A 72,089-nucleotide genomic window follows, 5' to 3' on the forward strand; every position below is an offset into this window, starting at 1 on the left:
CCTCTCTCCCCTGTCCTTCTCTTCAGAGAAGGAGGAGGTCCCGCACAGGTAGCAACCCACCTTGGCACATTGAGCTGATACAGGACTAGGTGCATCCTCTCTTATTGAGACCAGACATGGCAGCCCAGTTAGGGGAATGGGATCCAAAGGCAGGCCTCAGAGTCAGAGGGCTCCCACTGTAGTTTTTGGGGGATATACATGAAGACCAAGCTGTGCTTCTGTTACTTATGTGCAGGGGGCCTAAGACTAGTCCATACTTGCTCTGTGGTTGGTGGCTCAGTCTTTGTGAGCCCCCTTGGGCTCAAGTTAGTTGGCTTTGTAGGTCTTCTTGTGGAGTCCTTGACCCCTCAGGCTCCCTCTGTTGTTCCCCCAACTCTTCCACAGAACTCCCTGAGCTTTGTCTAATGTTTGCTTGTGGATCACTGCATCTGTTCCCATCAGCTGCTGAGTGAAACCTTTCAGAGGAGTTGTGCTAGGCTCCTGTCTACAAGCAAAGTAGCATTAATAGTGTCAGGGATTGGTTCTCTCCTGTCAGATAGGTCTCAGGTAGGGCGCATCTTTGCTTGGCCATTCCCTCAATCTTTGCTCCATCTTTGTCCCTGCACATCTTGTAGGCTGACAAATTTTGGCTCAAAAATTTTGTGGGTGAGTTGCTGTCCTTATCCCTGCACTGTAAGTCCAGAAAGTTTCATTAAATATGTAAGTGCGTTACTTGCAGCAAAACATTAGGAGATGAAAATTAAATTATATAATTTATAATAACATCAAAAATAGGAAGTATCTGGAAAAATACTTCAAAAGCTATGTAAAATTTTATGGAAAATATTAGGCTTAGGTATGAGTTATTACAGAAGACATGTAATTGGAAAAAAGGAGTGTTTATGATGTTTGGAATATTTAATATTTTAAAGATGTTGACTTTTTCCAAGTTGGTTTCAAGACTCAATGCAATGTCAATCAAAATCCTGAATGATGGATGTCTGTGGTAGCTCATGGATTCATTATAAGAAATGCAGCCTTATAATAAGCAATGTGTAATTAATTAACTCACTATATGGAAAAATAAAACCAACACTCTATTCATTGTATACATAAATATTATTGCACATTGTCTAAAGATTTAAATAGAAAACTATATATTTTAGATAATAAATAATAAAATATAAAGTCCTGATCTTCAAATGAAGGCAAAAAGTATAATAAACATGAAAGAAGAAAATGTAACTAAGCTGTATTAAAATAAAAACTTCTATCACAGATATAATATCTAAAAAACAACATAAAAAGGAGTGAAAGTTCAAGCCACAGAACAGAATAGTATATGCAATTATTCAGTTGACACAAATCCACTACTCAAGATATGAAAGACACTGTATGTGTTTTAAAACAAATGAAAATAAAAAGGGCTGAGGTGACCGTGCAATCATGAAGACCTGAGTTCAAATCCCAGGCACTAGTATGAAAAGCCAGGTATGGTGTTGCATGCTTGTAACCCCATCATTCTGAGACAGAGAAAAGAGGATTCTGGGAGCTCACTGGCCAGCCCACCTACCCACAACATTGAGCTTCTGATTCAGTGAGAGACCTCTTCTTTAAAAAAAAAAAAAAAAGTGGAGAAAGTTAGAAGAAGACACCTGATGACCTCCACTGATCTCTGCATGTGTGTGTCATATATGCATGTACATGCCCATGTGCAGAAACACACACAGAAAGAGAGAGAGACACACACACAGAGAGAGAGAGAGACAGACAGAGAGAGAGAGAGAGAGAGAGAGAGAGGGAGAGAGAGAGAATTTACAGTATTAACTTGTGTAGCAAAAACCTTAAAAGTTGGATAGTACCAATCTTGGTAAGCTTTTCCATTCACTGAAACTTGGGGTGTAAATTGGAACAATAACATGAGAAAACAGTTTGGAATTACCTCAAAGTTGAAAACTTATGTGGCCTTTGAACTAGTCTTTTTGTATTAGTTGGATATTACAGGGAAAATTCTTGTACGTGTATACCAGAAGATCTGTACAGGCATACCACAATAACCCAAACTGGGAATAAGCCAGTTGTGCAGAATGGTTAAGTGAGCTTTAGTATATAAACACTGAATCACTCTATGTGGAAAATAAATACATGGTCAACAGCTTCAACAGCTACATTAAATAACACAGAAAAATATTCAACATTATCTTGAACAATGAACAATTGATGGAAAACACACACACACACATACACACACAAACACATGCACACATGCGCGTGCACACACACACAAAATGACCCAAACAAAATTATCTGTTTGTGTGTTATATGTGCATATACTTGTGTGTGTGTGTGTGTGTGGAGTATTAATGTGTGTGTGTGTGTGTGTGTGTGTGTGTGTGTGTGTGTGTGTGTGCATCTAGAGGCCAGGGGTCAGTATCAGATGTCTTGCTTTATGACTTTTCATCTTATTATTTAAGACAGGGTCTCCCACTAAACTTAGATCCCACTGATTCGGCTAGACTAACTTGTCAGAGATTTCTAAGGTTCCTCCTATTGCTGCTAACACAGATCTACAGTAGAATCACATATTAACATGCCTTAGTTTAATGTGGGTACTGGGATCTGAACTCACGTCCTGGCTTATACATAAAGCACTTTACCAATTAAGCTATGACTTTAGCCCTATTTAAATTATAATTTTTAAGGAACATGTATAAATTTAAACTCCCGAGAAAAATCCATAACTCAGGAAAGCATAATTATTGTCCTCCAAAATTAGAAGAGAGTAGTAACTGCAGACAGGTCAGCACAAGACCTTCTGGGATGTGAAAATCCTGTTTTTGGGCTGGGTGCTGTTTTCACTAGGATGGTCCCTTGGTACTCATTCATTAAGCTCTGCATACATATTTTTGTATATAAGCACATATAAACATTTATTTATATTATATATAAGTGGTATTATGTATCACTACAATCTGGAATGTTCTGGAAAAGGAAAAATGGAGGGAAAGAGGCAGTGTGGCATAACTGATGCCCATGCCAAATCCATGTTTCCCTAATACCAGTCTCCAAGCTGTTGGGAGGAGTTGGTTGATTTTTAGATAATAGGGTGTGTCCTAATCATTCTGAATGCCTTTCTCTGGCACCTGGAAGAATGACCATTCTCAGTTGTCAGTATAATGAAAATATCAAATGCTGGACTCCACACTAACTTCAGCCTTGCATCTCTGACCCAGATAAACTCCAAGCCCACCAGACCTTGGATTGCAAAACCCTGAGACTACACTTCACCTCCTTGAGATACTGCCCATGTTTTTCCCTCTACCAAAGAGGCACCTGATTCCTTTTCCCAACTACATCTCAGGGTGTCCAGTTGCAGCCATTCTGGGCTTTCTGTTGCTGTCTGCTACTTTAGAACATATCCCACTCCAATCCTGGCTCTCTTTCCTTCTCTTTCTTATCTCTCCCTCTGCTTCACCTCTCACCTCTCCTTCTCTCTATCTTGCATTGTTTACTTTTTCCCTTCCACTCTTCTTTCCCTCCTCAACTCTGAGTCATTGTTCTAAACTTCTATGATGTCATTAAACATGACTTGACACAGATACAGACTGCCATATCTTTTCTCTTGATTCAATTCTTTACACTCATGATGAGAAAAATACCACTATCTTCCAAAATTACAATTTTAAGAAAGAATTTAATTTTTAATGGTCTCCAAAGAACTGAAAAGTATGTTTTTGTACCCTTGAAATCATACTCAGAGTAGCTACTTTCTCACTAGTATCAGTCAGTCACATAGGAGCATGGCAAAGATGACAGAGTTCTTCGTGCTTCTGGAGCCTTAGGGACAGTAGGAGAACCAATAGCTCATGCCCAACTCTGGATTGACCACATTAAAGGAATGAGGGGGTGAGTGTCCCTGTTCCTAACACATAGATAATATAAACTGTACACCAGGACCTTCTAGTTTATGTGTTGATACATTTCAGCTTCTGCATTTATTTTTGATAAACTTAAAATGAAATTAACCCCTCTACTTATGATGCATTGATAAACCAACCTCCCTGTTTCTTAGGCTTAAAAGCCGTCTTGTCATAAAGACAAAGTACATTTGTTCCTTGTCATGATTAAATCTTTTTCTTGAGGATTGAGGTACCTGTAACCTTAACTACAAATAGGTCTGCACTGCTGCCTGTTCCAGAAAATAGTAACCACGCCTTTGTTTCAAAAGGTTATTATGACCATCTGTTGTCACTATAAGATAATAACCGCCTTATAATGAATACCTTATTACTACCTTGTTGTGACTATTTTGCAACCATGCCTTTGTTTCAGGAGGTTGTTATGATCACCTTGTTATGTTCTGCTTCCACAACCCCACCTACTTGCCTTCCAAACCACCCATTTGGAAAGCTCCTATCCCTGAGCTATAAAAAACTTTATCTTTCCTTTGTCCAATGCTAATCTCTTGAACCCTACTTTTAGGGAGAGGCAGCCTATGTAACAACATTTTAAATGCTTGCTTTAATTAATTTAACCATGACTTGGGTTAGTTGTTTTTTCCCTTGCATCTGTGGAAATAACAGCCATCGTGTACCAGGCCCTGTGGCCTCTATATTTTATGTATTACTCAACTCAATCTTCAGTAGGTCTATGTATATAGTCTGTTTCTTTGCAGATGAGAAAACAGACTCCAAGAACTGAACAAAGAATTGAACCAAGTTGAACTTATAAAACAGAGTGGCTCTGTCAAGAGGAATCTAGGCTCCCTCCTTTCCCTGTGGCCCATTCACCAATTTCAGGACCTTCTCACATTACATAGACTATTATAATTTTGTTTTTTCTACAAAGGAAACTCATTGCACATACCAGCATCTTCTAGACTTTTCAGGAATCTGTTTTTACAAAGCCTGTAAAATTGCTTTTTCCACATTCACATTCTTTTGTTGCTGTTGTTGTTGCTGTTGTTGTTGTTGCTGTTGTTGTTGTTGTTTGTTATTTACCTGTTGGACCACACCCTCATATATAACTCCGTTGAACAAGACACTCGTCAGGCACATCCCCAGCCTTTTCCTCCCGTCTTTGAACTTGAGGATGGGCAGAGAACAGAGAAACAGAAGATCTTTGATGAAAAGAGGGATGTGCACGTAAACCAAAGAAAGTGTGAAAGGATAATGACTAAAAGTCCCAAATCATTTCCTCCGCATCCACAAGCAGATGTAAAAGAAATGGGTGGCGTGGGGACAATTTCTAAACAGTCCAATCTGCAACGAATTTATGTGCAGACGCTTAGCAACGGCTTAAGGCTATTGTAAACTGTCCTCCAAGAGATGAACATGGAAAGGACCTTTTGTCTCAAATAGGAAATTTTATAATTATGTCTTGGATGCTTAACCAAATCTGGACTATTAGCTTGACCAAAAATCCAAATATAAAAATAAATGAAATGGACTATCCAAGTCCCAGGATTAGGGAAGAGCATGGTTTGGTAGGAGAAGAAAGTGTATTGATGAGCTATGGGAGATGATTAAGTGGGAAAAAGCCTTGGCGCACTAGTATGAGAATGTGAGATCAAATCTCCAGAATCCTACACAAAAGCCAGATGTGGAGCACAAGTGTCTGTAATCATGGTGGAGTTATAGGGAGATGGGAGGAAGATGGGTGTGCATAGCAGAAAAACAGCCAAAATGATGGTGAGGACCAAGACACAAGGTTGTCCTCCAGTCCTCCAGTACACACACACACACACACACACACACACACACACACACACACACGCACATGTGCGCACACACGCACGCATGCACATACATACACATCCCGCACACATATGCAAACATACATACATACATACACACACATACCCACATATACACACACACACAGACACACATACACATACACACACATACATATACACAAACAAACACACACACACATGAACATACATACACATACACGCACACATACGTATACATACACATATATACACACATAAATATGCACAAATACCCACATATGCACACATACATACAGTCACACATACATATACACACACACACACACACACACACACACACACACACAAACACATGTATACACACAGTGTGTGTGAATAAAATTCCTTAAGTCCCTATGGTGATCCAAGAAAATAACCAGTTAGTTATACCTTCCAGCCTTAGTATCTCCTTTTGTGTTGATCAGCTTGAATCATGAAAGTAGATATTTTGTGCAGTTAAGATTAGTAAGGACTCCTATCAAAGGTGTTTCTCATTTACTTTAAAATTCCATCAGTTTTTCCAATGTCTCTCCAGAGAATCTCCCACACCAAACCCCGAAGCACAGGGAACGCTTCACTTTTATTGCAATGGAGCAGTTCGGAGTTTTTCGTGCATGGGCACTGCTCCACCCCATCCCACTCTACCCTAAATTGAGTTTGAGGACTTTTTTTTTTTTTTCACTCTTGCATAACATGAAAACAAGTGAACACATTTTACTCAAAATTTCCATCTCTGAATCCCCTAAGTGGTGTGAAAAATCCTGGAAAATCTCAGAGCCGCAGACGAAGCTAGGAAAGATCAGCAGAAGTGGAAACAGCAGTGAAGAATGCACCTCAGAGTCCAGGTCAACACAGGCAAAGCCTCCTTGAAGATGCAAAGCAAGGCACGCATCTCTGCAGCTCCGTCACGGCCAGGAAGCCCCTGGCGTTCACCATCCCTGCCACTGCCACACCTTTGCCTACAGCAGTATAAAGACCTTACAAAAATAATACCCCCAAAGAAGTATTGGCTGTAAAGTCAGCAAGAAAACTGGAAAATTGAAATTAATATGGTCAATTTAATATGCACAAAACAGAGCAGCATGTTAACTAGTGCATTAGAATTCACTTCACGTGCATTCATATACGTGCACAGAAACATGCGTGTTACCAATATGCAAATATGAATGCATATGTAGAGGTGTTCACCAGCAAATCTCTATGTGCATGGCATTTACCTAGGCTGTGGATGTGTTTAATATGTTTGGTAGAGTATGGCTTGAGTCTTTTAAAGTATTGATACAGATAGGAGCAAGGAAAGAAAATGCTTTCAAACTGGCTCTGCCAGTTTCTCTGTGAGGTTATCTTAGCAGGAGACATCTGCAAATTGGCAGAACAGAGTCCTGGCCATCTCCTTGCAGGCAGTGAATACAGACGCCAGAGACCCAAAAGCTATGACTTAGCCAAATTTATCCCGATTTCTATAAGTTCATCTTAGAAGCCAAGCTGTGTATTTTATAAGGCCTGGGCTCACCATGATAAAAGGTGACCCCTGCTTTTGCTCTGATAGTGGCAGGCTACCACCCCTTGCTCTCCTTACTTGCTGGCTTTTATCCCACCCCTCTTTCCACAACCTCCCCTCCCTAACCCCCACTTGAAATTCCTTGGGTGGGGTTCTTCACAGTCTGCCCTCCCCTATCTTATCTCTCCCTAGTCAAATTTCTCCATACCCTTTCAACTGAGCCAAACGGAAGACTCTAACTAGATCTACAGTTTGCATCTAAGACCCTGCCAATCAGGCCCAGGTACTGTGTCCTGGTAAAGGACTCAGTCAGTCAAGGAACCAGGCTGGAACTTCACTTTCAAGTCTCTTCTCTTGCTGCTTCTCTAACTCAATAAAGCTTTGCCCCACCCCACACCCAACTGTGTATCATTCTTCTCAGTCAGGAGCCTGTAGCCACTGGCTCAGAGTGACTTTCATGGACCCTGAGTTTGCTGACCCTGGTTTTCTAGTATAAGCCTTCCTGAGCAAAGAAATAGGTCGCACCACTCTCAAAGAATCTTGGAACAGGCAATTCCATTATCTTGTTTTTGGGGGACCTAGCAGCTGTTTATGTGATTACCTGCTGTCATTATCTGCTGGGGCGGCCAGGTGTGCCAGGTGTGCCAGCTGTGTGCTGCATATAGAAGGACCCTCCCCAGTTGTGCCTGCTCTCTGCCCTCATGGCTCTCTCACTGACTCTACCCCTTCCTCAGGTCCTCACTCCTCTTTCCTCACCCAATAAACCCTTTTTACACCAGATCTCTTGCCTGGCATGATTTCTCAGGGGTGCATCTTGGCTCAGCCTGCCAAGGATAACCCCTTGTCACATTATATTTCATAACACTTAGTACAGCTCTGCTCACAGCTGAATGTTGCTCTTCATCGTTGTCTAGTTCTCATAAGAAAGTCCTTTCCCCAAGGCTAGGCACTCAGACAAAAAGTTCCATTCCCCCAGGGACTTGGACAAATGGTTGAGCATATTGTTTAACATACCAAACCTGGCCTCCCGGCCCTCCCAGCATCCCTCAGGCTGCAGGGTATGGTTGGCATACCCCACCCTCTACTCTGAACTTTCCAGCCTTTTGGGCTACCCTCCCCCCACCCCCCATCCTAGGCTCTTCCCTATATAATCCAGACATTCCTGTCTCTTCCCCTCCCCTTCTCCTGACATGGCCCAGCTCAGTCTGATCATGTCCACTCTGAACTCTCCCAGATGTCCCTGCCCATGCTCCTACCCACACTCTCTCTTTTATCTACAATCGGTTTTCTCCCCTACCATACCTAGAAGCAGTCATGATCTTTCCTTTCCTTTTTATTTTTTTTCTCATTCAATCACTCTTGCAAACAAACAGGCAAATGTGCCAATTCAAGAAAACAAACAAACAAAACATCCTTTTCATCAAAGAAGACAAAAATACAATTGAAGTAGTCACTTTAGAAGAAGGTTGTGATATTTTACGAAGATAACTGGCAAATGAGTGACACAAAAAGAAGAAAGAAGAGGGTTTCAGAGAGTGGTCCTGGTAAAAGCTGAGACCCTGGAATGTGGGTTAGATCTTGGGGTGGAGCTGAGAATGTGTATAAAAGAGTCAGGCTGGAAGTCTGAGAAGGAAGTGACAGCCAGTGATGGCATCTTTAGAGCACTGCCACAGCCTCCCTCATAGCCATTCACAGGGTGCTGTTAGAAAGGTGACAGTTAAGTGGAGAGTGGGGACTGACTTTCACACGAACTCTGGTGCCCCATATTTGACCATGTCCCCTGGATGGGGAGGCCTGGTGGCACTCACAGGAAGGATAGCAAGCTACCAAGAAGAAACTTGATACCCTATGAACATATAAATGGGAAGGAGGTCCCCCTCAGTCACAGTCATAGGGGAGGAGAGTAGGGACAATGTGGGAGGGAGGGAGGAATGGGATAACAATTGAGATGTAATATGAATAAATTAATAAAAAATATATATTATATAATTTTTTTAAAAAAGAAAGGTGCTTGCTGTGGATGTTAGCTGGTTTACATTTGCTCACCAATGTTTCCCTTACCCACCTGCTGGATCAAGAGAACCGAAGGTTTCAGAAAAAGCAATCAGTATTGGGTAGCTATCAAAGAGATATGGGACTTGATTTACCTCAAAGACATGGTGACAAGATATTCACTCTCCGTGCTAATCTTGACTTCTATTCTGGGAAGTCTTCAGAAATTCTTAAGTGACATTACTGTAGGAAGCACTTCTCAGGGACCTTTTATTGGTAAGACTTCCCTTCTTGTCAGTGGGTCTTTTATCTCCACACAGAAGCTTAAAGAGAGTAATTATTCTCTTAAGTAAGGAATTGTTCTCCTAAAACATTGTCTTTATATCATTACCCTATTAATATTGCCTTCCTTGAGTTGGAGTGATGTCAGCACACATTTGCAGCCCCTGTGACTGGTGAGATCTGTGACTGGTCATGGTGATGCTTCTTGCATGTATTTTAGCATCCCCTGTACCTGGTCCAGTGTGAGCAGGAAAATAAGGGGAGGGGAAGCAAAGAAAGGAGCAGAAAGAATGGGTGAGTGGAGAAGGAATGGGAGGGGATGAAGAAGAGGGCAAAATGAAAAGAGAAGGAGACGAGGTAAAAGGAGGAGAGGGAAAGGAAGGGATGGGGACAGGAGGGGAGAGGGAGGAGAACTTCAGGTTAATATAATTTCCAGAAATAAGAGATACATTTGTTTGTGCATTTTTGGGGTTTTGCTGTTGTTGTTTTAAAATAAATCATACCAATTGGTGGTACCTCTCAGTGCAAAGAAGAACATTGTAGATTAGCACGTGTCTGTAAACACGACAGAAAATACAAATAAATATAAACAATAAATATTACTGTAGTAATTATTTCTACAGACTGAGAGAAAATCAGATTTTGAGTATATGAAGTAATAGTCTACCTGTGCCCCATATAAAGAATTTGGTCAGTATACATGCACAATGAATGACTGAGTGCACTGGAAGGGGTCTTTAAGCATCTGCACATCTCTTCACAGAAAACACATGGAACCCAAATCTCTGAGACAGGCCACAATGTTGGGATACAAACATAGCACAGTGAATATTTTGTATTCCAAGGCACATGTCAGGGCAGCTCACAGCACAGAGGGGAGACTTTTTAGTAGGAGAGGGCTTGGCACTGCCACTTCGAACAGTTGTTCTTAAAAGAACAGTAAAAGGAAGGAACATGCAGAACATAGAGCCTCCACAGTCAGGTGGAAGCTCTGGTTTGTATCCCCTGCTTTGAAGAGGTAGAAGATCCTGGTGGAAATATACATACAATAATATCTTCTGGGATGGACAGACGGCTCAGAGGTTCAGAGCACCTGTTGCTCTTGTAAATGACCAATGTTCAGTTCTAAGTACCCATGGAGATTGGCTTAGACCTGAGGCCTCTGTCCTCCACAGGCACCTGCACTCACATATACATAATCACACACATATACATAATTAAAAAACAAGATAATTTCCTTTTCTCAGACGATTAATTAAGATTGTTTACCTGCCAACAGGACAATGCAATGCTAGAAGTTTAACTTTTGTTTTGAAGCACATATGTTTACTGATTTACAATTCATGGAGAATCCTTCCAGGAATTCACTTTCCAGAACCTCCCAAGACATTGCTGTCACCTGGGGCCCTAGACGTGCATCCATGAGCTTATGGGAGACATTTCATATTCAAACCCTAACACTTAGACTGTAGATACAGACATGCATATACTGGGGAGAGTGTGAAATGATTTGTTTCTTCTTGGTGGTGTGTTTCAGTAACAGTAGGCAATAAAGTAGACTATGTCCCAAGAGTATCAGAATTTCTGAATAATGATCGAAAAATAAATCAAAGAATAGGAGGCTGTAAAAATTTTTTGATGAGCTCTTTAGAAAAATGTCAGATGGCTCTTCATCCTCAGGGGAAGGGGTCTAAACATCTATTGGCTGATTAAGAAGATGGGCACAGCTGAGGGCTTTCTCAACTGACTTTTTCTGGTTTTAGTTTCAAAGCAGTAATGGCTGCCATGAAACAGTCATACTGCAGCCAGGCACGCCTGTAATCCCAGCACTCAGGGATAGCGGCAGGAGAATCACTGTGAGTTCGAGGCCAGGCTGGTCTACAAAGCTACTCCAGAAAGGCCAAGGCTAAACAGAGACAACTTGTCTTGAAAATCCAAAAATCTAAACTAACCCCTCACCCAAACAAACCACTTATACTCCTTGAATAGGTTCGTTAAATACTGCATGGGACACAGTGACACATTTTATAAAACATGCATGTAATATTGGTGTGTCTGTGTGTGTTCCTGTGTGTGTACACATATATAAAATTTAATTCTTGCAGCAACTCTTCAAACAGTTAAGGTGAATGGCATCCAGAGAGACCAGCTTGTTGGTCACACAGTCATGTGGTGAGCTTCACATCTATCTTCTGTGGTTCCAACACATTTTCTCAAGGACAACAATCCTGACATATTCTAAAATTTAAAGAATTTAACCATTGATTGATAATTCCTTAAAAGGGGAGAGAGCTCGGGAAAGCTTTAAGGAAGCCCAAGTCTGTCTCCCAAACAATGGTTCAAGCATGTGATGTTTTTAATGTCTTCCAGATCATTAAGCAAAAAAGCAAAGATGCATCCTCTCTTTAAAAAAAAAAAAAAATCATTAGTGCAGCAGTTTTCAACAGGGGGTGATTTTCATGCCCAGGGGACATTAGGTAATGTCTGGAGACATTTTTGTTTGTCACAAGAAGGACCACTACTGAAATCTAATGGGAGAGAAGCCAGGAAGCTAAATACACTACAATGGACAGGGACAGCCCCCACAACAAAGCATCCTGCAGTCCCCAAATGTCAGTAGTGCTGACTTTAATTTGGGGTTGAGAAACCCCAAATTAAAATAATCTGTTTGAGTTTTAATGTTTTCCTTTTCGTTTTAAGTCATGGAACTTCGTGCAGAGGACTAGCACAGGGTGGAAAGATGGTGGTGGTGGGGTGGAGTGTGCCATGCAGGACCAGTTCTGGGTTCCAAATAGTTACAAAACCAATGTCCCCTCACAGAGTTCAAGTAAGCACACAGGAAGGAATAGACAGGACCCTTTGGACACTAGCACCTCCAGCTGCCACAGGCCACAGGGCTGCTTCCTGCAGATCTCTTCTGCATGTTCCCCATGGTCAGGGTTTCTGGGAAGTGACACTCCCACTGCATTTCTGTCCAGGCTCTCCTTGCAATTGAGATTCTAAGATAAGTATGTCTTATTCTTGTACCTCTCAATCACCTTGGACACATGTGATGAGCATAGAGCAAGTCTAGGATTCCGAGTCTTGAACATTTGCATTCAACCTTCCTAGCTTTAGTTGTCATTGTCTTTCTGGATGGTGTTTGTCTGCAGCTCAAGGCTACCAGATGACTGCAAAACCCTACAGCAGGAATCAGACAAAGCTAGAGTCAGTCTCATCCCATGTGTCTTGTCTACTACTTGCCAGGTTGTTTGGAAACTCTGGTGAATACCATAGGCAACACCAATTAGATGAAAAGCAAATAACCAACCAAACAAACAAGTATGTGGCAAGCTAGCTGCATGTGTTGGGGTTGGAGGTGTACATGTGTGTTGCTATGGCAACATGAATAGACAAAATCGTAGAAGCTAGATGTTACCCTCAGGTGCTGCTCCTCAGGAGACATCCACCTTATTTATTTATTTATTTATTTATTTATTGAGACAGTGTCTCTTGATGGAGCTTTTCAGTTAGACTAGGGTGGCTGGATGGCTTGCCTATAATCCCTTGGTGCTGGAATTACAAGTGTGTGTCACAACTGACATTTTAAAATCAGTTTGGGGGACCCCATTCATGTTCTCATGCTTGTATAGTAAGCACTATTAATAAGCTATCACCCTAACCCATGACAAAGTTTAATTAAGATAATATCTTTTAGAATCCCTTCATGATTTCCAAAGCATTGTCCAAATAGATTAAAGTTCTCAGCAGACTGTTGGCAAAGGGGTGTGTTGTGTGTGTGTGTGTGTGTGTGTGTGTGTGTGTGTGTGTGTGTGTATAGGTTAAAGCAGCTATCTATATTTGTGTTTATTCATGCTATTGACAAAATCCATTTTAGGTGCCATGGAGCAGAGAGCCTGTCCTTTTTCAATTAAAGAACAGGACTGCGTTGTGAAATTTGTTTGTTTAAACAGTTTCTCTCTCTCTCTTTTTTCTTTTTCTTTTTTTTTTTTTTTTGCCTGCTGGGTGGTTAAAGAGAGCAAAGTAACTTGTTCTTCAAACAAACAAATGTAAGAAATACTTGATGTTGCTTGACAGGACTTGTTAAACAATGGCCAGTTCTAGTTGCTGACGGCCTTTGCATCCAATGGAGTGTGAGTGGTGCCTTCAACCTCTCTTGACAGATGAGAATTTGTAAAGTGAAAAACACCAGACTGACCTCTGTACTGTGTTGCAAACTCAGAGAAGACACCAAGCATTAGAGCCCCCTGCTTCCAGGAGGCTGAACCTGAGTTCAGGGCGAAGCCCTTTGTGGTCTTTAAAGTCACAAGACAGGCCTGATTCCCTTCTTGAGTTGTTAGGTTTTTCCTGCTTTGTTGCTATCATAGAACACATGGAGACAGGGATAGAGCAGAATAAAGAAAGAATTGCTGTATTTAACCTTCTTTTGCCTTTGCTTTCTTATGCCCCTGTCTCTTTCCCCTTGCCATACTGTCTTACCCTTTGTTTTCAAACCGGCTTTTGGTGTAAGACCGTAGGCCTGTGGGTCACAGCATATTCTCTGAATCTCAGTGTTTCGCAGGCTGTGTCTATTATGTGCTATGTGTTCAGTAAGTAAGATGGAAGGTGGAGGAGGGGCAGATCTGGAGGCAGGGAAGGGAAGAGAGAAGAAATGGCTGCTTGACTATGTCTGATCTTGGACTGACAGCAACAAATAAGATTATTCAACAAGGTCCCTCTGACACATGGTGATCTACTGGAATTAGTTGCTCTTTGTAAGGAACCACAAAACAGGCGCTAGTTTCAGAGTGCTCACCAGAACCTGAGGATGCGTCACCTGCAGGTCAGCCCTTGAGGAAGGCTTCACCTTCCCACCACCCTTCCAGTCCCTTTGAGGACCAGAGTCCCTCCGTTTCTCATTCATCAACACTTGTTTCAACCATCCCTTCTTGAATGTTCTCTTCTTCTCTGGACTCTGTTTCTGTCATCTAGTGGGAAACACTGAGGAGTAGTGCTCTTGAGAACAGACCCACACATCTCTCTGGGTATGAGAGGTACATAAGTGCTCGATCCAAGTAGGGTTGCAAGCCAGAACTGTGATCCCTGCATCTTCTTGGAGAGGAAACCTGGAGGTATTTCCAAGCAAGGGTGCTCACTGGGCAAGACTTACAAAATGTCAGGACTACATCGCTTCTGGATACTGAGAAAAGCACAGACCTTGGAAGAAAATTTCATGTGTAGAATATGCGTTCCTTTGCTCATTTAATGTAAGTTTGGAGGCTTTTCATCAAGTGACCCATAGCCTTTGCCCATTACTGGTAGCCCTGGGTCTCTTACTGGATCTGTCTGGTCCATCATGACAGTCCTATCCCTGCTTTAGGAAAAAAGAATATTTTTTCTTTAAAACTAAGTTGTATATGTGGCTTCTAACTTGCCAATCTCTCTGGCTATTTTCTCAGTGTACTATGTGGGAATCAGGAACTCGAGGAAAGGGGATAAGAGGTGACGAAGACCACAAAGAATCATGGGAATCAGAGGACTCAGACTCTGGAAACCAGACTCCAGGTGCAGATCTAACGCTAGTGTACAATTGAAGGGCCAATTGGATCGTCCTATGCTAACCTCAAGCACCAATAGCAATCTATCATGTTGGTGTAACTGTAAGAAAATGTGGGGGGGGCCGGGGGGCAGTCACTTCAGGATACTTCTGTAAAGAAAGGCGGAAGCAGTCACTGCCCTAGCCTCGGAACCATTTTGAGACTTCACTAGTGTGCTAGGAGTCCCAGTAGATCAACACTCTGTGCAATGGATTGGGATCTTTCAAAGAGCTGGAGGTGCAGCTGGCGTCTCTCTTGCCATTCTCTTTGGGCCTCCAAAAGGCTAATCTAGACACTCCCCACAATACTCTGTGGGGCTGACCAGCCACTGCAGCCCACCACTCACTTCTTTACTGAAGTAAGTTATCCAAATTCCCTAAGTTTCAGAAGATTTGGTGATGAATAAGCATGAAGGATTGAATACAAGATGTGCTATCTCAGGGTGGGTGGATTTTAATTGCAGTTGTTTTTGATGAGCATAAACTTGCAACCCACAGGTTTCCCCTTCTGCCAAATGTCAGAGTTCCATCACTGGACAGCCAGTATTATTATTGCAAGTTCTCAGATGACCAGTAGTAAGTTATATATTCATTTTAAGGAAGCACTGAGGTCTACATAACTTTAAAAACTTAGACTAGACTTAAGAAACAACAATCCAAAGATCTGCATATCATTTGTTATGGTTTGGGTGTGAAATACGCCCAGAATTTCATATATTTGAACAGTTGGTCCCCAGAAAGTGGCACTGTTTTGGTATGCTGTGGAGCGTTTTAGACACAGGACTTCGCTGGTTGTCACAGCATGATAGCGTAGGTCTTTGGGGTCATAGGTCACCTGCATTTCCGATATAGCTCTCTGTTTTGTGATCCAGTTGCCATTTAAGACATGTCAGTACACACTCTAGCCTGTGCAGCCACCATTCCTTCCATGTCGTAATCAACTGACATGCCATCAAGTATTAGCCAAAGGTACTTTGGTCAGATTATTTCATCGTATAATTAGCACATTATTCAATATAACAGAAATTTGTTTCTTCATTACTATTTGCTTCAATGCTGTTCTTGGGACATATAAGGGAAGTACTTTCCCACTGAGCTCCATTCTCAGCCCCAGAAGTCTATCTCTAAATCAGGAACTAATCCAGTATGGCTGCAGGATGGGGGCTTACAGGAGGGGACCCTGCTCCACAGAGCCTTTCACAGACTCCAGGGTGATAGCAGTTGAGAATTTGTTAACATGGTGCTCACAAAAGTGACCCTGGCAGGGAGGGACACTTAAGTCTAGCCACTTTTAAAGGTTAAAAAAAAAAAAAAAAAAGGGAAAATGGCAGATTCAAATGGAGTACAGTTGGAAAGGGTGCTCACAATTACCTGGGTGTTCAGTCCCATGGCCACACCTAGTGCATGGGATGCTGGGATGTACAGTGTAGTCCTATGCTCAGAGAGAATGGGAGAGTGGGCTTGGCTCTATGGCGAGTGGTCTTTACCACAATGATCAAATTTCTGCCAAAGGCAAATCACAGTGGGGTGATTTGTAGGTAATCAATGGTTTTCTAGGGACCATATGGATGAGGGCTAAGGTGGGTGTGCTAGTGATGGTGACATGAAGCAGACCTCCAGCTCTGCCCCTTCCTCAACTGACTAATCATCACATGGAGAGTAAGTCCAGCTCCCCAACTTCTCATGTAAGGGCAACTCAGTGAACTTGGGTACCACCCTTGCAAAAAGGCGAGGAACCACAGTTGTATCTTCCATCGAGGCAATCTTAGCCATGCCTAGACTGCATGAGAGAGGGCAGCAGTTAGCAGATCCAGGCTATTTCTAAGGGTGCCGGTGGGTGGCAATTTCACAGAAGGAGACAGGCCTTTGCAGATACCTGTCTTAAAATGGAAGTCATGGCACGCCCCAAGTTACTAGTGCTACTTTGCAACCCATCTGTGAATATCAAAGAGGTCAAGTCCAAGTTCAAAAGGAACATTTTAATCTGGCAATTGGAAAACAGTCAAGTGAATGACTGCAATCAGCTAAAGATTGCACAAAAAATCTGTATAACAGGAGTGTACTTCAAAAAAAAATCTGCATGCACTTGCATATTTTTCAGCTTTCACTCCTATTTTCATTCTAAAACCAAGATGTAAGTGGAAAATGTTATTAGCATCTGGGTAAGGCCCCTTGGCAGTCTTGAAAACCATCATCAATCACTGAGTTTCTCACCCCCACGTTTTGATGAAGAGTGACTCATCAACATGAAGCCATCAGAGAGGTAGCTGGGTCCTGAATTCTCAGGCTTTCCTTGCTTCACAAATTCTTTACTTCTGGAACGTAAGACAGCTTTAAGTGAATATGCATGTGTTTATGAAAGAGAAGTGGGGCAAGCAAAATGTGCTGTAACTGAGAAGTGATATTTATGTTTAGGATTTCCTGTCCTTTGCCGTGTGGGGTTTAGTTTTTAAGCATATTTTGCCCAAGGGGAAGGAGGACTCCAGAGCGCTGCTGGGGCCCCTTCCCATCACTTACACTTTACTGTGCACTTGTAAGCACAATAGGTCACATACACTCCTATTCTCATTATCCATAATCTTCTCAGTGGGGTGGGGGCAGTAAGAGAAGACAAGGAAGAAGTAGTTGGGGACCAAACAGGGAGATGGCTTAACTATCTTCCCTTCCTCAGAAGGAACATTCCAACTTAATTCTTTGTCTGTCACAGCACATGTCAACTAAATTTGACTTTAATTCATGTCAGCTGGTACTGAAATGAAGCTTACTCTTTAAAAGAAAAAAAAATTAGTTACCAAAAATACCTAGGAAAGAAGATATTTCTTTTTTTATTTTGCAAAATTCTTAAGTTTTGTCTTAAAAAACTGTGGAAATGGGAAAACAAAATTGTTGGCAATAAAATCAGCTAAGAGCTCATGTTCTCCTTTTGAAGCTTTGTTGTCTCTTTGAGGAGGAATCATGCTTTCCTCTGAATGCCATCAACTCTTCCCCGGAAATGTAGTGGCTGGTGGATTTATTGGTAAATGGCTGACTCCTCTATACTCATATTCAAAAGGATGGAATTGTGCAGCTCAGTTCCCATACAAGTGAGCAGCCGGCTCCTGTTCTTCTGCCAATGGGCCCATTGCATTGCTGGCCTCTGTCTTCTTTGGCTCAGGTGACTGGGGGAGGGATTCCATTAACTTTCAGAGTTCCCAGGCTGCTTCCTATCCTGAGAGGAGGTGAGCAGTCTGTCTTGCTCTCTGGGGTCAGCAGCTGCAGGAAGAATAAATGAAAACCCTCCTCTTTGTCATCAGGTCTCAGTCACTGCCAAAGAACAATTGATCCCTGAAGCCGCTAGCAGCAGAGGGAGTTGGCTTTCCAAGGACGGCAGAGGAAGTAGACTAACCAGAATGATCCGCTTCCCTGGGGACAGGGAGTTGTCTAGCAGCAGCAAACAGTAACAGGAGCAAGGCTGCAAGCACAGCAGGCCTGGAGAAGAGCAGAATGTCCTGGGCCAGCCACAAGGGATGCAGATAGAGGGCAGTTTGGGAATCCCCAGCAGATCAGATGCCTCCACACTTAGTAGGCCTCCTTCTAAACATGTTGCCTAAGCGTTAACAGAGCCAGGCATAAATCTAATTCTGACAATGCCATTCTTCCCTAAGACAGCAATACTCAAATAAGCAATCACAGAGATGGGTAGTTAGCACTGGTCTTCCAAGGACAGTATTTGAACTTGGGAGTTCATGGCAGGATTCTGCAGGAAAAGCACCCAGACTTTGTAACAAACTGCCCTTATCCATATAAGAAAAAACAAACAAACAAACAAACAAACAAAAAAACACGAAGCCATTCAATAGTCAAACAAAAACCCATGAGCTACTGACCAAATTTACTAACAAACGACTCATTTTTAGAGATACTAAAGCATGCACTTAAAACAAAAAGAAGGGCCCAACAAGAAGCAATGTGAGGAAGATGATGGTGAAATCTGGCAGCATGTCAAAATCCAATAAACTAGAAGTCACCAACACTATTGGGAACCACTAACATTGGAACATGGTTTATTTACAGCACAATGAAAACAGGGAACGAGGGAAGGAAATCAAGAGGCAGACAAAGGCTTCCTAAGACCTTTCTCATATTGAGAAGAGATGACATTCCAATTGTGACTTGTTATAAACTTTAAGTGTTCATATGTTCATGAAGTGCAGGAATTCTTTTTAAAAAAAATATTAAAAACAAGACTCCAAAGCAAGTATAATATAAAATTAACATAGGTTTTGAGTCTTAAGTACATGAGTAACTTTGATATTTTCTACAACTAAAATAATATCCTTGCCTGATGGTTGGCTGGTGAAAAGGAAATGCACCCCTCCCTTACCTTGTGGGGAGTAGGACATACTGCAGGGTTAGGTGGGAGGCAGGTAGGTCGTCGAGAGGCTGAGTGGAAAAGCAGGTTGACAAAGCACCCTTGTTGAAACCCATTCATGGAGTTGGTTAGATACAAGTAGTGCAGGGGGATCACAGGACAAGCACTGCTCTCATCTCAAAGCCAACTGTGCTTCCTGCAAAAAGAGTATGTGTCAGGGCAAGCAGAGAGACGTCTTATACCACGATGTAGCCACCTCCGAAAGTGAGGCCTCTCTCAGCCTCTCCGCCACTGACAGAAAACAGCAGTGGTTCTCTGCTGCCCTGCCCAATCTGTTATGTCTGACCCCTGGGGGAGGCCACCTCCTATTTCACCCCAGGAAGAGGAAGGGAGATCGGATGCTGCTTCACAAGCAAGAACCTCTCCTAAAGAGACAGCCTGTTGCCTCTGTCACAGCTTCCCTTCAGGCCCTTTTCAAGATGGGAGAACTGGCCTCAGGCTACCCTGTGTCTGCTCTCCTTGGCCTAAACATGTCTCTTATGAGAGCTGGTGTACAGAGGACAGGGAGCAAACATACCAGAGCTCTTTCTGATCAGATTCCCCAAGTGTCTGTCCCCAACCAAGCCTGGTCCATGTGTCTGTATTGTGAAGCTTGGACCGCTGGAGCCAGGTGTGGGAGGGTCAAGATCCTCCCAAGAATGCTTAGTCTCCTGTTCTTGTTGGATCTTGTTGGGGGCGGGGAGGTTGGGGAGGCTTGACCTTGTGTATTCATCAATAAACTCATTTACACACAGACACACACACATACAATCCTTACCAATGGTATGGAGCTATCTGGTGACTTTTATTAAATACATACTTCTTTGTAAAGAAAAAATATGCTTGTAAAACATAAGTACAAGAGAACAGAATGGTAATGAAGAATGAAAGGAAGAAGAAAAAGAATGGGTAGAAAAATAAGACAAAAATGTCAAGAATAAGACAAATTACTCAGATATTAAAAAAAAAGTTCAAATTTTTTAGACCAAATCCAAAAGGGGAGCAATGGCCTTCTGTGCAGTTTATTGAGGTCAATAAGGAGAGTTCTTCAGGCAAAACTTTTATGAGTAAAAAATGCTTGATTTTCTGCAAATACTAACAAGGAAAGTGTTTAAAGCAATATAAAAGACAAAGAGCTGAAGCTATGAGGAATCTGGAACTTTGTGGTTCCTTCAAGTCTCTGGCTGACTCCCACAGGAATTCTTAAGAGATATACTACTGTACAACATGACTGTAGCTAATGATATATTGGGTTCTTGAGAATTAGAAAAGCAAAGATTTTACAAGGTTTCAACATCAACAAAGGAAGTGTCATGGTTCGGGTGGGGGTTTTGCTTTGGTCTGTTTTGCTGGGATGTCTCCCAATGTGGTAGTATTGAAGTGGCTGGAAGTTTAAAAGGTCAGAGGTAGGGGAAGGAGGTCATGGAGGCTCCATCCTTATGGATGGATTCACATTGTCTTGGTAGGAGACAGCTGATATTATTGAACCAGCCCACTGTAATAAAAGGAGAGCCTGGCCCCTCTCCAGCCTTTTCCTTCCTCTCTCACCTTCTGACCTCATCTGCCCAGGCTCCTACCATTGTGTAGCCATAAGGCAAGAGGTCAAAGTCTACTAGATACCATTGTCATACACCTCAAGAACTGTGAGGTAAATTAACTGTCTGCCCTATAAAATACTCAGGTCCAAATATTTTGTTATAGGAACAAAAAATGGGCTAAGTGGTGAATTATGTAAGATAAAAGCTACACATTTGCTTAACTCTCCCAAAATCTACAACATATACACATTTTAAATACCCTATTGTTTTTAAGGTATATACTTTTTATGTGTTAATTTAAAAGAAAAAAGGGATAGAGGAAGGGTTGAAGAAAAGAGGAACAGTTAATGAAAGGGGGAAGGAAGGAAGGGATTTTAGCACTCAGCATCTCATGGCTCTTTAGAATTCCTAATGTTTGTCAGTGAAATATGATACATGTACAATTTTGTAAACTCAACCTTCCCAGGCATATCTAGTCTCACTTAGTATGCAGGCTTAAGTATTTTTAATATCTTCATTTTCTCTACAGTGTCTCAAGCTGAAATGTTTCTCTGGTGTTCCCTAACGTCTACAGCCTCCCAAGTGAGTGCTAACTATTTACTTAGAATTCCAGTATCCAGCCTAGGCAGCCAACAAGGGAATCATCCTAACCATTCTGACATAGCCTATGATTCCTCAGCTAAGGCAGGTGGTATATACATTAAAGGATACTACCTGCTTTCCTTGGAGAAAGATGCATGGAAAACTCTTGATCTTTGAAACACACTTATGGGGTGCAGAAAGACCTACAGGACAACAGTACATTTTTAACAGTTAGTGATATGAGATGTGCTAAGCAGTAGCATTTTAAGAGATGGCATTTTCATGAAGTGCAGTTGTAAGTGTGATCTCTCTTGAGCATTACACAGGACACAGGGTATTTAACAAGAGTACATCCACCCTGAATCAGAACAACCCAGGCATCTGCTGGCCATTCACAGCTGGTTTACATCTTCCTCTTGAGATTTTCTTCTTCAAGTGGCTAGGATTCATTAGGAAGATAACTATTATTAGGGGATTACTGTTACTGGGCTCTCCATAGGGTCTCTATAGAGTGTAGCATGGAGGAGAGCCTCATCAGGAATGGACACAGTAGAGAATGCACAGCTTCCAGACTTCCCCTGGCTGCTGAGGAATTCAAACGAGAAGAGGCAAAACTCTGGAGGGAAGACTTTCTTTAAATTGTATTGATTTGTTTTCCAAGTATCTGTATAACTGGGGTGGGGCACTTCACACACACGGAAAGAGAACACCTGTTACAGTGTAGGATCTGGCATGGAACATGGGTCATAAAGCCTCTGCACAGCCTTCTCCGCCTGCTGGGCAATCTTGCTGCTTCACCACTTTGTTCCTGATTTTGTAGCAATTCTACCTCAGTGGCAACATAAATATGAAACTTTTTCCCCCTAAATTATATTTAACCTGTTACATTTTATACTTGAGTTTATATTGCCCATCTTTTGGAAGTAAAACACAGATTGGTTTCATATAGTCTTGGGAGATGCTTATTCAGGGAAATTATTTTTAAAATTCAAATTTGATATACCTCAAGACACATCTAACTACTTAATTTACTCACCCTCTATATGCTATGATCAGAAAAATACCTTTATTATGTCTGCAAATATGTAATTTTCAAAGCACTTTCTCAGTTTAGTAACTCTGTCAGCTCCAGGACAGTCTATAGGGTAAGCAAGAAAGACAATTTAATAAGTGGGGAAACTGGGGACCACAAAATTTACTCAGAAGTAAACAGCTGGTGGTCAACTGGATCAGCTCTTTAGGACCCTCAGACAGAATGTATTCTACTGGAATAAAGTTCCTTGGGAAAGAACTTCTAGAGGTCATGACATGGCAATGAGTCTAAAAATGATGGGTCATTTTCACACAGTAGAGAACTCAGGAGATCACCTCTGATTATTACCATTTGCACAAAAGTGGACTCCAGGCTCTAAACATCAATTTAGGTTGACCACACAGCAAACAAGGTGTGACCGACCAAGTCCTTTCTCTGCAGCCTCTTGGAGTCATTACAAAGAGGCATATTCTTGTTTTAAAGATAGCACTTTGGAGTAAAAGTCTAGACAAAGAACTTCCTAAAATGTAGATTTTAACAGATAGTGGCATCTCCAGGCTGACTGGATACACTAAGAGGAGTGGGCCCACAGACATGGTCTTTAGGCCTTAGCTACCTCTTACATTTGACTACCATGTAAGTAAAGGAAATTTGAGTATGTGCGTGTGCAAGAATGTATGTTTGCTCCTGTGCCAGGTACCGTCATGGAGCTCAATCATTCATCCTTCTGATCTGTCTGGGAAATAAGCATTGGCAGTAGACTTTAAAGAGAAGGAAACTGAGAACCTAGATTGGAAAGCCACACCTCTTGGAAAGTACACACTTGAGAATGGCAGAGCTGGCCTGAGAATTCTGTTCTGTCTTCATCTGAAGCTTGGAGTCATTCTACTCATTTGGAGCTGAGAGAGACTCAAGGTCAGGGCTACAGTAAGGGCAGAGGTCCTAGATTCTTCCGTGCTAAGACAATACCTTGGACTTAACATTTTTCACAGGTTGAGTAGGACATGAATGGATCTGAAAGGGGTGGACAAATAATTATTGGCAAAGAATATGTAGGGAAAACGGTTTTACAATAGTTGTTTGTATAGCTATGTCAGATGAAAATGTGTACTTGTGCCTATTTCTCTGCTTGAGCATACTCTAGGCAGATTGTTCAGCACTATCCTGTTAGAGCTAAGAAGTTGCTCTGTAGGGATAAACATTCACTTATTTTCTTGTTTCTGTATATTATCATTGACTTTAAAAATTGCCAAAGGGAAAGGCATAGAGCACTTTCTCACTTTTTGGGGGGAATTATCTTGGGATTAACATGAATGAACACTGAAATGCACTTATTTCAGATTAACTCTGGATATGGAGCTAGAACCTGGATGAGCTCTTTGAACCCATCTGTCACCCTAGAACGACTGGATTCAATGAGTTGAGGCTTCCTTTATTGTACTGTTCTCAGCCAAAAGTGATCTTACTCATCTCCCAGCCCCCCATCCTCAGGGGTTCTGTGGCAATGCCTTCAGAGGTTCCAGTTGTCTCAACAAAAGTATGCTAGTGTTACTTAGAGAAGAGAGACTCGGGACACTGAAGAACAGCCACCAGAGCTGGGCAAACCTCTGCAGCAAAGAATGACCTTTTCTGACATATCTACATTTAAAGTAATCTGCCTCCCTCCCTCACTGAGAAAAACAACAACAACAGGGGTTAGTTCTGGGGGTACCCTGATAGGACACAGATGTTCCAAGTGGCCAACATTTTCATCTCTATTCCCTTCTTGGTATCCTGAAGCTAGTTAGCATACTAGATGTCCAGGATAATACTAGACCCACAGAGGCAATATGAATTTCACCATGTGCACCTCAGCTTAATCCCGATCAAGCTTCATGTGTTTCTACAATAAAATCTAAGTGGACAAAATCACATTACTTCAGTACAAGCCATAGTTAACCATGTGTGGCCATTTGTGATGCATTTGAGTTCCTGGCCAATAAGTCTCTATACAATGAAAATCTTAAAAGATAATGGCATTCTGAGCAGTGAGCTCTCAGTCAAAGCTTACTGCAGGAAATTAATAACTTCTCTGAGCAGATGGTGTAACCACCAACTCTAAGAAACGATATTTTAATATTAAACTGAAGATCATTCTCTTTGGGGGGAAAAACTCTCTTTAAAATGGTCTACTCCCTGATTTTAATGAGAAAAAATGGCTGTTTGAGAGTCAAAGACAAAGGAGCTAATTACTTCTCATGGCCTCCTTCAGGTTAGAAAGATGTCTCAGGATTTACAGCATGTCTGTGTGTGAGCGGAGAGGTGTAGGGTGTGGGGACCATTCTAACTTCTCAGGAGCCACAAACCTGAGGCTTAATGGATAAGGTTGGCTTGTTGAACCCTTTCAGCTATACCCAGTAAGAACCTGCTTGAGTGGTGGTTTAGGAGCTCGAACACTCTGTCCAAGCATCACTTGGAGTACTTTGGATGCATTCTCTGTAACCATCTCTTCTCATACTCCCCTTTCTACCTTCCTGTCACATGCGCACGCGCGCGCGCACAGGCGCGCACACACACACACACACACACACACACACACACACACACACACACACAGACATATACACCCACATATGCACTCACAGAAAGAGAGAGACATAAAGAGACATGAGTCAAAAAGGGAGAGATTTAACTATACACTCTACATATGGGACAAAACAAAACATCATATTTGTCTTACAGAGCCTAGCTCATTTTGTTTATATAACAATCTCTACTTCTGCCAGTGTTTCTGCATATGTCATTTCTTTTATAGTGTAGTAAAATCCTACTGTGTATATATCCTGGATTTCTTTATCTACTCCTTCAGTGCTAGACATTGAAGCTGGTTTCATTCTTTGCAGTTGTGGATGATGCTGCAGTAAACACAAATTTTCGAGCATCTCTGCAGTGTGTGGGCTCAGTGTCTCTCAGGTATATACACAGAAATGGTGTGGTAGGTCATATGGTAGTTCTATTCTTAATTTTTGAGGTACCTCCAAACCAACTGCTGTAGCAGCTGAACCAGTTTATATTCATTCCTACCAGCATTGAATCAGGGTCCCTCTTTCCCTCCATCCCCACCAGCATTATTGTCAAATGTTTTCTTGACAGTACCCATTCTGACTGGGGCGAGATGAAATCCAAAGACAGTTTTAGTTTTTATTTCCCCAATGGCTAAGGATGTTGAAAACATTTTCATTGGCCATACACATTTTAACAAGTTTAATTAATTTGGAACAAATGTTCTGCCATGCCAATGAGCAAGAGCTTGGGTTAGGCCCAGCGACTGAATGCATTTGTACAATTAACACCATGGTTGAGGCACATTTGGATAGCCAGAGGCTTCAAAGGCACAGGAAAGAGCCCCATGGTGGACGTCAGCACCTCTTCCCAGTTCTGCCCCTGACTTGGACTTGTCTAGTGCCAGCTAGAAGCTTGATTCCTCACAGATTACTGAGAAGACTTCTGTGAGTGGGGCTGAACTGGGCCAGGTGTCATAGTCAGTCAGTCCCAGTTGAGAGATGGCAAAGGGACACAGCATGGCTTTACCACCTTGGACTAGCTCTCCCTGTCCATCTCTGAGGCTCTCCTGGTGGGTTCTAAGGTTAATGTGGTTCTGAGAAATGTTTCAAAGATTTCAGGAAGTGGGGAATAGAGCAGAACTATAAAGCAGGGTTGGGGTAGGGTGGTGAGCAGAGGTGGAGTTTGTTTAGAGAATGGCAGGCAGGTCAGAGAGGTGAGGCATACTCTTATGTACAGGATGAGAATGGAAGTCACACAAAAAAGTCAGCTGAGGCAAGATGGTACAAAATGGTGATGTCCTGACAATCAAACACTGGGCTTGGCATCACGTTGCCCTTACTCACTCTTTCCATTTAATCCTGCGATCCTTAACAGCGCATCTATCCTCTCATCTTCCCACAGGTTTCCATCACAGCTAAAGTGGATGTGAGCACAGAACATACTCTGTGATCTTTAGACAGTGGTACTCTGGAGGAGAAGGTCTCAGCCTGCCCCGGGGCTCTTTATCAACTGGGTTCCATGTGGAGAGGCACAGGAGCATGCCTCAGGCTAGCTACAGGAGCCAAAAGGCCGGTGAGAGGAAAGGATCACCATACTTCTGCTCCACTGTTGTGGTTCTGAGTTTTCATCACTCTCTCTAAAATACAGCTGCCAGTGTGGACCAAGGAGCAATTACTAATACTTCCAGGCAAGTCCACACCCGGGTGAGGTGGCTGCTGCCATCTGGGGTCCATTTTGAAAGCAGTATCGGTGCCCATTGTCATCACATCTGGACCCACATGGGGGTTCTGATGCTTTTCTTTTGTTAGGAAATATGGGCAGACCAGAGTGGGCATGGGAAGCCAGTCTGAGATACCATGCATGTATACAGAGAAACGAAAACCCTTAATTTACTCTTTTAGTACAAAAGTAGGTTACTTAACTCAGAGCCACAGGTCCCCCAACTTTAAATAGAGACCATAAACTTAATGCACAAGGAAACTACAAGAATTGGATAAGATTACATATGCAAACAAAACACCCTAGGGTCTCACAGCAGGGACTGTAGGTGGATGCCCTGAGAATGAGCAAAGGCACATGAGGGCCTTCCATTAACCAATCCATTTGAATCCTTGATAACCAAATAGACTACTCAGGCAGGTCTTCTTACATCTCAACCCGGACCTTTGTAAAGTCAAGTTGACCACCTGCGTCCCACATTAGCAGAGAAACCCCCCTCATATTCTTGTGTATCCCAGAATCTTTAGCTCTAATATAGTGTTTATATCAGGCAAATTACAGAACGATAATTCGAGATTTGTTTGCTTTTCTTCCTAAACAACTCCCATCTATAAGGCAAGACTTTTCTCATGGCTAACCACCCTAGCTCTAAAATTTAAAGAGGAAATGACCTGCAATTCCATGATTATTCTTCTCAATGGGTCTCTAATAGTTTCCAGTAACCCAGCCAGTGCCTAACATCTGGCACCTGACACCCCCTACCCCACCCCCGGCATACACCCTTCCAGAAGGCAGTTTCCCCATCCTGATGATTCCTGTCTGGTCTTGCAAAATGTGCTTCTGTCCCTTTTACAAGAACACTGCGAAACAACATTCCTGGAGATATCAGCTTTGAGAACTAAAGAACAAAACAAACCTCAAAGCACATAGCTTTGGCTGTTTAATGTTTGTGGGTCACAGATAACTTTAAGAATGTTATGCAAACTTTTAGGGTTCCACCTGGGAAGCTGTATCAGCCCTGTGTCTCCACAAGATCTTAGGGTAATGCAGGGGGGGGCGGGGTAATCCATGGACTCCGAAAACTCATGGAAGCCCCCAGAGGAAGACCTTTCTTTATGCAGGTTAAGAAACTAAAGCAGTGGGGAAATATTTTAAAGATGTCACTGTGAGTCTGTGAATAAGCCTTCATCCTCTTAGACAATTCTGCCACATACGAGTCAAAGACTTTCTTAGCCATTTCCTTATAATAACACATAAGTTATTTCCAGTTGGTATTATTATAGCCGCCTGAAGTATATAGAGTTTACACTATTCAACTTCCTTACACTTCATTAGTGAAGGAGCCATTCATTTTAAATATGGAAACCCTGGTTTCTTCTCGTCCCTATTACACATCAGGAACAATGAAATAGGTGCAGAGAGCAGCTGGGCAAAGAACTACAGGAGTAATGCAAACTACTCCTACACTGTGTTCCCTACACAGGAGGCTCTAGAACAGCTTGGTGACCTTGAGTGGCATCGTGGACAGGGCAAAGAAGGATGTTTCTGGGTGGGAAGGGCATTGCACTACTACTGCTGACACAGTTTGAACATAAAGGGGCTTCAATGATTGGCATACAAATATGAGGGTAGATAACCAGTGCACTTTTGTTACCATGGGTAACACCACCATCACCACTGTAGTTGATACTCCACCACATACATGTATATAGCAAACCCTTTTCTTATGCAAGATCTCACAGCATCTTGAATCATCATTAAAACAGGCAGAAAGTTCTCTGAGTATAAAACCACTGGACTGTGCTTTCTTTGGACAAAGCAAGTTAGCTTAATACTTTAAAAAGGTTGCCTCTGAATCAGATGGCCTACATTCAGATTCTAGATCTGCGTGTACTGGTTATTATTGCCTAGTGTTTAATTTAAGCAGCAATGTTCCGAAGAATTCTCAACAAAAACTTATGAAATGAAATGTAGAAATTACAGGGGTCTAATCTCCAACCCATCTTTCCCACCGCCTTTAGGATTGATCAGTCTCTCTCTCTCTCTCTCTCTCTCTCTCTCTCTCTCTCTCTCTCTCTCTCTCTCTCTCTCTCTCTCAATAGTCATTGTGACCAAATACCTCCCAACAACAACTTGACAACTTGTCAGGTCTTAGAAGGTTAAGTCTGCAGCCACTTGATTCTGTGTCTCTGTATCAACTGTGAATCAGAAGAGCATACAGAGGGAGCTGCTGTTCAGAGCCAAAGAGGGGGGGAAAAAAAGCAAAGAAGACAGGAGTGCTGGTGCTCAGCTGGCTTTCTCTCCCTCTGCCTTTCTTCGTTCTGCACCCTGTAGCCATGATGGTGTTGACAGTATTTGGAGTCAGGTACTCCCTGTCTCTTTAATCTCTCTAAAAGTAGCCTTCATAGACACTGGAGGTCCCTTTCATTGATCACACAGGTGATTACAAATTTAATTGACACTTAATATTAACTTATATTTGGCTTTAAGACAAAAATAACTTCAAGGCTCAATATTATGATTTTGAAGCTCTTTGTGAATCTCTAGATAACCAGTATATTCACCACATGGATTGGACTGATTGTAATAGTCACTTTTGACATTTTTTTTTTTTTTTGGTCACAATTAAATCAGTTTGATTCTCTAGAGGCCACTGTGATCCAAGGGAGCCAACATTAGCCCAGATGGGGAGAACCTTGCTGACAGGCCTGGAGTAATACAAAGACTGAGAAGAGGGAGATTCATAGGAAGCCCCAACTTGCTCTCCTCTGGCCACTCTTTTTCTAACTGCTGGCCTCCTCTGTGTGTTCGCAGACCCCATTCCAGAACCATCCAGCCCTCATCTTCCCCAATTCTAGACATGCAGACTTAGTGAGTTATAACCATATGAGCAGTGCTACTTCATGCCACTAAGTTTTGTGATACTGATTGAACATTCATAGAGGACCAAAACAGACTTTTATGTCTCACTAGAAAACTTTGCCCTTTGTCTACACCTACAAATTAACTGAGAAAGAGAAACTCAGGGTGTAAGTAAAATTATTACCTCCCTTTACACACTTTTCCCTCAAGATCAGGGGAAAATAAGCCCTTATCTTGTATTGAATGGTAATCTGTTCCTCAACCGGAAAACATACAACATTCTTCTTGCTTTCAACATAATGAAATTGAGTTGTGATTTAGCATAGGAATCATAGGCTATAGGACCCAGTGAACTGTATAGCTCATATGCCCAAACAGAGGAGCAGTGAGGCTTCTTATTAGCCAGAAAGGGATGGGGGCTTGGTATTTGTAGTACCCCCTCTCCCACAGACTTTTTCCAAGTATCACAGAGAAGAGTCTGATGATAATTGTGCCCTGCATTCTTCTTCAGACCCCTTCCCAGCTTGACAAGCCCCAAGGAGGCAGTGTATAACCAGCACAGGAAATGCAAGCCATCTGTACCAGAGCCTGGGAACACACTTTCCCCAGTCCCCTTGCTGGTGTGGTCCTGGCATGGGGCTGGGCCTCTGGAGAAGAGAATTAAGGAAACAAGTCCAGTGGAGAGAGAACATGGGATTCCACTTCCATTCATCTTCCTTATTTTGCAAACATCGCATTCTGCAAATCCCATGCCAGTAAAGCTCTTGGATCAGTCTTCAAATTCTTCTGGATCCTTCAGGGAGGAGATGTCAGGACTGGCCAAGAGTCTAAGTAGAAACTGATGACAGAAGCTGACATTAATCAGCTACACAGTATGTTCTTCCCAGCAGGTTTCTTCCAATAAATCAAAGGCCAGCAAATCCGAGGGGTGTTTAGTCATGAGAGAGCAACTGTTTGCTGCTCTCTTCTCTTGCTAAAGATGATGAATTTAAGGTTTAATTGAACCCAACACTAGTGACCATGGGAGTGTTTGCTGTAGGTGTGGGATGCACTTACCATATAGAGTCACATTTCCTCATAGGCACCCCGCGCTGCACATCCTTCACTGTTCACATCCATGTTTCCTTCCCAAAGGAGACACCTCTCCACCTAATGATCAGAAACAGACTCACTCACTTGAGTTGAAATTTTAGGCTGTTTTGGCGACCAAATAATTCCTTTCTTTTCCTGTAAGAACTAGGTAAGACATATAAACACATGGGTGCATTAATGTATTTTTAAAATCCAACAGAGACCAGCACCTTTCAGTATCGATGAGTGTGAAGGCAAAAATGTTAGAGTCAAAGAGTAGGCTGGGGTAGGCTGCGGATGTAGCTAGACCTCCGTAGGGGCATGCTCTGTGATTAACTACATTAGTCTGACTCTCTGTGGTCAGCTGATATCTGCATCTGTGAAACTGCAACGAAGAGAGTTGTGACGTGGCGTGGATACTATGGACCGTTTGTACTTCTTTTGGTACTTCTCTGTTTTGTTCCACACCCCAGTGTTTAATAGGGTTGCTTGTTTTCTTGCTGTTTAATTTGTCTTCAGTTCTTTGCATGTTCTAGGCACTAACCCACTGTCAGATGTATAACTGGTGAATCTTTTTCCCATTCTGTAGGCTGCCTCTTCTGATTGAGCCTGTCCTTTGCTACACAGTAACATTTTAGTTTCCTGAGCTCTTGTTAGTCAATTGTTGATCATAACACCTGTGCTGCTAGTTTCTGTTCAGAAAGCCTTTTGCTGTGCCTAGCAACTTAAGCACAGTCCAATCTTTCCCCTTTGACATAGTCAGAGTGCCAGGCCTTATTTTGAGGCCCTTGACCCATGTGGAGTTGAGCTTTGTGCGTGGTAAGGATTCTGTTTCATTGTTCTACGGATTGCTACTCAGTTTGACCAGCACTGTTCACTGAAGAATACAAATGACTGTCAAATACTTTTGAAACTTTTCAATATCTGTGGCCATCTGGGATATGCATATAAAAACTTTATTGAAATTTCATCTTATCTAAATCAGAATAGCTAAGATTTTTTTAAATGACAAAAGTGCTGGTGTGGAGTGCAGAACAGGGAGGACATATTCAGTTTTGGTGAGACTGCAAACTGATAAAAAAAAAACTTCTATGGAAATCTGTTTGGAGCTTCCTTAAAAAGTTAGAAATAGATCTGCCATAACAGTATGATGAGCCATAGGATTCCTGGGAATAGTCTTAACGAACTCTCTACCTTATTACAGAGACACTTGCTCACCCATGCTCACTGCTTTTTCATTCAAAATAATTAAAAAAACTAACCTATCAAATGATTAATGGATAATGAAGATTTGGTACATATACAAAATGGAATATTATTCAGCTATAAAGACAAATTAAATTACAAAATTCCCAAGCCAATGGCTGGAAATAGAAATAATCATTATTTCTGCTTCTGGGTTAACTCACTCATTATGATCATTTCTAGCTCAATCCATTTATCTACAAATTTTGGGAATTCCTTGTTTTTAATAGCTGAGTAGTATTCCATAGTGTATATGTACCACAGTTTCTTCATCCATTCTTCTACTGATGGACACTTAGGCTGTTTCCATGTTCTGGCTATTATGAATAAGGCTGCTATGAACATGGTTGAGCAAATTTTCTTGTTGTATGAAGCAGAAATAATCAAATGGTATATACTCACTTATATCTGCATACTAGCCCAAGGGGCATGTCCCACAAAAGCCTTCACTTACCAGGAAACTGGGACAGAGGGGAGGACATCCTATTGGGACTCTAAATGAGAGAAGCATGGGAGAATAGCAAAGTAGAAGGATACAGAGGGTCCTAGAAACCTACAAGTAGAACATTATGATAGGCAGATTTGGGCCCAGAGGTCCCGCTCAAACTAAGGCACCAGCCAAGGACAATACAGGTGGTAAACTTTAAGCCCCTACCCAGATCTAGCCAATGGTCAGAACATTGTCCACAGTTGAGTGGAGAGTGGGATATGACTTTCTCCTGTACTCTGGTGCCTCACATTTGACCATGTCCCCTGGAGGGGGAGACCTGGTGACACTCAGAGGAAGGACAGCAGGTTGCCAAGAAGAGACTTGATACCCTATGAGCCTATACAGGGGGAGGTAATCCCCCTCAGGAACAGTCATAGGGGAGGGGAATAATGGGAAAATGGGGGGGAAAGAATGGGAGGATACAAGGGACGGGATAAACATTGAGATGTAACAAGAATAAATTAATAAAAAAATTTTTAAACAAATAGAAAATAAAAAAGATGAGATGAAACAGAAAAAAAAGAAAGAAAGAAAGAAAGAAAGAAAGAAAGAAAGAAATAATCATTATTAGCCAGGCATGGTGGTCCACACCTTTAATTACATCACTTAGGGAGGTAGAGGCAGGAAGATCTCTATGGGTTCAAGGCCAGCCTCGTCTACAAAACAAGTCCAGGACAGTCAATGCTACATGGAGAAGCCCTGTCTCAAAAAACTGGAAAAAAAAATAAACCTCACTCTTAGTGAAGTAAGTCAGACTCACAAATACAAATGACCCATGATCTTTCTCATCTGTAGATGCTAACTTTGAATTTTTAGATATGTGTGTGTAAATTAGAGTATCCATAGAAGGCAGGAAACTAGTAACATACCATGGGGACTATTTCAAGGAAGGGGTATAGAACATAGTTGGTATGAAAGAGTAAAGGGAAGTATTGGAATAGGAAAGGTTAATAGGGTCAGGGGTTTGATGCAGGGTTGAGAAGAATTATTGTGGTGGATAACTAACATTACAGACCTTTGAAAATGCCATGTGGAAACCTACTACTGTAGAAGTACAATAAAAATATGTACACACATATACATACATACATACATACATATATATGAAATTTAAGTGGATTTTCCTTATAATGGGATGAAGACAATGCCTTTCCCAGACAACTAAGCTCTCAATAAAAATCCAATGCCAAGTATGAGTTATCTCTTTTTGAGATGTTGTTCCCTGGGTTCCCATAAATGCCCTCCATCCAATATCGCTGACATTACTCTTGGCTATGCTTACTTGATCATATGACATGGAGAAATCAAATTGATACTAACCTAACAGCTTCATCCCTCCTGGCTAGCCTTTGTCATGCTCAAAGATTCTGTTGATGTTACTAAGAAGTAAAGTAATCAATGGTCTTACTCAGATGTGAAACCTGTAATCTAGAATAGTAATTGGCCAGGGAAATTATGGCCATTGGTGAAGTAGTTGGCACAAATGTTATGGCAGTAACCAACAACTTTCTGAGTAGATTTAAGACCCACTCCACACAAGATAGAATTCACACCTGGCACCATTAACTCAGCCAAAACCCATGGCTAATTAAGTTGTAGGACTTAGGAAAATATATTACTATTATTCTGGTAAATACTAATAAGTAGTCCTATAGGTTTTTGTACTTACACCCATAGATTAGTAAATCTTTCAGTTCTCATCAAAGAAGCTTCTTCTTGAAGTACATGGTATTGCAGACACCCATGACTAACTGGCATCCAAAGAATACAAGAGTATTGAGATTTGAAGGTGTCATGAACCAACACAAGGTGCAAAGATTGTCATAGAATAGTATTAAGAGTCAGAGATAGTTGATATTTGCAGTGAAACAGTAGTTGATGTGCAAGACAAGGTTATTACACATATGAATTCATTAGTGGCCATAATGATGTACACAAGATCAATCAAAATACTAGACAGAAAAGATGCTCATAAAGTTCCATCCCTAGCTGGGGAGCTTTGAGCAATTCAAAACTGCTAGTGGAGATAATAAGCATATTTAATATTCTCCATCAATTAAAAATCTCAAAAAATGCTATGGCCACAAAGATAGAGGTTAATATAATTTCTATCAGTAATAAAGCACGTACCAAAGAACACAAAAAATGGGAGGAGCTCGCAGAGTGAGAAAAACAAACTCTATGGTCTCAGCAACATCCATCCAAAACTCTTCTTTAAAATTCATATCTTGGTGAAGATAAGTTATTTGTTTCCAAAGGAAGACTCATAACAGACCCATACTAGACTCATAATTATGGAAAAAATTATGGAAGTAGTTCACCTACTTAGAGCCAATAACTTAGAGTCAGTTACTTGGATAAGTAAGGGAACGTTGTTCCTTGGGTGTGAGTGATAATTTAATTCCAAATTTACTATGCATGGTTGTACAAGATAAACCTGGTCATGCTAACATCATTCCAACTTTTTTGGCTTCTATTTCCCAAAATGTCTTCTCTTTGCTAAGAAAAATAATATGGTGTTTTGTACTTTTAACAAATATCACCATAATTAACAGTGAAAATTACATGTTTTCTTTTTTAAAAATACTAATATATCTGTCCTGAAAATTCAGTCTTACACTTTTCCTGACATGTGACAGGCAATTGTCATACCCTAATTCAGACATATCAACTGAAGTTTATTAAGGAAATGTGAATTGCCCAAGGTAGACCTGACACTTGTTGGTAACAGGTCAACACTGGGGCTGCCTTTTCTAACTCCACATCTGTAGAAGAATTCTAATCCAACAACATTGCTATACAGACAAGGAATCACATACAAAGACCTAGGCCTATGTGATCTGACTGGGATACAGAAACAACCATAGTACACACCGTTAATCCCTCTGTCTGGAATTTAGTACACACCTTTAATCCCAAACAATGCCATCTAATTGAAGGTCAGACAAAGTGACAAATCAGAGAAAGATTTGACAGAATGAGTCAGAGATAGGATATGCATAACTCTCATAGGAGCAGACAGGAAAAAAACACTACTTAAGACCAATGCAAAGAGATAGTGGGGGAGTTTGTGAAGACAGTACACTAGAGTTCAGAAGTACAGTACAGTTTGGGGAAGTTCAGTTGAGTGCTGCTGAGTTCGTGTAATTCAAAGGCAGTTTTTCCAATCTAAGCAATTCAGTGAGAAGTGGAGGTAATCAGTTTTGAATCAGTCAGTTTAGAGGGGAGTTTTGAGCCAGAACAGCTGAGCTGATCCTGCTAACCAGAGCTCAGAAAGAACCAGAAAGGGTGAGCTTTTGCAGCAGTCAGTCTCGGCACCTGAAAACATTCTAGGCCTAGTTAGTAAATGAAGGCTGGAAGCTGAAGTCTTCAAGGTCCAAGCTTGCAGAAAATTAGATTGTATGGAGGCCAGACTTCCAGACCTAGGCCTAAGGATAGTTAGACAGAAATGCTCTGAGCTCAGCCCAAACTATGCATTTGTAAAGATTTCTAAGTCTGAGGAAAGAAAAACAGCATTTACACACATCAAACCCATCTGTGCCTATGCTTTTAGCTGTCAGTTAGTTTGAGTTTAGGAGGGATGGGAAATCTAAATTGCCCAATACATTTTTATGTTAAGCATCAATGTTAAGAATTTCATCTTCAGCATCTCACGAAAGCATGTGAAGGACACAGTCTTTGGAGCAGAGCCATGACTTCAAAAATGCATTTGCCATGACTACAGACGTACAAGTACTTCTTGCATTTACTTCCTCCTACAAGACCCAAGGATAAAGAATGTTTGAACACAACATTCAGGGTTTGAGTAGATTCAAACTGCTTTGTGTGATTTAAGACAAAGTGGCCCCAGCCAGGATCTCAACTATATAAACTAAGCAAATATATCTAGACAGAGCTATTATATTATTTGTTTGTTTTTTTCCTCCAAATCATAGATTTGCCTGGGTAGGGACCTGATTGTGCTGTTGGCTGCTTCTCAATGACACAGGAAAATGTTTAGGCACCAGTTTGTGCACCATGGCACACAGTGTACTCAGGGTCAGTAGTACTCCACCAGTGTACAGTGCTGATTGTCTCTCACCGTGTCATTGGAAGCTCTTTTGCTTCTCAATGGATTACAGGTGTTGATCTTCTGTGTGCAAAGTGCATTAAAAAAAAAAGATTTATTTAATTATTATTTATACATATTCTGCCTGCATGTGAGCTAGTGGGCCAGAAAAGGGCACCAGATCTCATTGTAGATGGTTGTAAGCTACCATGTGGTTTCTGGGAGTTGAACCCTGGACCTTTGGAAGAACAGACAGTGCTCTTAACCTCTGAGCCATCTCTCCAGCCCCTACAAAGTGCATTTTTAAAGTTAAACATCTCTCACCAGTCAGGTCTTATGACAGACATACCATGTAATAGAGATAACTCAAAGATATGCTCTACTCTCTCATAGTCTGACACTGAAATTCTTATTATGATCATGGAGTTTAAACACAGCAAGATTACTAACATCATGTGTTTTTTCTATATGGAAAACTAATTATGAGCAATTTTTCTATCTTGTATCATTGGAGTCTGTGCAAGAAGAACAGCAAAGCAGCTCTAGAACTCATGGAATGCTGCCCACCGGTTAACAAACCCATGGTGAGTGTGTCTCAGTGAGGCATGATCCAGGGAACTACATGTCCTGAGGAGTTCATGCTGTTACAGAGCATAGCTCTGCTTGTTACCTTTGTGATCCTTATAATCCCCTTAATGTATGAATTGTGTGAGTACTGCACAGGAGCCTTCCAGCCCCTCACTGGGCAGGATGTCATTGGCATACTCAATAACAAGGCTTGATCTCTTTCAGGCATTGCTGCTAGAGCAGATTAATGATGTAACCACCACTTTTGAAAACAATCTACAAATGTAGATTGTTAATGATGATCGTTACCCTTAGAAAGAATTGGGAAAAACTGATTGTTGAACAAGGTTAGGCAAAGATGTTTTTGCTAGTGGCTCTGACATAGAAAGTCTTAGGAAAAAATAGATTGTTTAGCAAAGTAGGGTAAAGATATTTTCGCTATTGGCCCTGATACAGGAAATCTTAGGGGACAGTTGAAGTTAAGAGAGAGTACACTCTTATTAGTAGAGCTAGGGACTTTCTGAGGTTGGCAAAGCAAGAGCAATGGCCCATAGCAGCACTAGCTGATGTGACTCTTTTAAACTGGGGTGGTGACTGAGATGATGATTGATTTCCTTATTCTATTTTTGTGCCCTCAGCTTCCTGATATGACTTAATAAAACATATTAATGAGTAGAAGAGCACCTATAGGACTTAAAGTAAAAATGGCTGATTATTTTTTATAAAAGAGTTTAGATTTGTGATTCTTTTAAGATCTTTATAAGATTACTTCTTAAGATAATTGATTCCTTCTTTGTAACTTCAAATTGGAGCCTGCCAATAAGAAAAGCTGGCTGAGAAATTCCCTTGCTTGCTTATACTCTATTACTATGTAACAAGTTGCTTAGGTACAAATATATGTGGGTTCTTGGAAATAACTTGTTATTCATGTTTGTTTCTCACCCATAATATGTAAAGCATTTGATCATGTGATGGTATTGGGGAACATGATTTTCTGCATCTACCCATTGTAATCATTTATTGGTAGGGAAATAGAATGTAAACACATTGTGATTTCTGTGCCTCTTGGAAGATTTTTGTTGAGGTATATAAACTATGAGAAGAATGATAAGAATAAGGACAAGGATAAGGAAGAAAAAAAGAAAATAAAGAGAAGAAGCAGCTTGTTTAAGTCTACCTACTGTGGAGAGTGGGCGCTGACTTTCACACAAACTCTGGTGCCCCATATTTGACCATGTCCCCTGGATGGGGAGGCCTGGCGGCACTCAGAGGAAGGATAGCAGGCTACTAAAAAGAGACTTGATACCCTACGAACATATACAGGGGGAGGAAGTCCCCCTCAGTCACAGTCATAGAGGAGGGGAGGAGGGGGAAAGCGGAAGGGAGGGAGGAATGGGAGGATAAAAGAGATGGGATAACAATCGAGATGTAATATGAATAAATTATTAATATATATATATATTAATAAAAAGAAATCTACCTACTGTCTTACTTTGTCGTCTAGTGTAAGTGTGTGTGTGTCTGTGTGTGTGTGTATGTTTCTTTCCTCTTCTTCTTTCCCTTTCTTTTTTAGACACTTGACATCATCAGTGGAAGCCCCCATTTGCCACCATCAGTAGAAGTCCCCACTAGGAGCCATCAGCGCTAGCCCCAGCTTGCCACCATCAGTGGAAGCTATTGCCAGTCACTATCACTTCTGGCCTTGCAGGTTTCCCTCAGAGAAAGTCTACAGGATCACCAGCCAGCCAGCCACAGGACTCACGTCCCATCTCAGTTTTCCCCAGTTGATGGCAAAGCTGGACTTCAATAGTATCACTTAATTTCATCGTGACTGTTACAATGGATGTCCTCATCCTCAAAAGTGACACATGCTTTCATGACTGCTTCTAATCAAGAACTGCACTGACTACGATGTTCCAGAAATGACCAAAATCCCAGTTCAGATATTATCTCACCATAAGTGTGATAATACTCTAGGTTTTTTCATTGACTAATAAAGGGTCAAAGTACCCATGGCTTCAAGGTTTCTGAAGCCATACACAACGTGAATATTAAGAATTCCAGGGTAATAGATGAAGCTGAACAAAACAGGACCCCCCCCCCCGCAAGTCTTTGTTTAGAGTCCTGCTTTGAGTCCAGAAACAGAGACGGGCTATTTCTGGCACAGGAAAGATGCCTCACACTGCAACACCAGCATACTACTGTTTTCCAGTTAATTCTACATGCTACTTCAAATTCAAGTGGATCAGTTGCTAATTACAGGACTGATATCAAAATTTGTGATAATTTTCAGGAGTTGCGCATGACCAAACTGGCCTGTGTTTGTTCCACTTTCAAAATACATCTTCAAGGACATTGTGAAATGGAGGGACAAGTCACATCTTGAGAAATATTTTCATGCTTTCCTTAAAATTTTAACTCTCCTCTGATCTCAATTGTCTTCTATGCATAGCATGCGACCTCTAAAGCACATCTCTAAGAGCATGGCTTCACCTTCACCTTTCCACTGGCCTGTTTGGACGCTTTGATCTTAGTCATATTTTTATAGGTTCATACCTGATACCTCAGAGGCCATCATATCCAACTCCTCCCCCAAGAGATGGCCATCTGAGAGAAGAGCTGGCTCCTGGGACAGATAGAGAAGTTCTAGAAGACAGGAATGCTCCCAGCAGGATTGGGAGACACTTCTACTTTCTGAAAAGATAAATGGAAGAAGAGGAGGAAGGCCCTAAGGAAGAGACTGGAGACTGCATAGGTGGTCTCAAAAATAGCAGCTCACAGATTTACTCATGAGTCCTGTGAATTAATATACCAAATGTATGTCGTAGTGAATGAGAATGCTATACCAATAAACAGGGCCACATGGACTCTTTAGCTAAAAGGTGTTTTTTTTAAAGAACTTATTTTATTTATTTAAAAATAAACATTGAAGATTCCCCATTATCCACCACCCTAAAAAACTTCTGAACGTGGAATGTTCAAGAGCCTAACCATTTTTAGTAGGCTATAAAATCACTTGTCTAATGATGAATATTTGAGAATAATTGTTTTGTTTTTGAGCAGCTGATTTACCTGTTTGGAAAAAAATGTTAGGTAAGAGTTTTAAGAATGAGGCTCTTAAAAAAAAAAAAAGATCAAAAAAAGAATGAGGCTCTTCCCTTTCTTCTCTTCTTCCTCTTCTTCCTCCTCCTCCCACAGACTAAGAATTGTGATAGTGGCTGAGACAAATTGAAAAATGCAAGGATTTAAGTGGAGAGGAAGGAATCTTCAAGGATGATGTCAGGATTGGGGACCTAGAGGTAGCACAGTTGTCAGAGAGAATCATAGAGGTTTCTAGAAACAAGGCCCGCTGAGCCAAAGGGAAATTAAATGAATATGCTGATGTTTATTTTCCAGCTTTTCATAGGAAATTGAAGCTGGTTTTGTGAAAGGCAAGTAGGGAAAAGGTGAGCCATCATCATTATCCTCTCAAAGCTTTGATTCAAAACACTTGTTTTCAAACATAGTAAAGATTTGATATCTAACTGTTAAAATTTGCACAGTGAATTTTTTCACAAATTATTTTAAAAACGCCTTGAGGACATGGAAATATGCCAAAAAAAGAAAAAGAAAACCAGAAAAAAAAATGAAATTCAGCATAAAAGACACACTGCTGGAATTTGAGGGACTATCAGCCAGGATCTTTCCCCGACTTCATCTGGTCTTTCTACTCTTAGGTGGCAAGGATTTGGCTCTGGGTTTACAGAAAAAAAGATGCCCTGAGGGCCAGGTTTTAGAGTATCTTGAATACATTTTCCTGGTTAGTTTGCTCCTTCCTCTTTATGAAAAAGTGACCGCAAGAAAGTTGTATGTAAATCTTTTGCTTTTTACTTGAAAGATGCTCAAAACAATCCTGGATGAGGTGAGGGTGGTATTGATACAGCTCAAGCATGTGTCTGCCTTTGAATGACTGGGAAACATGTTTATTGACAGAGTTCTTGGATAATCTCAAGATCCACATCCAAACTAGGAAAGAGGCAGAGCTTGACTGAGGGTACATTTGGCATGACACAGATTCGTTCTCATCTTGCTCCCCATCATGATGAGAGCGGGATCCACGACGGCGCATGGGTTATTGCATCTGGCACAACAGAGTTTCAAAATCTGTGTTGTCCTTGGAGACATGATGCAGAGACCCAGAGACTCCTCTGGCTGAATAAAATTCAGACAACTGTGTGCCAAATGGAAGAAAATAAATGAGTAAATGTTGTAGGACAAAATGTGGAAATGTCCAATTCCTGTTGCTAGAGAATTGTGAGACATAGTTCATTTGATTGTCGCTTTAGCCTTCATACTTGGAGTGACTTTAACTTCAGGATCACTCCAGGGGCACAGCTATGTGGCTTTACCAGCTACCTGTATCCTGTAATGTATGCAGGATGGTATGGCTCACAGACAAGAAGAGCAAACGGCAGTTTATCCAGCACAGGACTCACAGAGTGACCACCCAAGACCACCCACATGAAGGTGCAGCATGTAAGAATGGGTGAGTAGGGCTGGCGGGATGACTCAGCTGTTCAAGGCTAGGTTTGCAACCAAATATATAAGAGTAGGTGAGTATGAGGGAAATCAGAGGGATGGAGGACAGTCCTCAGTGGGCATGGAAAAGAACAGACACATCTATACCTTGCATTGCTCTCTCTTCTCATCATTACCTAGGAAAAGCTGCCTCCTCCGTAGATTTTCAGACCCTTAAATCAATGTTTACCTCATGTTCCCCACAATTAGCAGACTACTGTGATTCAGAGCCACACTGATAATAATCCAGGAGTCCATTGCTCCCCCTGTTCCATTGTAATAGGAAAGAACAAGATTGTGGCTCACCCGGAATTCCACTGAAGAAGGCTCCACAGCTCAGATTCTCCGGGAGCAGCTGAGGAAAGAAACACAAGCTACAATTCTGTGGCAAGCAAGTTGGAGGGAAATGCCAAAGAGACAGGCAGTGAAGGGAGAGGAGGTGTGAAAGAGAAAAAACATCCATCCGTGGGCGCAGCCACCACACCATCCTGTTTCACTTAGACGGTGTCCTGGATTGGGATGGATGAGAAGATAAACAACTCCCACATAGGCTGACTAAGGGCTCCGGGACCTCAGTCTTGGGGAGGGGAACCACAGTCTGATTCTCACCCAGCCCATCCAGAGGGAGGAATGGAGCAGGATGTTGATGGAGACATCAGTCGGGATCAGAGGGGAGAATTCAGGAGAGAGGCACCAACTTCTGGGCAGAAGGTAGTAGGAAGATGGAAGGAGCAGCAATGCTGATGCCCTCTCTTCACCAGTCAGTCCTGACGGCCCTGACCAGGCCCCTTGAGCTTCACACTGCTGAGTGAGTCACTGGCTCTACTGCTTCTTGCTGTGTGTCTACTATACCTAGAGAAGAGGAAACATGGCTTGGATTAATGCCCTCCGCCAGGGGTTAATTGGGCCTAGAGAGCTCCCTAAGTACTTTGCTTTTTGCAGCTGCCTGTACCTACCGAGATCTACACGTGAAAATCCTAGTTGTTCTATGGCACCCTTCATCTAACAAGACATTCAGCAAACAAGTCACTCACATTACTTGATGTATTTAATACCATCCAGCACACATTCTTGCAATGGATAGGCCCAGCTTTGAATGTCTGAGACCTCTAGATCATAGACTGGTGGGGCAGATACATAAGCCAGCAAGTGGTTTCAATTTAGCATAGTTATGGTTGTTATGATAGGGTTTTGGTCGACACTAGGTAAAGCTGTATTGAAGCAAGATGGAAGGTGGGTGGTAGGTGGGAGAGGGATTTGAGCAATCCAGGAATTGTCTCATGATGCCACAATCCAGTTGGGATAAGATTCTATCTCCTAAATCACTCCTAGCACTCAATGAGCAGTCTTCGTCTTCTTAGCTCAGGATGGTTAATACTGTCCCAGTCATAACCCCTGGACATCACGGCTTAAGCAAATTTGATGAACTTCAGCTTGAGAAACTAAGAAGTACATTTGTTACTTTTTGAACTTAAGTTTTCAATGTGTTATTATTGTGCATGTAGTGTGGTGTGGTGTGTGTGTGTGTGTCTATGTGTGTGTCTGTATGTATCTCTGTGTGTGTGTATGTGTGCACGTGTGTGGTAACTGTGTGTGTGTGTATGGTGTGCTTGTATGTCTGTGTGTGTCTGTCCATGTGTGTGTAAATACCACAGCATATGTGGAGGTTTCTCCTTCCACTATGGTATCTGGGGATTGAATTCAGGTCACTAAGCTTACTAGTGCTATTATTTCCTAAGCCACCCCATTAGCTCAAATTTATCTCTTTTCATGCTTCTGTTAATGATTTTCCTACCATATTCAGTGTTCCTTCAGTGTCTTACTTTGAATGTGGAGTATTTTATTGTACAAGAGATAACCCGCTGCAGACCTACCAACTTTCCCCATCCACACACGAGCACATCCACATGAACACACAGAGAGATACATGAGTTGACTTAGCCATACCCCTACCATACATAGGGGTAGCTATTATGATGTGAGGATGGATGCAGAGGCCAGGCTGGTACAGTGCAAGGCTCTATTTCTGGATTCACAGTCTTCTTTACTTGCCTGTAGTCTTTCCACATGGAAAGAGTAAACTATAGCTTGGAAGGTGCCATTCAAAAAGTGCTGGGTGTGGATCTAAGCAGCCAGAGGACTGAGAGCCAGGCAGGACAGGCCCTTGTGAAGCTGTGTGATGTGAGATAAGCCACTTCAGCATCTGACCCGTGTCTTACAAAAAACAGGGCTGGTAGTGATACCTGCATCTGGGATTTTTATGAACATTAAATTCAAACAAGTCTGGCAGAGCCATTCCATAAAAATTAGTTTCTTTTTTTTTTAAAAGGGGTTTTCTCTTCCAAAACATTTGCAATTCTAGGAAATGGAACTCTTTTTTTTTTTTTTTTTTTAAGACAATAAAAATTCAGGGAAGTAACTCAACCACGGGAACCCAGTGTGAGCCTGCACTTGAGGAAACTCCCATAACTAACAGCTTAAATGTCTTCTTCCTTTGACTGACAGAGTAGGAGGCTACAGCCTGATGCAAACATCCTTTAATCTGTGTCTCTGCATGGCCTTATAATTTCTGTGTGCTTTTCAAAACAGTGGCTCTTCCACACGTGTTTGTGAAAGGTTTTCCATGGTCCCTAGCACACTGTGCTCAGGTTCCGGGTGGAGCATCAAGATGTGCTAAGAAGATGGCTCTATTGTCTCTACTAGGTAGCATTTGTGGAGCAGAGCAGGGCTGACACAAGCTCTAGAGGCAGAAAAGTGATCTGCAGAGACCTTCTTTGTGTCCAAGATCCTGTGTCTCCTCTGCATCTACATGAGCAGTTCAGCAGAAAGCTTATGTGCTATGTTGGTGACAAGCTCAATCCTCTCCAGGCCTAGACTTTAAGCCTGGTACCTAGTTAAATTCCCACCTTCCCCATTGCTCTATACTGAAGCCTGGTACCATGTTCAAATGCTCACATCCCCCATCACTCTGTACTGAAGCATGAGACTCAGAAGTTTCTTCAAATGCTTTATTCAGAGTTACTCTGAACACCTCTTTCCCTTTGAAGTTCTCATATACCTGTCTTTGATAGAACTCAAAAAGGCAAAGGCCATGTGCTTCCTGACATTGTTGACCTCAGTATTCATATCTGATATTCCAGATGTCTCTTACTCAAAAGGAGGCACAGAGAGGATTTTAAATAGCAGTATGGGTCTAGGCTCATGTATGTTATCATTGCTCTATTTGTTCCTTTATTAAGGAAGATGTATTAGTTCTTTCAAGAGTCTCTAAAACAGCAATTTTCAACCTGTGGGTCATGACCCATTTGGGTGTCAAATGACCCTATCACAGGAGGTGCCTAAGACCATTAGAAGACACAGATATTTATGATTCTTAACAGTAGCAAAATTATAGTTACAAAGTATCAACAAAAATAATTTTCCGGTTGGGGTCAGCACAACATAAGGAACTGTATTAAAGGGTCGCAGCATCAGAAGATTTAGAGCCATTGCTCAATTACATCAGAAGTTTCTAAATAAAATTTCTGCTGAACTTTTTTCAGCAAATAAACTGACACCACCTCCCCCCATGGATAAATGACAACCTTCCATGTGACAAGAGTCCTGAATTTATCTGCCACCAAAGATGTATTTCGTATCATCGCTGTCCTTCATTTAATGTGTGCTGTGCTTCTGGGGTGCATGGTGGTATGTGGTGATGTCCAGGGACTATCTGAAGGGACTAGAAATTGAGCACTGTACCATAGGAACTTCACATTTTTCCACATGCACAGGCAGGAGCCAAGGACGGCTTGATAGCAACTGATGGAAGAAATCTGCCTTTCCCTGATTAACTGCTTCTTAACACCCTTAATTGCTTTAGAAACTCAACTCAGAAAATGAATGCTATTAACAACAACATGCCCTCCCAAAAGCCAGTAGCTGAAACTTTAAAAACTCCATGCAATGGCATTGGGAAGGTAGACTATACAATGGCATTGGGAGGTAGACTCGATGCAGTGTACATTGTACTTGGGGTGGCAGACCCCATGCAATAATACTGGGGCAGTAGTTTCCATGCAATGGCATTGGAGTTTGGATGGTAGGCTCCATGCAATGGCATTGGGAAGGTAGATTCCATGCAATAGCATTGGGGAGGTAGGCTCCATGCAATGGCATTGGGGAATAGATTCCATTCAATGACAGTGGGGATGTAGGCTCCATTCAATGGCTTTAGAACTAGGGTGACAGACTCCATGCAATAATATTGGGAGGGCAGACTCCATACAATAATATTTGGGTGGTATACTCCATGCAATTGCATTGGGCTGGGGCTCTGAGACAAGATTAATAAAGACATCATCATGAGTATACACTATACTGATGGTTTGATTAGATTAGTATTCATCTAAAAAGAAGTCATAGCTCTGTTCACCACAGGAGGATACAACGAGAAGGCAGCTGTCTGAGAAAGGTGTCCTACCCAAACACTGACTCATCGGGCCCATGCTCTTGAACTTCCAAGACTCTACAATTGTAAGAAATAATTTATGACCTCATAAGTCTGTGGCATTTTATAGCATCAGACCAAACGGATGGATTACGACTCCAAGGAATACTGATGGCCATTATATTGTTCTTTTCAAACTGCTCAGTGGCTACTTAAAGCACACCGTTCTGAAAAAAGACCCAGGATGCTGTCTTTTTTATTTCCTCCACTCCTGTAAACAGCAATCATTTTCACATGTTCTATAGTTGGTTTTTCTCCAAGAACAATGAACCTGAAAAGCCATAATACTTCCTTTTAAACTTATCATTCAAAACTTGAAACTAGTTAGTGAAATGAATATCATAGCCTTCCCTTCACAGATAAGGAAGCCATGGCCTAGAGGATTCATTTATCCATCATCTCCCAGCTAGAAGATGCTAGCCTTAGTTGGAATATAAATGCACATTTGTCTTTATTTTATTTTTATTTATCTACTTTTTTAATTTTTGAGAAATAATATCATGTGTCCTATGCTGCCCTCAAATTTTGCCTTGTATTCCGGATCCTTCTATCTCCACCTCCACCTTAAGTGCTGTGAACATACATAGATACGTGCCACTCTCTGGAGCCACTCCTTTCTCCATCTCCCCAGCTCAGTTATTGTAATTGTATGCCACACGGTTAAGCTTTTCACATGGGTGCTATGGAGGAAACTCTAGAAAACAATCTCCCCAGTCCCCACTACTACTCTTAGTTTTACTTTTCTACTATAGCATGCAGGTGTCTTCACTGTAGTATCTGTAACACTTGAGCATTCACATACATTATGTTACATGACAGGCAGAGATAGAAGGGCATTCTATGCAGTAGGAGATCACTTTGAAAGGACAGATTATGATATAGTCAACACTACCCTTAGCCCAGGTAAGGGCACCCTACACCCCTACATGCCCTGAACATAAAGTCCTAGGCATTTTCTAAGGTCACCTCATAGACGAAAACTCATGTAGAGTGATCAGATTTTCCTGTATAAATAAAGATGATCGGGGCTGTGTGGCCAGTTCAAAGATAATGAGAGGAATTCCAGTAGAGTATTGTCTTCATTGAGTGGATTAATGTAGGTTCTCAGATGCTATAGACAGAAAGGTTATTGGTGGCTCAAACAGTGTACTGGTATGGATAAAATTATTGCCAAGAATTTGGGATACTGGAAGCATCCTTGACCAGTATGTCTCCATCCCCAGGCACAGAGCAAGTATTCACTGAGTATTTATCAACTAAAGACTTCAATACTGAAAAAATGGTCTTCAATACTTCAAAATAAGTTAGGAGTATTTTAATCATTTTCCCATGGAGTTAATATCATTTAATGCAATTTTCCATAGGCAAACTGTATAAAAGTCACTCCACTATGTAGATTTAGAGTTTCTGGACACAGCTTCTGACATTGACTGAGTAATATCAATTGCTTCATTCAGAAAGTCTCACACTGCTACGGAACAAAATGCCTTTGACTTCGGATATCAATTTTCTTACATCCTAGAAACAAATAATTTATCTAGGATCCTCAGTTATTAATTGCTGTTTTTTTCAATGTTTTTATTAATTCATGAGAATTTTATACAATGCATTGATCATATCTATCCCCCTCCTCCAACTCAAGCTAAATCAAGTCCATCTAACAACCATTTTTAAATGATTTTTTATTATTATTTTATATGTATGCTTTTCTACTTATATGTATGTCTGTATAATCTGTGCATCCTGGTGCCTGTGGAGGTCACCATTGGATCTCTTATAACAATAGTTACAGACAGTTTTCCTCTACTGTGTGTGCTGGGTTTGGTTCCCAGGTCTTCAAGCAAGAACAGCAAGTGTTCTTAACCACTGAACAATCTCTTCAACCCTTTTGCTAGGTATCTGCCTTTCCATATTGGGTCACCAGAAAATAGTCCAAGGAAACTAAAAACAAGCAATTTTTAAAAGAAAAGAGAGAGAAAGAAAGCCCATTCATCTCAATTTCATTCAGGCACTAGTTTTATTATTCCTTCTCTGAGTGGAAAATGAAATCTTCAAGAAAAATGACTTCTGGGCTGTGGAAATCCAGGCCCCAAGAGGCAAAGGGAAAATGAGTTTTCTGTGCTGACGGTTGAAGCCACCAAGACTGTTGTATTTGATTGGCTGGCGTATTATCTTTTGAGTGAGGACTGACAAGAGCCTGATGTGAAACTGTTTTGTAATTCTATGGAAGACACTTCCCTCATTTCTTTCTCTATGATTTCTAGAAGAATTAGTCCCCCCAAATAACAAACTTCACATAAAATAGGGATTTATTGTGACTCTGAAAAGTTATTTATGGCCTTGAATTGAGGGATTTAATAACCTACTCTCCTAGAGAGTGTCTAGAGAAGGAAAGTGGAGCCTCTGGAGAAATGCTAGCCAATCATCACACAGCTAGGCAAGATAAAGGGGAGGCTGCTTGTTTCTCTCATGGACAGCTTGTGCTGGCAGAAGTTCTGACCAACTATAGTGTACCAATGCATTAGTACCAAGTGCACATACACTCACAATTCTTACTCACAAGACCTTCTAACCAAATCATTATCAATGGAGAAGTAGAAGGATCCAGAGGGTCCTAGAAACCTACAAGAAGAACATTATGAGGGGTGGATATGGAACCAGGGGTCCTGCTCAAACTATGGCACCAGCCAAGGACTATATGTGCAGTAAACATTGAACCCTGACCCAGATCTAGCCAATAGACAGGACATTCTCCACAGTTGAGTGGAGAGTGCGGACTGATTTTCACACGACCTCTGGTGCCCCATATTTGACCATATCCCCTTGATGGGGAAGCCTGGTGGCACTCAGACGAAGGACAGCAGGCTACCAAGAAGAGACTTGATATCCTATGAGCATATACAGGGGGAGGAGGTCCCCCCCAGTCACAGACATAGGAGAGAGGAGTAGGGGGAAAGCAGGAGGGAGGGAGGAATGGGAGAATACAAGGGATGGGATAACTATTGAGATGTAATATGAATGAATATAATTTTTAAAAATATGATAAGTCATTTGAATGGAATCCTCAGAAAGGTTATCATAGGTGATTATTTTTGGTAGAGCTTATACATTAAAATTGTATATTAAGATTTTTACATTTGAGGAAGGCATTGAACTAATAAATATGAATAAAAGACAAAGAGTGGCAGAGATCAAATTATATATCTTTTAAATCAAAAAGAGGAAAAGATGAATTACAGAGTAAGGATTTTGAAATAAACCCAAAGGAAATAAGACTCAAAGAGAACATGTGCACACTGTATTCTACTTGGTATTTTCACTTAAATGACTCATTGGCTAAAGCAGCCTACGTCTTTACCAGTAGTTATTGAGACAGAGTTTCAAAAACACCACCTTTCGTTCTAGTCTTGATGTCAATCTTTGAATATTGTATGTGAGCCTTCATGTACAAATGGCAGGTAGTCAGTGTGTGATGTACATATGAGGAGACCCTGGGTTTGTACCCATGGCATGTGGCATCATATACATTGTATGGACATACAGAAAATGTATCAGAAGACTTCAACTAACTTGCGCAAAAAGAGCAAAGTCTCCCACACTTACATACTATATTTTATAGGACAGCATTAAATGTGGGAGAAGGGCCCCAACCTCAGCAAAGACTTTATGAAAACACATCATTCATTTATGAAAAGACCTCTTGGGAAGCGATCAGCTTTAGAATGATATATTGCAATATCTTTTTGCTACCTTAACCTTAGCATGTGTGATTCTGTATTTCTGTTGAATGTTCGGTGGAAGGAGCCAAGAGATTTGGCGCAGTTACTTTCTTTGAAAGCTGTGGCCAATCTCACTGAAATGAGCAATTCAGGCACTGACAATGAAATGACAGATTTAAGCTGTGCTTTTGGACCCAACAGTAGTCTACATGGTCCCAGCTCCCAGAGAATTTGCTGATGAGTTGAGCCTACATTGAAGCTCTAGTAGTGATATCCAGAAGAAAAGAGAGAACCAGCAAGTAGATATAAGCTAAATCCAACAGAAATGCACACAAAGATTCTGGATGAAGACTTACGGGCAGGGAGGTCATATTTGCAATTGTGGCTGGAGTGGACATAAAGGAAAAGATACCTAAGGTGAGAAATAATATGGGCAGAGAGATGCTGATGTTAAATATGAATGTGCAGAATCACAGGTGACCTAGGGTATTTATGTCCAAGGTACAGCAGTGTAGGAAGTGTAGTCCAGCAGCTGAGACAAGAATGAAAGTGGAAGCTTGGTTTCAGGGTCTTGGATAAAGAGATGTATCTAACTGTAGGCTAGATGGAATGGGATTATGACATGTCAGCTAAGCAGCCTTATTAGATGTTGTCCTTTCAATTTCTACTGTTACTCCTGAACCTTTTGCAAAGCCTCATTTAAGTTTTGCATTATCAGTGCATTTGGGGGAAAAGAGGTGTGTGTTAGCTCTGACAGAAATCTAATCGGCAGGTCACTGGGAACCCCTGAGAATGGGCTGAAAGATTTGATTTGGCAGAGAACTCAGTAGAGTTGCTGAAATCTGTTTCTCTTCTCAAGCCTTGGGTTTCAATGTCTTTTACTTTATTTTTGTCACTTTATATTTATATGTTTTCTTATTTAATTTATTTTGTCTAGCAATGTGTTTCCTTCATATTGCCAAGGATGAGGCTACTACAGACTCCATGCTTGCATAATTTTTTGTGTATGACTTCTGATTAAGAGTAAATTTCTATTCCAGACAGATTAAAATCAACTAGCATGGCCAAACCCAAGTTATTCCTTGGAGTGATGTGTTTATTCTTGAGCCAGCTGCCATTGCCAAAGGGGTATATACTCTGGCCACCTCACAGGCACATGGAAGAGTACGGTAGAGCAGAAGGAATGCCACATCAGACCACACAATGGGCCAGGAGTAGTTTCCCACGTGAAAAAAAAACAAAAACAAAAAAAAAAAACAGGGATTTTCCAGACAAAAGGAGAACAAACTCTGAGTCTTTATAAGTAAGAGATGTCCATTATAAAATGTGTTTTGTTGTTTCAATACTTAGTCCAGCACACTGGGGAGAGGGCAATACCCCACAGAAGTCAGAAAGATTGCATCATTGTGGCAGTGGGATTGGGTGACACCGGGAGATGAAGCGTGAGAGATGGGGAAGTGCACACTTTCAATAAATATCCAGATTCTCTTCATAGACACCTATGCCCAAATAAAACCAATATAGCAAAACAATTAAGAGCAGTTGAAGTACACAGTCCTTGAGAAGGGAAAGCACTTTTGGACAGACATGCAGACTAAAACAGAAGGAAGTAAAGGAGTCATCCTTGACAACGCACATTCTGCTTTATGTAACAATGGAAGATGCCACCTGCATACACTACTATCTTTCAGAAACTCTCAAAGAAGAAAACATCCTTTCCAAGCCTGCTTTTCAGAAGCAGCAGAAGAAAACTCAACACCACCCCAAGCATCTTCTAACTTGGGCGGCAAGGGACAGTGACAGAGTGAGACAAGCACTGCCATAGCCACCGATCCTTTGGTGAAGCATAAAGATAAATTTGAATCCTGACCTAGGGGTCTGTCCATTCTTTTCTACTCTGCATTTAGCTGCAGGAAGGAGAATAGTACAGGTGACCAGAACAAACTGAAAGTGTGAGGAAAGCTTGCACATATTGTCAGCTCATATTATTTGCATTAATCTGTGGTACCAGAGATTGAACAAGCCCTCCTTGCACATGCTCCACATATCCTCCACCACCGAGGTATATCTTGACCCTAACAGCAAGAAGTTTGAAAGCATAGGAGCTAAAAAAGAGTACATTACCAATGTGAACATAGACAAGCTAATTAGTGGACTTACATGGAGAAGGCAGAAATGGTCTTAGACATAGTCTTAAGTTCATTTGTGACTAATATGACTGAACAGAAAGAAAATGGCAGACATTTAAATGAGTTATATTGGGGCAATTACTTATCCATGTAGAGAAAATGCAAAGCAGTGCTGAGAACTAATTTACAGTTGTAAAGATTGAAATTAAGCTCTTACCCATGCTGCCTCCTAGGTGGTGGGCTGTGTTAAGTGAAGCTGAGTATCTTCTTCCTGCGTACTGACTGCCAGAAACTCACTGTAGTTGACAATGGACACAGCATAGCTACTGAAGCAGGTGCTGATGTTCCAGGTGATGACAAGAAGGGTTAGGTGGTCTGAGTCAGTGGTAGAAAAGACAAACAAGGTTGTCCCATGAAGGAAGATGTCTTGACCCATGGGCAGAGTGGGCCTGATGTTGAGTATGTGGCATTCCTCTTATAGATCTCTTACAGACCAAGAAGAACTGGGAAAAAAAGATGTGCAGGTCTGTTCTGGGTGTGTTGTTGATACCATTCTGAGAGTTATCAAATTGGGCATCGAGGGGGTGTCTTCCTGGACTGATGAATATTATTGTTCTTCCACAGTTGAGACTCCAAAGAGCTAAGGAACTCTACAGAATTTCAAATCTCCCTAAGGAAGGTGATATCCACCAACAGTTTTTAGAAAGCCTTTAAATAAGGGAGGTAAAAAGAACCCCAGATTTAGCACCTTGTTACCCCACATTTCCTACAACACACATGCTAATGTATTGTGCAGAAGAAATTATGAACCAAGGAAAACAAGAGAAGGATGCAGAATATGGTAAAATTTCAGCCAAGAGCATGAAGAAATCTAAAGGAAAACATCAGGAACAAACTACCAAGAGATGAAGACTGTCCCTAGTGACAGAGAGAGAGAGAGAGAGAGAGAGAGAGAGAGAGAGAGAGAGAGAGAGAGAGCACTTTTTCATCTAAGCTTGGTTTAAAAAAAAAAATAAGAGTCTTTATGAGTAACAAATAAATCATCAGACCTTGAAAGGAAAGGTTTACATTGAATCAGAAAAAGATCTCAATCCATGATCTATCTTTATTCTTTAAGGAACAAGGAAAAGGACAAACTATATCCAAAAGCCACAAAAGGAAGGAAATAGAAAAGTATGAACATAAATAAAATAGAAAACGGGAAAGCTACAGAAAGCCAGTGCAGTTAGCATTGTTCTTCGAGGGTACTTAAAATGGCTCAGTCAAGAAACAGCTTGCATACTAGTCACGAAGACCTTGGTGCCACAACAGAGCCCACAGGGGAAGGCTGTTCTGGCATCAGAATGTGCATTCCAAGCACTGCAACTACAGATGCAGGTGGATGCTTAGCCTTTCCTTACCTGACAGCCTACACCATCTCCAAAGGCTGATGAGACCACAAGGTGGGCAATGACTGAAGAATGACAGCTCAGGTTTCCTCTGGCCTCCATACACACATGATTACACATAGGAACTTGCACGCATAGGGACATATTTATACACATCAAAATTATTTCATTGTTTTTATAAAGTTAAATAGTTGATAATATAAAATGAGTATGCAGCCCATACACAAAATGAAAACTAAGAAAATTCATAATAAGGAGAAGCAAGTGTACAATAAATAGCTTCTGACATTCACCTCAATAGACAGTCATAGGTTTGCATCATTTTGGGTATAAAGGACAATATTATTTGTAGTGACTCATTGTCTTGGAAAAGAAAGCATTATTCACTAAAGTTAAACAGACAGAGTTCCAGGCATTAGCCATGAGTAGGCTTTCTGAGACTTATACGAAGTAACTCATTCATTTTGAGCAGACTGAGTCACTAGACGAACCTCTAGGACCTCCTTTTCTATTTACCAAAGGATCACGACCTACTGCTTTCTTTTCCCTGGGTGGGTAAATCCCAAGCACAGAGTCAGGAATGTGACTCTGGCGTGTCTGCATGCTGTTTTCTTTATGGTTATGGTACCGAATGGGATCAGGGAGTGCCACAGGCACTTACAATAGGTTTCTAGGGTGAAAGCACTTCACAGTAGGCATAAAGTAAATGCTACCCAGCATGAGGAATGGTATGAGCAGAGGGACACAGTGAATGTGGAGAGTGACCCTAGGCTAGTTGGATCGTGGGTGCAGCAGGAGAGGAAGGCTAGGGCAGCAGCTGAGACAAGAATGAAGAAAGCTAGATTTCTAGAAGGAGTTGTCCAGAGGAGCAGCGACCAAGTCTTAGCGAAAGAGATGAAATTGATTGTAGGTTAAATGACATGTAAGCTAGGCTGCCTTATCAGATATTATCCTTTAGATTCTCCTACTGTTACTCCTGAACCTTTTGCAAAGCCTCATTTAAGTTTTGAATATCAGCTGTGCACTTGGCGGGGGAGGAAAGGTGTGCATTAGCTCTGGACCTTCTGTTAGCAAATGACAGAAATCTAATTGCCCAGGTACCTGGGAACCCCTAAAACCACATTGGGATTAGATCAGAGAGCTGAACAGAGCTGCTGAAATCTCTGTCTTCCCATGCCTTGAGTTTCAAAAAGTGTATTTTTAAAATTATTTTTTTACTATCTTGACAGTTGTGTGTGTGTGCATGTGTTTATGTGCATGTATGTGTGTGTGTGTGTGTTTATCTCTGTATGTAGGTGTATACAGATGAGTACAGACGCCCATGGAGACCAAAAGTATAGGAGCTCCCTGGACCTGGCGTTACAGACAGCTGTGAGTTGTCCAACATGGGGACTGAGAACTGAACTTCTGACCTCTGCAAGAGCAGGATGTTGTGTTCTTAACCCCTGAGCCATCTCAACAGACCTCAGTAAAGCATTTCACCCATCCCCTATTTCAAGATGCATTCTTCTGGCCTTAACTCATACTTTCAAGGGGTAAATGAATGAGTGAGATGGCAAGCTTCACCCATACAGCCATAAACTTCGTTTCCCATTTATTATTGTACAATCCCAAAAATAATGGTGTGCTGGTAAAGCCAATAAGATCATTTCTAAGTGTAGTCAGTTGTTCTGCTTTCGGTCAAATCCTATTTTCTTGTGTCTATCAGCCTTCCTGAAATGACAAGAAGCCCTGGATGATGGTCCTTTAGGATACTAGCATACACTTGTTTTGTTTTTTTGTTTGTTTGTTTGTTTTTTATTAATTTATTCATATTACATCTCGATTGTTAGCCTTTCCTCTGTTTCCTCCCATTCTTCCCTCCCTCCCATTTCTCTCCTTCTCCCCTCCCCTATGTCTGTGACTGAAGGAGACCTCCTCCCCCTATATATGCTCTTAGAATATCGAGTGTCTTCTTGGTAACTTGCTATCCTTCCTCTGAGTGCCACCAGGTCTCCCCATCCAGGGGACATGGTCAGAAAAGGGGCACCAGAGTTCATGTGAGAGTCAGATCTCACTCTCTACTCAAAGGTGGAGAATATCCTGTTCGTCGGCTAGGTCTTGGTAGGGGTTCGAAGCTTACTGCCTATATTCTCCTTGGCTGGTGCCTTAGTTTGAGGAGGACCCCAGGATCCAGATCCTTGCATACACTTGTAATCTCTAAGTTTTAGTTAATACCTTCCTCATGACTAAACGAAACAAAACAAAAGAGAACTGAGTTAATCTGAACTGCTGTCGTTGCTGGCACTTCCCACACCTCAGCTTGACCAGGAGTGAGCAGACATCTCAGGGAGACTTGGTCCTAGGAACACATTCCTGTCTTATAACACATACAGCTCATTAGGTCTTGGCTTAGGTTTTTTTTTTTTTTTTTTTTTTTTCTAATTGAGTAGCAGTTTCTAAATGGTAGGGTTATGAAGCTTGCATGAACACAGCAAGACTCAAAAATATGTTAGCAAATGTTTTGAAAATTGTAGCAATAACATTGTTCTGATAAGGTGGCGTCAGATACAAACTCCCCAGCGATAAGCTCCCAAGGGACTGCCTCCTTGCGATAACAGGAAGGTTTTGTGTAATGTGACCTGATTCAACACCATCGTTTTCAGCAGTGGATCTGGACTTTTATTGAATTATTGTAGGAGATATGGTGGCCTGTGAACAGATATTTTGATAAAATCCATGGAAGGTGAATTGCTGACTTGACAAAGCCAAAATCAAGGCCCATGTTATGATCTCAGACCAGTTAAGTTCTCTAGCACGCAGACATAGCCCAGAATAACCTTCTCTAGGATGTCTGGGAAATATCCAGCTGTAGGGTCTGGAAGGTAAACAGGCTGCTTGGCCTCTATTTTGAACTCGCATTGATGGATTATGGATGGCATGTTTTCACAAGTGACCATGCCTCCTGCTTTCAGCTACGGATCTGCTTCCTATAGTCTTGTATCTTAACAATATTATTTCCTGAGCAACTAGAAGCCTATTTAGAACAGTCTTACCTATTCCTCTATCTCTCAGTGTATTTTCCTACTTTTTTCTCTAGCACTTTCAGGCTCCAGGTTTCACGTAGAGGTCCATTGTCCATTTGGAGTTGATTCGGTAAATGGTGAGAGAGGAAAGGATACACATTCATTCGTCTACTCAAGGATGTTCAGTTGTTATAGTCCCCCATTCGTTGAGGAGACTTTCTTTTATTCAATGTGTATTTTTTTTTTATTTCTTTGTCAAAAATCAAGTAGCTTTAATTGTATGGGTTGATATCTGGATTTCCATTCTATTCTATCAATATACGTGTCTGCTTCTCTGTAGTATTCTTATTGTTTAAGATTGTCTTGCCTATGTGGGGTCTTATGTGTTTCTGTTAAAATTTTGGCTTTTTTTCTATTTCTGTGAAAAATAGAGTTGTAATATTGGTTGGGATTGTATTGAATCTATAGATTCATTTTGGTAGGATAGCCATTTTCACATTAACAATCTTGCTTATCCATAAACACAGTGGGAAGGTCTTTCTATCTTTTAGAGATCTTCCTCTATTCCTTTGCTCTGTGTTTTAAATTTTAGGTTTTTCACTTCTTTCTTTGGGTTTATTTTAATATGCTTTAGGCTATTGTGAATGGGAATGTTTCCCTTATCTCTTAGTAAGCTTGCCATTGGTATATAGGCAAGCTGTAGAATTGTGCATGTTATTTTGTACCTTGCCATTTTACTGAAACAATGGAAGCTATAGCCATTTTATTTGGTTGTTTACCAAAACTAGATGATAAAACCCTGAGGCTGAAGATGTCACACACTTGAGGTGTAATACCTGAGGAAATCAAACCAGGACTAATCTGGAATCTTCCTCCCTACTGGCTAGTTTTCACAGTGCAGAGAGGTGCAATTCAGGCTGAGAGGAAATAAGACATCAATAATCTACCTATGAGCTCTACGAACTGTAATGTCAACCAGGCAAGATGTGCCAACTGGTGCAATGGTGGCATGATTGAATAGGGTAGCCAATTACTCTCAGACTGAGTTTGTGGCATATGTTAAATGAAGAAATGCATGCTTTGTACTATAATTCCAGTAAAAACAAAAAATAAAATGAAACAAAAACCAGTGGGAAGATCATAGACTCTAAGGGAGAACTCAGGCAGAAGTATTACTTAATAGATGTAGCATTAAACTTCATTTTCAATAATTATGTTTTACCTATAGACAAGTGCAATTTTGATTTTTAATCAGAGATGTTTATCTTTGCAGTAAACAAGACTGAATACAGAGACTAATTGACTGTTCAAGGTGCTTAGGACAAGTGAAGTTTGAATGCTGAGCTCTAAACAGGACATTTAGACGACCCCCTCTATGGTTCAAAGAACACTGTAGAATAGGGAGTGAGAAGAATGTGAGAGCCAGAAGACAGAGAAGGACTACAAATTGCTATCTCAGGAACATGGCACACTCATTGCCAATATACTCTCACAACAGTTGAGGCTTTCTGCATAGAACCTGCACAATATTGGGGCTGTCAATACCCAATTATGGATCAGAAATGGACTCCTGAGGCCCTAGTCTCCCATATGGATATACTGGATAATAACAGATTATAAGAAAAGGACAATAATTATCTTCAGTTGTGTATCCCATAATGAGGCCATGAGGCTTCAAATGGTATCTCTAAGCCTGTTGCCACACGTACAATCATAATTAAAATCAGTGGGTCATAAAACAAAAGAAAAGAACAGAACATGAATGAAGAGAAAGAGGAGCGGGAACAGTAAGACAGAGTAGAGGGAGGTTTCCATGGCGGGAGAGAGAAGAGGGAGGCTGGCAGGAGAGTAAACATAATGCTACATACACGCATGGAGTTGTCAAAATCAATTTTAATCAATAAAAATAAATATTTTTTTAAAGCAATCACAGAGTAGTTCTTGGACTCAACTGATCTGCAGCAGCTGAAGCAAGTTTCTATTTGCTCTGATTTATGTCCCTCAGGTGTTCCCATGCTAAGAATGGCATTACATGAAAGCGTTCTTCTTACTGATATAAATTTATGAGTGCATTAGGCAATTCCTCTTTGAAAAATCCTTGAAAACTACAAAACTGGACATCTCTGACTTGGATCTGAAGCCAAAATATCCTTTCCTTCTTGGTATGGATTTAATTCTATCCTCAAAGCTGGGGAGAATAAACTCTAAAAAGGGTCTTTTCAATAAAGATATTCTTTCTCGTAGTTTCTAAATCCATTCAAATGTAAAATAAAAATTTTATAACCATACATGTTTTTGCCTAACCACTATCAAAAGTCCAATCCATTTCTGTCTAGGACCCTCTGACTTCTTCGTTCCAAGCTATATGGGTATATCCACACCTAAAGATTTCAAGGCAACAAGATAGATCATGTTCCTCATGTTCAATGTGAAGTCTAGTTAGTATTTATAACTAATATAAATTAACCTCTTAATGATGATCATCAGGAATATGCCTATCAAAGTATCTTTTGCAAGTATTGTTTGTTTAATATGCTCTAAAATTACTTCTTTCTAGCTAATCAGAATGATGTTGCTTTGAATAGCCTTACATCTATAATATCCTCCACTGTTGGCCTTGATCACTATAAAATGCTCTGTGAGCATCATCATATCAGCAGTAGCAGCAACATCATCATCATCATCATCATCACCATTTAGCAGCAGCAGCAGCAGCAGCAACAGCAGCACCGTTAGCAGCACCATATGACCTTATAAACTTATAATCTCAGGACTATTGCTAGGCACCAGACTCTGTATCCTAATAACATATCTAGGTGATTTGTATTCATGTAGAAACTCTGCAAGCACTTCTTTTTTATTTTACGTATTTTTATTAAAAATTATTATTATTATTATTATTATTATTATTATTATTAATTCACATAACATCTCGATTGTAATCCCCTTGTTTTTGTCTTCCTGTTCCCACCCTCCCTCCCTTTTCCATTTTATTCTCCTCCCCTAGACCTCTGACCAGTGGGGTCCTCCTCTTCCATTGTCTGACCACAGTCTATCAGGTCTCATATGGATAACCTGCATCCCCTTCCTCTGTGCTCCCACAGGGCTTTTCCCCTAAGGGGCAGTGAGCAAATCAAAGGCACCAGAGCTCTTGTTAGAGGCAGCCCCCACTCACCCCCTCCCCCTGCGGAGAATGAGCTGGCCATTGTCTACATCTGAACAGGGGGTCTAGGTCTTCTCATTGCAATGTCCCTGGTTGGTTTATCAGTTTGTGCAGGCCCCCTGTGAGTCCAGATCCACCAGCCTTCATAGTGTCCTTGTGGACTTTGAACACTCCTTTAAAATACAATACTCTCTACAGAAAACCCACAAATGCAGCAACACCTTACGACAAGGAAAGAAAATATGACATGGACAAGATGGTGGTGCCCAGTATGCTCCATGTCTAGAGAGCAGAGGAGCAGAGGCTAGGAAACTGACTGAAGGCAACAATGGAGGGGTGCCACCCCCACGCCCCATCACAGCCAGACCATGCCCAGTTCAGAAGACACAAAATTTGAGCGCCCTGTACTCCTCTGAATACTGGAGCGGGTGCAGGCCACTGAGGAACAGAGAAACTGCAGCATAGCAAAACAGGTCGGTGAACAGGCTACTGATCCAATACACAGTCTTGCAGACTTCTCAGACTGAATTAGTGGGGAAGATCAGAAAAAGGCCCACTAACCCCCACTGGGCTGGATGTCCCCGGCTTTGGCACTCACAAACCTCGAGCAAACCTCCTCAAAATACTGGAGCAAGTGCAGGCCCCCTGGGGAACAGAGGGTCAGTGGAGCAATACCCTTGAAGAAACAGGCTGCCTTTCCAAAACACAATCTCGGGGACTTCTGAGACTGAGCAACCGGGGAGGATAAGAAGAAGCACCCGACCTCCATCACAGAGGGGTGTCTCCAGGGTTGGGAATCACAAGCTCCAAGCTTGCTGCACTCTTCTGAGTACTGGAGCAAGTGTAGGCCGCTGGGGAACGTAGGATCAGGACCGCCAAGCCTACAGGGCTTTCTGGCCTCCAAGCTACTGTTTCACTCTGATGCTGATTCCTCTGAGGAGGCCAAGTGGCAGAGGAACCCTGCTGAATCCAGATCTTAGGTGGCACAGTTCAGAGGAATCTAACTCCAGGAGGACAGTGTCTTCCAAGCCAGTACACAAAACTGCCTTCCAAAGGGACTCACCCTCTTGACTGCCAGCTTAGAAAAGCTGAGCCCCCTCAGCAGATGGCTAAAGGAAAGAGTAAAAAGACAAACAACAAAAATCAATATAGCATGGCTCCTCCAGAAAGCACAGACAAGAAAGGACACTCTAATGAAGCTGAATCTCACCAAAGTGACCTTAGAGCTACGCTTATAGAATTATTTGAGAATTATAAAGAGGAAACAAATAGATCCTTCTGAGACTTACAGGGAAATACAAAGAAATGAGTAGAGGCTATCAAGGAGAAACATGAAACCACAATCAAACAGGCGAAGAAAATGAGCAAAGCTGTTCAAGGCATGAAAATTGAATTAGAATCAATTAAGAAAACACAAGTTGAGAAAACGCTGGAAATGGAATACTTGGAGAAGAGACCAGGAATCGAGCAGGTAAATATTGCCAACAGAATTCAACAAATGGGAGAGAACCTCAGGGGCTGAAGATACAATAGAATAAAGTGATACATCTCTCAAAGAAAATATTAAAACAGAAAAATTCATGACACAAAATATCCAAGAAATCAAGGATACCACACCATGAAAAGGCATAACCTCAGGATTATAGGAGTAGATGAAAAGGAAGATGCCAGGTTCCAAGGACCAGAAAACATTTTCAAGAAAATCAGAGAAGAAAATTTTTCCTGCCTAAATAAAGAGATACCCTTGAATATATAAGAGGCCTACATAGCATCAAATAGTCTGGACCAGAAAAAAATTCCTCCTGACACATAATAATCAAAACACTAAATCTGCACAACAAAGGATGTTAAAAGCAGCAAGAGATAAAGGCCAAGTAACATATAAAGACAGACCCATCAGAATTATACCTGACTTCTCAACAGAGACCATGAAAGCCAGAAGGACCTGGGCTGATGTCATACAGAACGAAGAGAATACAGATATTAACACAGAAAACCAAATCCAGCAAAACTTTCAATCACCATAGATGGAGAAACAAGATATTCCATGACAAAACCAAATTTAAACAACATCTATGCACCAACCCAGCTCTATAGAAGACATTAGTAGAAAAACCCCAAAACAAAGAGGTCAACTTCATCTGTGTGTGTGTGTGTGTGTGTGTGTGTGTGTGTGTGTGTGTGTGTATACACACATCCTAGATTTAACAGATAGATGTGATTCTATGGATAGATATGGTAAAATAGAAAAGGTTTTCAAAAACTTCAGAAACCTACAGAATATGGCATTTAAAGAGATTTTTACTCTTTTAAAGATTCATTGAAAATAAGACAGGTTAACTCCTGGTAACACCCAGGCTACCTCAAAGAAGATGATGAGCATCAAAGAACCTCCTTATGGAGATGGCTTCAAATGTGGCAAACAAGCCACTGGGAAAAATGTCCTCATTTCTACCACAGACAGAATTCTGCCTAAAAATGGGCAAGCTTGGATGCAGGCAGAGTTGATGGCCAAACTCTGCCAAGACAGGATAAGCAAGTCCTCAATAATTCCTGCCTCACAAATATGTCTGTCAGATATATTGGGCCAGAAGGCTGAAGATGATGCTCCAACATTATAGAGAGCTTTGGGTGACTGTTTAGGCAGCAAACTGTCTCTGTCACTTTTTTTTTTCACTTTGGAAGCTGCTAACCTTCTTGTTTACTCAGGTGATTATTTTTATGTTCTTGAGTCTCTGATAGGATTCAAGACCAGATAGTTTAGTTTTACAATTAAGCTTAGATGCTTAGGGGTTAAGATGTTTTTAGGTCTAAATAGATGTTTTGAGTTGATAGAGATGAGATATGATAAATATTGATTTCCATTCAGAATTTTAGACTCACCAAGATAGGAAAGATGGTTTCTTCATGGCTGTAAAATACAAATAGTTAAAACACTAGGAATGTAACATTAATATAATTCCTGATTGTTTCATGGTTCTTTTTGCTGTATGTAGTTTATTGTATTATTCATGTGTAATAATATGAATATATATAAAAATAAAAGAAATATAAAAAGAAAACATAATATGTAAAAGGCATGAGTTTTTAACTAAGGAAAAGTCTACATTCAAATTTTGGCTACATGTCTTAAAATGAGTTACTTAACACTTTTAATATATTTTTAAAATTAATCAAATTTAAGTGCTTAACTCATTTTTCCCACATAAACTTTTGGAAACTCAGTCAATGAGGTGTTGGTTAACATGATATATAGAATATCTAATGAGTAATTAACTAATAGAAATTATAATAGACAGAGAAGCTAGTATTTGGTGTTAAGCTAGTAAGATAGTAGAGTTACTTTGTCATGGCACCATAATTAACCTAATATGAATGGTTTTAAATTGGTACCAAATGGAAGATCAGCCATGAAAAGATACATAAATAGCATTTGCTCTCATGTAAGAAAATACTGAAGATAGGTTCCTAAGCATACCAATGTTAGAGGTGAGAAAGAAGGCAAGTCATGGTCAAACCATCGCTCATAGAGAAGTGAGAAAAAGACTATGGGTTTAATGAAATTAAGGCTGCACGAGTGAAGCATGGAGATGTTAATCCAGAAACACTTGACAAAGAGCTGTATGGAAGTATTAAGCTCAGGAAAGACCCAAGTGGTTTAAATCCAGGGATAGTGAAACACTTAGGTCCACCTCGGTCTTAGACCTCGAGAAGAGGAATAGGGTGAAAGCAGGAGGGAGGGAAGAATGGGAAGGTATAAGCAATGAGATAACAATTGAGTTGTGATTTGAATAATTTAATAAAATTAAAAATAAAAATAAGTAAGTAAAAAACAATTTTAAAAAATTTTAAAAAGAAAGCAATGGAGCTCTTGAACATGTCACCTGGTATCAGAAATGGCCTACAAGGAAGAAAGATTTACTTGGATATCGGAGCTAGAGGAAAAAATAAATGAACATCAAGGACCTCCCCTAAGAGAGTACAGTCAAGGAAGAGTCTCCTTTGCCAAAACCATCCCAGGTGGATGACAGTATAGTCAGCCTCCTGACTGGTGGGCATCCTTGTTCTTGCTCAGCTCAGCAGGGTTAATTACAGTTACTGTCCTATCCCATTTGCCACACTACACAGGAATCTTAGGGTTGAAAGCAACGATCTTCAACCCTGGTGAGGACAGTGACACTCATGTGTGACATTTCAGGTGGTACTCTTCTTGAGATAAAACAGTAAGACTATCACTCAGAGGAGAGGTCTCTTTTGAGTGGGAAGAACAGTGAAGCAACCCTTTGATGACCAGAAGGGAGGACTTGGTCAGTATTCTCAGTTTTGCCAATATTTGAATGCATTTCCTTTCCAAGTGCATTGGGAATTGCATCTGTCTTCTTGAAATGGGAGAAGAAATATGAGAAGAAATAACAAGTGTCACTTTAGGAAGGAGGGGCTGGAACAACGAAACATTGAGATAAAATTATGTAGTCTCTCTTCATTTGTTTCTGACCACAAAGGCCAAAGAACAGAAACAGATCCTCCTGGGTCCATTAGCATGGCTAGTGAACCTTCTCACTTGTGTTGGACATACCATATAAAAATCAAATTAAAATGCACCTTTTTTGTATTGAAGCCTCATATTAATGACTAGTTTGCTACTACAGTTTAGTTTAAAATTGTTTCAATAAACGTGATGATCACACTTTAGGATTTTTCAAAGTATAATTATTCAGCCTGCTGAGACTAAACAGTAAAAATTCCTAGGGGTTAAAACTCTTCTTCTCAAATCTCTGCATTCTCTTTCAAGTTTCCTGTGGCTCCACCAATAACCGGGATTGTCACTGTGAAGGATCGCTCATCCTTCTCTGCTGTTTTCAGTTTAACAAATCCAATCTGTTGTGCTAAATTTAAATCGGGAGATGCTACAAGATGAGTCATGACTTTGTAATTGGGAAATATAACCAGGATTTGCCAAAGCCAAGAAAACCGGCCTGACAGAAACATAATTCTTTGGCAGAAACAAAGCAAATACCAGTCTGATCAGCATGGACAACAAAAAAGACAGTATCTCTACTCCCTAGCAACACAAGGACCATGGGAAACGGATAGCAGGACCTCAGGCAGGAGCTGGGCCTGACCTCAGAATGGGTGTTTGGGGCATCTGGAACAAAGGGAAGGCTTTAAAAATGAAACAGCTCCATTGGCCCACTGTTTGCACTATCACTTAACACCTATTCATCGCAAAGGGTGTTGTAGCACGGACATCAACTGATGTGGAAACATGAGGTAAAGCTATAAAGGTTTATTTTTCTGACCATTGGATCCATTTGCAACCAAAGTAAAGAACTGCAGGCAAAGACTTTCCCAATTATTTATTTGAAACATTAAATTTATCCAGATCCAATTTCCTTCCATACTCAAAAGTTACACAGCTTAGAAATTCTGAATGTAATTCCATGAATCTATTGAAAGAGAAATGAAAAAAAAAAAAAAAAAGCAGTTATCTGAATTCATTGTAAATGTTTTAGCAAAGGCCTGGACTTGCCTGACCCAGTTACCCATGGAACTGGCAGTAGTCCCAGTGAAATTTGTGGTGACTCTACCCACCAGGCCTGGGTTTCATGTCCACAGGCTTGTGAGTAAACCAAAGAGTGGAGTTCACTCCATCGACGTCAGTGGGTTAATAGAGACACAGAGCAGCTGCAAGCCTGTTCCCCATGGGTTTGTACCGCATAGTGGCCCATCCCTTCTTAGCCTGGGATCTCATCCTACAAAAACAGATGGCTTAGTACAGCCACATGCTTGTGGGATGAAATCATTACTGCTTTCTTTTTCAGGTTCTCAATACCCCCTCACAGGTTGGACTCTCACAGAACACCTGCCAGGGGGTCCTGTTCTCTGCTACAGCTAATGAAGAAGGGTGTCAATTTCCTAGTCTGTGTAGCAGTGAGAGAGAGCAGAGTTGCAATTAGATGCGCATACAACCCAGCAGTGACCATTGACTGTAGAACAAGGTAGCTCTCAGAGTGCGCTGCTAGTGTAGTTAGTGCCGGTGGTGCTGTGCCAACAGCCTGCTCATTCCACGGCTCTGGCTGGGATTCCATATACATGCAGCGTTTGCACACGTTGGTTTGTCTCCTATTCTCCTAGGTATTACCCCACTTGTTATTCATTATCTCAGTCAGTGCCACCTCTTCCATGACAGCTTCCTTTAGCTACCTAGAGAGAGAGAGAGAGCTATCTGGTCTTTCCCCTGTATTTTCTGTCTTGACTCTGTTTTACACACCTCTGCTTATCATCACTAGAATGGGAGCTGATTTGTAGGACAAAGGAGGAGCCTTGGACCACACCATCTTCTGTATCCCAAGCGTTATTATTTCAGAGAAATGTCAATGGCTAGTCATGGATTTTAGTAAGATATGTGGAAAATGGTATATTCTTTAGGAAGATGCAGGGAGACAGAAAGGTTTCAGTCTCTTGGGTGAGTTACAATTCCAAGTAAGGAGAGCTGAGATGAAAATTTGTTATGGTGGCAAGGGAGTCTAAAGGCGGAGCGAGTAGCATATTTACTGAGATGACATATAAATGGAAAGCCTATGTATAAGTAAGAGGAGCAGAATCTGGGATCTGAGCCTACGGACTTCCGAGAAATCCAAAGCAATGGAGACAAAGCGAGCACCAAGTGTTTGACCCTTGAAGAATCAGGACTATTGAGACTTGGTGTTCTCTAAGGGCCTATCTGATTTGACAGTCTTCTTGACTCTACAGCAAGACATAATTGTTTTTCTCAACAAATTGTCAAACTTTAGTTCACTGAAAACTAAGGTGAAAGTATCTTCTTGGGTAACTGAGCTCATGAGTTTCTGAGATGGAATCCTGGAAAGCAAAGAGTGGTCATCTCAGGGGCTATTGCTTTATCCTTTTCTTCTGGATACGCTGCATCTCACTAGCCCAAGGGACCTCTGCCCTCTCCTGATGCCACCAAGATGAGATTTATAGATCATTAATATGCTCTACAAGGTCCACTTTCATCTGTTTCATGAACACATGATGTTTTCCCATTGTCTCTTTTTCTTCTCACTTGACACTGCTAACACTAGTAATTTAACTATCAAATGTCTTAATTTTCCTTTTGTTGGCTTAAAAATATCAACAGAATCCTTGTACTTTCAATGCTAACTTTTATTTGATGTACAAATAGGGTTTGGTTAAAAATAGACTGTTTACCATGACTATTTCAATATACGGTGGAAAGGAGGCTGAAAAATAAGTGAATGATAGATATTGTCTTCGTTAGGATTTTATTGCTGTGAAGTGACACCGTGGCCACAACAATCCTTATCAAGGAAAACATTTAGTTGGGGCTAGCTTACAATTTCAGAGGTTTAGTCCATTATCATCATGGCAGGGAGCATGACAGCATGTAGGCAGACATGTGCTAGAGAAGGAGCTCAAAGTTCTACATCTTGATCCACAGGCAGCCAGGAGGATGTGCCACGCTGGGTATAGCTGGAGCATAGGAGCCCTCAAAGCCCACTCCGCAGTGACATACTTTCTTCAACAAAGCCACACCTTCTCCAACAAGGCCACAACTCATAATAGTGCTACTCTATGGGGCAAGCATTAAACACATGAGTCTATCAGGGAGGGGCATGCCTATTCAGAACACCACATTCCACTCCTTGGCCCCCATGGGCTTGTAGCCATAACGTAACACAAAATATACTTAGTCCAATTTCAAAAGTCTCCATAGTCTAGCATAGTCTCAACAATGTGTAAAAGTCCAAAGTTTAAAGTCTCTTCTGAGATTCATGTAATCTTTTATCTGTAATCACCTATAACATTAAAATAAAAAAAAAATAGATCACATACTTCCAACATATAATGGCACAGGATATGCATTACTGTTCCAAAACACAGGGAACATGGAGAACATAGTGAGGAAACACTGGACCAAAACAAGACTGAAAACCAGCTGGATGAACTCCAAACCCTGCATCTCCATGTCTTATGTCAAATTGATGTTCACATCTCCAATTCCTTTCAGCTTTGCTGACTACAATATAATTCTCTTTTGGGACCTGGTTCCACTTGCTGTTAACAGATTTCCCTGAAAGGTATGCCATGACTCTGGCATCACCAACATTTTGAAGTCTCCAAGGCAACTTCAACTTCACAGCTTCATACGATGGCTGCTCTGATCCTCTATGCAGGGACACCCCTGGCACATACCTGGTCTCAGCTTTCCTTAATCACAGAAGGATATTACATAATGCCTTTCTTCTATTCTTGACTCTAAAGCCAGAATCATACGGCTGAAGTTGGAAAGATCTGCTGCTTTCTAGGGCTAGAACATGGCTTCCTCACTCAATTACCTCTTCCTTCACTGCCAAAACTTGGCTATCCTGGGAATGGCTCAGTAGACCATGTTGACTTTGAACTCAGAGATCTTCCTGCCTCTGCTTCTGCCTCTGGAATATTGGTGCATAACACCTTGCCTGGTTTCTAATCCCTTTTTGCAAGTTGGAATCTTAGCTGGGAGAGATTTCACCCTGAGGTCACCATTCCCTTTCATTAATCACATTTAGTACCTTTAATCTGTTTATCTACTTGAAGACATGATTTAACTCTATTCTACTTCTTGGTGCCTCTATTCTCCTTGAATCATACATTTTGTATTTTTCTTTGCTCAGCTTGCTCTTTTTCATCAAAAACACTCTTCAGAAGAGTGAACAGTAGTAACCAAACAACAGAGTCTATACTAGGATGTTTTGAGATTTCCTTTGCCAATGCAATTTAAACAAAACTCTTCACCTTAACCTCAGGCAAACTTTTCAGACAAGAGCAAAAAGTAGCCAAATTCTTTGCCAAAATTTCACAAGAAGTCTATAGGCCACATGTTAACATTCTTCTCTGAACCCTCTTGAGCCAGGCCCCCACAGTTCCCATCACCTTCAGCACCACTGTCTTCCATGTTCCCACTACAATGCCCTATTAAGCCCCTGCTAAAGCATTCAACTCCATAGTTACAAAATCCATATTTCTCCAAACAAAAACATGGTCAGGCCTGTCACAGCAGTGCCACACTCTCAGTTTCAAATTCTGTATTAGGGTTTTGCTGCTGTGCACAGACACCATGACCACAGCAGTTCTTATAAAGGAAAATATTTAATTGGGGCTGGCTTACAGTTTCAGAGGCTTAGTCCGTTATTGTGGCAGGAAGCACGGCAGTGTGCAGGCAGGAATAGTGCAAGAGAAGGAACTGAGAGCTCTACATCTTGATCCACAAGCAGGGGACGGAGACTGTGGTGCAGCTGAGGCATAGGATCCCTCAAAACCTACCCGACAGTGACACACTTCCTTTAAAAAGGCCACACCTGCATCATCAAGGCAAAACCTCCTAACAGTGCTCCTCCCTATGGGCCAAGCATTGAAACACATGTGCCTATGGGGCCCATACCTCTTAAAACCACCACAGCTATATATGTTAAATATGTTTTTAAAAGCTTTCTTGTCCTTTTCTATACCATCCTTTCCTTTGCCTTAGGTCAGACGTTTTCAGTCTGTGGGGTTTGACCCTTTTGGAGGTTGAATGACTTATTCTGAGGATTCCCCTAAGAACACCAGAATACAGAAACACACAGGTACTTACATTTTGATTCATAACAGTAGCAAAATTACTGTTATGAAGTAGCAGTGAAAATAATTTTATGATTGTGAGTCACCACAACATGAGGTTCTGTATTAAGGGTTGCAGCATTAGGAAGGTTGAGAGCCACTGCCCTTGCTGACCTTGCAATCTGTGTCATGTCAGGATAAGAAATGTCTCCTCCACATTATTCTCCAGTTGTTATTCTTGTCATGAACAGTGTCATCTAATTCGAAGATGTGCTAATAACAAGTGACTCCTATGCCTGTTGACTGACATTCCTCATAGGATTCCTGAGACACAAACCATATGTAAATCAATTCTATTTTTCAAACAAGCCAGGGCTGTTAAACAGAACTCCTGAGTAATATTAAGTTGGTCCCACTTTTGATGCTACATGGTCTAAGAGGGGATGTCACTTTCAAGCAACGTGATTTGTCATTAACAATACAGATAACTTTGTGAGACAAGCCTGCAGTAAAATCAGCTATTTCTATATTCTTAGCTTAGCTCAACAGAGTATTTACTAAGCACGTATAGTATTCTTTCAGACAATAAATTTAGTCATAGACCTGGGATCTCTTTCTCCTCAGCTTATACAACTTCATCCAAAAATGTTGATTGACTGCCCATTTCATACCTGATACTTAAAAAATGAAACAAGAATGTTTTAAATAATATATGAACAATATCAGTGATGAGTGTGTCTTATTTCTTTCCTGCTGTGGGCATTTCCTCATGTTTACAGTAATATGGTTTTATGTAAATTCTGTTACCATATTGCTCTTCTTTAACTCCAAGAAGGATTGTGCAGATCTATCACAAATATCCCACTATCTCATTCTTTTACTATAGGGATGGGCACATGATCCAGGTCAGAAGCATTCCATGTTCACCATCTGGTCCAAGCCAGCTGCTAAAATGGGCATGGGACAAAAACGGTCCAAGCAGAGTCCTCCTATGGGGCATAACATTTATTTGCAGAAATAATCTTTATGATGTCATGCTTTTCATCATAAGACATAAAGCTTTTCATCTGGGGAATTCTCATATATCTATTCACTTATGAGTAGATGATTTTTACTTTTAATATTCCATACCACTCCAAATTCTACCCTGGGTCTTAGATAGAATCCGTCTGCTTGTAACACCTTATAAAACTCTTGCAAATTGATTCTACTATTCAAAATTATTTCACATCCTGCCACATAAGTGACAGAAACACAATTAAAACAGGGTGAGTCGAGTAGTAAAAAGAGAGGTGTAGTTGAAGTATTACATCTTAGGTTTCAGAATCAATGGCATTTAGTGCACAAAAGATATGGGGTAAAATAAGAAGAAATAGTTGGAAGGGAGTCTGTGAATGGACTGTCTGTTTGAAAGTTGAAAAGTTAGAAGAGGAGAGAGGAAGACGGTGTGTATAGAATGAGCATCAGGCTCCTATGAGGCTTCGGAGTATCTGGTGAGTTGGCAGGAACCCTGTGGTAATAACACTAGAGAGTCTTGCCTATTCGTGCTCAGTCTTGAGAGCATCCCAGGAAGGATTTGGCTTTGGTCAAAAGGCTGAAATGGATTCTAGATATGGTGATGTGAATAAAATGGCTCCCATAGACCCAATGTTTTGAATACTTGGCTATAGGGGATGGCACTATTAGGAGGTGTGGCCTTGTTGGAGAAAGTGTGTCACTGTGGGAGGCAGGTTTTGAGGTTTTATATGCTTAAGCTCTGCCCAGTGTAGCACACAGCCTCTTTCTGCTGCCTCTGGATCAACATGTAGAACTCTCAGCTCCTTGTCTACCTGCATGCCACCATGGTTTCCAACATGAGGATAATGGGTTAAACCTCTGAAACTGTAAGCCAGCCACAATTAAATGTTGTCCTTTATAAGAGTTGCCATAATCACAGTTGTCTTTTCACAGCAATAGAACGCTAAGGCATGGGGTCAGTGCTAGGGATATTATTTAACCTCAGTTCTTTTTATGGGCAATCTGAATGACACAGTTACATGTTTGGCATAGTGATCCCCCAAAAGGTCCAGGAATTTGCTGAAAAAGTAGGACTAAGGGAAAAGCTATTGGTTTTGCAAGCAAGACGACTTGGGTACTATCTCCAGAATATCTCTCTCTCTCTCTCTCTCTCTCTCTCTCTCTCTCTCTCTCTCTCTCTCTCTCTCTCTCTCTCTCTCTCTCTCTCTCTCTGTGTGTGTGTGTGTGTGTGTGTGGGTGGGTCTGTGTGGGTGGGTCTGTGTGTGTGTAATTAGTCTGTGTCACACATTAAAAATCCCAATGCTAGGAAAGAAGAGAGAGAGAGATCCTCAAGGACAGCTGGCCAGAAAACACGGTATTTATGATGAGTTCCAAGTGTGTCTCAAGAAAATATTGATGGGTGCCATGTGAAGACTGATATCTAAATTCATACCCTAGCTTCCACACACACCTACATTCATAACAAAAAGTGTTCCTCCTCAGGCCCTGACACACACACACACACACACCTACATTCATAACAGACCTATGCATTTGTGCACAGACAAAAAGTGTTCCTTCTCAGCCCCTGACACACACACACACACACACACACACACACACACACACCTACATTCATAACAGACCTATGCATTTGTGCACAGACAAAAAGTGTTCCTTCTCAGCCCTTGACACACACACACACACACACACACGACTGTTTAGTTTTATCAGTGATACGTATGATACCGAAGGCAACACTTTGAGCTTCTAGTTCATTGAACTTTATATTGCACTGTCCTCCAGAGGAGATGTTCTTTTCATAAAATCTGCTTCTTGTCTGACC

The sequence above is a fragment of the Acomys russatus genome, chromosome 1, assembly GCF_903995435.1.
Source record: "Acomys russatus chromosome 1, mAcoRus1.1, whole genome shotgun sequence".
In the NCBI taxonomy this organism is placed as follows: domain Eukaryota; kingdom Metazoa; phylum Chordata; class Mammalia; order Rodentia; family Muridae; genus Acomys; species Acomys russatus.